Source organism: Dreissena polymorpha, chromosome 9, assembly GCF_020536995.1.
Source record: "Dreissena polymorpha isolate Duluth1 chromosome 9, UMN_Dpol_1.0, whole genome shotgun sequence".
NCBI classification, from domain to species: Eukaryota; Metazoa; Mollusca; class Bivalvia; order Myida; family Dreissenidae; genus Dreissena; species Dreissena polymorpha.
Window position 1 is genome coordinate 55,863,448 of NC_068363.1, and position 72,089 is coordinate 55,935,536.

The following is a 72,089-nucleotide window of genomic DNA, read 5'->3' on the forward strand; positions in this document are numbered from 1 at the left end:
TAATTGTAATTTATCAACATTTGGTATTTATATACACTAACAATTAACACAAATAGAATAAACACAACAAATATAGTAATCAATTTTCTTTTTTTAGTACATATTTTGCATTATTCATTAAATGTTAGTATTGACATTTGGCATTTATATACATTTTCATTAATTTACATATTATTTAAATGCATATTAAACAGTTGTATCATTTTTGTGCAGTTTTTACGTTTGCATATGTGAAATTAAAAGTTTGCCCTCTTACCAATTAAACCTTTATTTACAAAATAATACATTTAGTTATTAATTGCATCCTTATCATGAATAAAGAGGAACTATGACAAAAAATAAATATGATTCAAATTTAAAATACGGAATATATATTGTTAATTATGTTTGCTTTGCAGATTACATCTACAATAGCTGATTTTGGGCCTTATACTTCCACTCGATTTTCTTTCACCTTATGTCTAGGAACATAAATTTGCTTATTGTGAAAATTTATTTTAATTGTATAGTCATAAGTACGGTTATACAGAATATTCACAATAATGATGTCAAAATGTCATTATTAAAATGGTCAAACAAACAAAAATAATTTATAAATTATGAATTGTATCTTAATATGCTTAAATAAATTTAAAAAGTACACTTAATTTACACCTTTATATGTTTATATTTAAGGGTGTATTGATACACCCCCATATCAAAGTTCCATACAGTTATTTCACAAATCTTCTGATTGAGAAAACACATTTTAATTTTCGTATTAGTTCTGCAGTAAAGGGTTAAGTGCTGTAGTTGCTTCAGGCAAATTCAATAACAGTCAATCTTGGTAGTCAGGAGCTGGAGCTGGTAATTTTACCCTTTTTTCTCGCCCGCCATCCCTATCACTGGCATTGCGCAGCCAATCTTTTATAAAGTACTCCGATTCATTATTTGTTGTGTGTGGAAAAAAATTCTCACAGCTCCTAAAAAAGTGCAAACATTTGTATGCATATAGTTAATGTTTAAAAATATGTTTAACCTAAAATATTCAAACTTGAAACTTGTATACCGATTTATTTAATAAATTTATTAATTAAGCTATCATACATTACATGTTAAAATAATGCATGCTTACGGTCATAGATTCTTTACAAGCATCAGAATTACAAATTGATCAAACAATACGTTTAAAATCACTTCATGACAACAAATGTAAGACTTTGATCTTAATAGTTCTGAAATTTATTTATACATGAAACCTTTAAGATTGGGATTATGGAAGTTTAAATTTTACACTTCCATGGTTGCAAATTTGAAGTCCTACGACAACACGTGTTATACAAATATATATGAGTCTTTTATTAACATAATTTGCACAACTGCTTTTTAACTGTGATAGAAAAACTTACTTTGAATGACAGAACACAGTTTCAGGGATTGAAAGGCCATCTTGCCACGCCCTGTCCAATTAAACTCGACAGCCAGTTGGTTGTCAAGGACTTCTGCCATAAGACGCTTGATCATTATTTTTAACGATGAGCCTCCCATATTGGCAAGGTAGTCTACCTAAAAGGTCAAAACATACAGAGTTTTCAAATATGTTATATGGAAGAATTTGCATATAGTATTAATATTAAAGAAAAATACTAAGATGATTTACCAAGGACTAAACACAATACTACTAGAAATAAATACAAATACTAGCGTAAAAAATATAAGATAGTACACACCATGACTCGCATTGTTGTGTCATCTCGAAGCTTCTCTTCCAATGCATGCGTTGCCTCCACATTCGCAACTGGGAGGGTGACATCGTCTGGCAGATCAGCACTTCCGACAGGTCCACTTTGCCTCTGCATCAGCGTAGCCAACATTGACTTTATCTCCCGCTGCTCCTGCTTTATTTCTTCAAGGGAACGGAGGATAGCAATATCCCTGCCTGTAAAAAGGTTTATAGACATATTATTTTTGAAGATTAACCCTTATAGTCCCCTTCTGGTTTCACCGGAGGGGACTTATGGTTTTAGCTCTGTGTGTCCGTCAGTCCGTGAGTCTATCACACTTTTCTGGATCCTGTGATAACTTTTAAAGTTCTTAATATTTTTTCATGAAACTTGTAACATGGATAGATGGCAATATGGACATTATGCACGTCATTTCATTTTGTTCCTACGCCTATTGCAACCACAATAAAAATTCTGACAATGGTGGAGCCTGTAGGGGACATATATTGCTAGGCAATAGTTTTGTTAATTCATGTTTTATTACAAAAAATATTTTTACTGCATTTTTTACCAATTAATTTTACAGAAAAGAAATTATATAATAACTTAAAATATAGTTAGAATTAAGAAAACTCACCTGAAACGACAGTCTGTGTTCTGTCAAGGGAAGACAACCGAGAAGAGGAACTGCTTGGAATTTGCATGCTTGGCCTCGGTGAAGACAGCTGTTCACGGTTCTGCCTCGGTGAAGACAGCTGTTCACCGCTAAGTGTGGGTGATGACGGAAGTTCACCGATCACTGTTGGGGAAGCAGACATTGAATAGGAACTGCTTGACATCGGCATGCTTGGCCTCGGTGAAGACAGCTTTTCACGGTTCATCCTCTGTGAAGACAGATGTTCACCGGTCAGCGTGGGTGAGGATGGAAGGCTGTGGTTTAATTGCTGTTCACCTATTTCTGTTGGGGTAGCACACCTTGAAGATGAACTGCTTGACATCGGCATGCTTGGCGTAGGCGAAGACAGCTGTTCACGGTTCATCCTCTGTGAGGACAGCTGTTCACTGGTAAGCGTGTGTGAGGATGGACGGCTGTGTTGGGATTTTTGTTGTTCACCGATCACTGTTAGGGCAGCACACTTTGGTCTTTCAGGAATCTTTATCTTCTGGGGAGGTTTAGGCAATGATGCAACGGAGTCTTAAGTTGCATCTAACCGCTTCTTGGCGACAAAAGCTGTGCGCAATTCATCTTCAGACTCTGAACCAGAGTCTAAAAAGCGTGGGTTTTGGCCTAAAAATGAAAGGAAAAATTAACTTCACAAGCATCACTAACTTGTAATTACCTGACTACAGACATTCAATGCATTTAAAAAGGTAAAAACCTACTATCCAATAATACATTTGTAATAAATGGATTTTATCCTATCATTTGTTTATATTTGAAAGTGCTTTTTCTAAAATGTATACACAATTAGTATACACTTTATAACCCTTGGTTGTAAATGGAGTGCATTACCTGTGTTTCCTTTTGTGTGCAACCTAAGAATGCGTTGCAGTCTCTGCGTCCGTTTGCAGATCGGATTCAACTTCTGCCTCCTTGGCCTTTTGCTCGGCCTTTTCATAGGGTTCTGTAGAATACATTGAAATTCAAAAGGGCAATATATCTTGCAAAACTAACTAAATATAAAGAATTAGAAAACGCGCTTACTATCATACTATGAAAGGTTCGGGAAAGACATTGGAAATGTAACAGTACTGAGCACCGAAAGATAAATAAGCATAAAACAGAGTGCAGCTAAATAGGATCAAGGGCTCCCACAGGTAGAAAATGGTCTTTGGGTCAGGTCGTCGGGTCAAAATGTCAAGGTAAGGGTAATTTCGGGTCGGGTATTAAAAGGATAAATTAAAAAATATGGTTAACTACAACAAAACCGTTATTTTGTTTAAAGTTGAACATGTCAGATATAAATAAAAATAAGGGATTTGTGACAAGACTTAATAACTGAACAGAAATGAGTTCTTTATGAAGAAACATCACATTCTTGATAGTAATACATGAATTTCTGATAAAATGATCTTATTAAAACATCAGATGCTGGAAATATTAAGTTAAAAAAACAACAACCTTTCAGGCAAATCAAAAGGTTAGGATATGCTTTACATAGTATAATGAGAATCAAAATTACTAGAGAAAATACAGAACATCAGAGATCAATGGAATATAGGTGTATCTTATTTTTTTATGCAACCGAAGTTAACATATTATTTATCTTAGCAATTAACTAGACACCCGAATTAAAGGCTAAAATGCACAAAATAGACATACTGCAAAAACAAAATCGTGTAAGAGTTATTCCGGAAGTAAGATGGCAAGTCAAAGTTACCATGCAGCAATTAATGTTCAGAACAAGACAGCACAGTAGATTTTATGGCGTTCTTTTGAAAAATATTGACCCGATGACCCGACACAGTACCATTTACTACAACTTAAACTCTGAATCGCTGTTATTTTTTTGATCCGCGGATTTGGTTTTTTCGGGTACCCGTATGAGCCCTATTAGTAGCAGGGTCCAAAATTACATGAAGAAGTTGACTTTTTATAAAACTTGCTATATTTACTCAGAATATTCATTTATAGCTTATTACATGTAATTTATGGTTTTAATCATAGTTTATTGTTATTTTATTGGATATATGCAAAAATGAAATTTTAAAAGATACGCAACATTTCTGTTTACAACTCCAGATGAAATTTTATTGATTATCTTTACATAGAATTTATTTACAACACATAAAATGATAAATAAACATTCTTATTCTATAAATTTACCCGCGCTATACATCACCCGGCGAATACCACAAGACAGCCAACTATCTTCTGGCTCAAGGTGCTGTCGAACCGCCATATTTATTTTGCTTGTTGATTTATATGGAGGCCAAAGAACATTCTTGCGTTCATCAGCATCAGTGGTCAGCCATTTTTCTGACACAACTGCCACTTCATTGGTTTGAAACTCTACTACTATGTATTTCGACATTTGACCTGGCATAACAAAATCGAAATATTTGGCTTTAAAGTGAAATCAATTTGGATCAGTAAAGCTTGCAGGTACAGTAATATAGTATTTAATGAATGTAAAATTAAATTTACATTTTAAATGACACAATAAATATATGAATAGATAACTTCAATGAACTTCATGTGTGTTGCATATAGATTTATGTCTATCATTTCGGTTTATAAGATATGTCGAAATTGATCAAAAAATGAAATCGCCCAAATCAACAAAGTTTTCAAATCTATCATAGACAGAACTTCTTATTATTTTATAAGCCGCCGAGAAGTTCACTCTTAAATGATTACCAAACGAATTAAGTAGTTAAGTACAAAGTCCAAGACTTCCACAAGTATGTTAAAATTTTTTTGTTTTTTTTATTTGTTAATGTTTTTTATGTTTACTGCATATACCATAATAAATTATAATATAATTATGATATATGCAGTAAACATAAATTTCTTATAAAAAACATCAAGTGTAAGATCTTATTACAAACTTGTTACTAACCTTTCCAACTGTCTCTGTAACTTGTAAATGACTTTCTTACTTTCTCTTCCTTCTTTTTTTAACTCACTTCTTACTCTTTTGAAACCCTAATACCAATTAAGTCACACCCCGCATCTCACTGACCAATCATCTCTATCTCTCATCCAATGTTCATACAGATCCCTAATAATATCAAGTGGCACCCACACATCTCACTGACCAATCATATCTATCTTTCATCCAACATACAGTACCTTACTTCCTTAATTCTATAAGAATATTATTAATTAGCACCTACTTTAAGAATCTTTAGATCTTTGGTCACAGTAATTTTTTATAGCTAAGGCTGATGAGCATACAGTCTGAATCTTCAGTGTGAATTCAACAGGAGAAGACTTCCAAGACTGTAACTAACACAATGTAATCAATATCAAGTTAAATATGTGGTTCCAAGTAAACTTGTACTGCCATTCAGTAGACAAAGAAATCATATTAAAACATATTCACAAAAATCAATTCAATCTCTTTAAAACTGTAACTATGATTTTGTATGAATTTAAAACACACTCAATCAAAATCAAACATTTGTTCTGGACCTCTGAAATTAATTGAAGAAGCAAATGACAATTTGATGAGCCTTAATGATGTCTATGCTCAGTAAGAAAATGAAGGTTGATTTTGATTTTATTAACTGTATCGTTTCCTATTACTTAAGTATCAAATCATGTATGAGTGGTATGCAGACACATCCTTCATCCAAGGGAAGTAGCACACATTTACAATATAAAGAAGTGAAGTAATATCACTAACAAGCGCAACAGACAATGATCCACTCAGTGCAGAAACATGTTTAATTCTTAAATCCGAAGATGGCAAAGGTAAACTGAAAAAATATGTTGCTCTTGTGAATTATTCATATACAACAAATGTGTCCTTAGCTTCATTTGAAATTATATTTCTTACAATGGCAACATTATCATTAATAAGAATGCAATTATTTCCTTTAAAAGTAGAGAAAACAATGCTTGGAAAATGCATTTCTTTATACTGAGTTATCTTAGTATTGGAATACCTTCTTGGTATTGGTCCATGGTTATGCATCTTTTTCAAAATTTCCTCCTCAGACTTGGCTTTGAATTTAGGATCAAATAAATTACCCTTATTTTCAGCAATTCTACGAATGATCTGTTGCAATGGCAGTGTAGGTTTTCTAACAAGACCTTTTAATTTCCCTAAAAAGCTTTCAAACGCAAATGCAGAGAAATTTTCAAGAGGTCCAAAGCTCTGTACATCTAAAGGCAAGTGCACTAATCCATGAACATTGAAAACAACCATATCTGTGCCATACAGTTCTCCAAACTGATTTACAACCTTAACAAGAAGCTCTTGGGCATAAACCCTGTAATTTTCCCAAAATAAACTACTGGACAAACAGAACACACTCACAACTAATAGGATAAAATGGTTGTACAAGGAAGAAGGCAGATGTTTCTTGAGGACAACCGGTCCAGTATATAGCAAAAATTGTCGAAATTCAGTTGCTTTCCACCTCTCAATATGATCTAGTGTCCGTGATTTCCTATTAAATTCTCTTGGCAAATGTCCAGACAAATCAAATAATTCTTTTGATATCCGTTTGACAGCACTAGCGCAAATACGACATCCTCTATCAAGTGGTCCCTTCATCCAGAGCAATATCATACGTTTAACAACACCTAGATACACCAAATGCATTGCATCAATTGGGAACTGGGAAACCATGCCAAATGGCAAACTATGGAATGGTGATTGTCCAATATGATGCCTTTCATCTTGCATTTCATCAAATGCTACATCAGTTCTAAGAGGACTGTTTGTGTCGGGGAAAGTCATTTTACCCTGCCACACACCACGTTGAACACACTTATCACAGCCATGGTAGCCAGTGTGGCCTTTAATTTGTTTTATGAAAGCTTTAGCTGGAGCATCACAGATCACACAGGACAGAGAAAAAACAGCTCTGACTACAGAATCATTTGACAACTTAACACCGTTCTGAAATAGGCTTTCTAATTCCTTAACAAGATGTTCTTGGTATTCCGACACATTTGTAGGTTTTTTATCACCAGAGAACAAGCCAATGACAAACGGCTTGGTGGCAGCAGGTTTAATTAGTCGGCCTAAAATTGGCCATAACTGAGCACCAGAACTCTTAAACAATGGCAAACCGTCTATATTTACTTGCAGTGATACCTCACAAACATCTTCAACACACTGGTTTTCAAATATAGACTTTATCAAACTTTCTACACCAAAGTGGTAATAGCAACCGCCAGCAATATTTAAAACTTCATAAGTGCGGGGTGTTTTCAGTAAAGTTCGTGCATCTTTTGGCAAGTATGTATGATACTGACGCAAAATTGCAAGCAAATCAGAAAGAGCAGCATGACTTATGTTATGATTTGAAACCCACGTTATTAACAGCGTGGATAAATCAGCAAAATCTTCACCAGAATCTTCATCTGAATAGTCTGATGGCTGATATTCAGACTGAATTTCATCATGATACAATATGTCTGCAGTATCTGATGAAGAGCCTTCAGATAACGAATCAATTGAAACATGCACATCATCATCATCATCATCAACAAGCAAAGGAATTTGAAAACCTTGAGTTTCATTCTCAATTATTGGTGCACTGGAATCGATTGGATGAGAGTCATTATTCAAATTAATTATTTCGTTTGAACTGTTACATAGTGTATTAACCTGCAAATTAACTGATGAAACAATTTTTCTACGTTTTGACCAATAAGAGCTCATTATTTTACTGTTTTGATAAAAACCAGCGAAAAATATACCTATTTATTTTGTTTGTATACTATATTATAGTTATAATATATATTATAAACGTATATAAATAAATAATAATAAAAAATAACAAGAATAACTACTCTATCTTCATAAATATGAAAGCTTATGTGGTTTTAACTGTATAACTGTTCGATTGGCGAACTCATACTGCAGTATTTTAACTGTATAGACTGTTTGATTAGATAATTAATACTACCTTGTTAAAATGCACGTTGCAAGCAAAAGGAATATTCTCTAATTGAGTAATTATGTCTTATGTCTCTTTACATGACTATGTATCCATGATGTGCATGTTATTCTCTTGTAACTATGTACTTTTGCTTCTTCTTGTAAGTGTACAATACCGTTATCGTATACGTATGTATGTCTTCATCGAATAAGTGCACCTTACACCATCCAACTATTGTGAATGACACTTAATTCTCCAACTGATCAGCTCATTTACAAAATGACGTCTTACTACCTGATTAACCTCTGTATTACCTTTTTTATTTGCTTTATTTTTTTACTTTATTATTCTCAGGACGAAGGACTTGTTGATGGATCTTGGATCATTTTAAATCTTGTTAAAGTGAACTCAATTTTCTCAATGTGTAATGCTGGCTACATATAACATTTTACCAAGATACAAACCATTCGGATTTTGGTTCGCAACTTTAAATGTATTAGTCTTAATCTCGTTGTACAATGACGAAATTTCTCTTGAATCGTCTATACAAAACATCAGAGGGCAATCCCAACTTTTCCGGCATATTAAACGTCCGTACACACGCGCTACAGTTAGTGAACGCTACTATTCTAATGTTATATTTGTTAGAAAAACACTTTTTGTCTTTTTAACAGTCTTGATAGTTACATGGCTAATCACAATCATGTTGCTTTCTGGGGATATCGAACTAAACCCTGGCCCTGTATCTATTATTTCTCAAGCTTCCTCTGTCACGGAGATAAGTACACTTACTGACTTATTGACAATGCCTAATAACTTTTCATTTATTCAGTATAATGTTCAGAGTATTTTGAACAAATTAGATATTCTTACAGCAGAACTATCGAATTTCGATGTATTATCCTTCACTGAGACTTGGCTTAAAAATTCTATTGAAACTGACGATCTACTTATCCCTTCTTATCACCGCCCTGAGCGCAAAGATCAAACATAATGATAGCCACGGTGGCGTCATACTATACGTAAAAGATTTTATCCACTATGAACGCAGACCTGATCTTGACCCTATTTCATTAGAATGCATTTGGATTGAACTACACTTGCAGGGTAAAAAGCGTGTCTTATTTGGGTTATATTATAGACCACCAAATGCAAATGCGTCTTTCACTAAACTCATTAATGACTCTATTGGTTTAGCAATTGACACCGGTATATCAGATATTATAATAATGGGTGATTTTAACATGAATAACAATATACCTACATTAGCAAGAAAACTTGATTCTTGGTGCCTTGAGTACAGCCTTGTCCAAGTTATTGACGAACCAACGCATTTCACAGAAAGGTCCTCGGCAATCCTTGACTTGTTGCTTCTTAGTTACCCAAACAGCTTGGTATTATCAGGTGTCGGTGATCCTTTTCTTGATCAACAGTATCGCTACCATTGCCCTATTTTTGGTCTATTCAAATATAACAAGCCAAAAGCGAAAATATACGAGCGTCTTATATGGACATATGAAGACGGTAACTACGATTTGTTACGCGAAACTTTCTCTACATTTAACTGGGAATCAATTGCAAGTATTGATGTTGACACATATTGCAATAATATCACTGATACTATTATTCGTAATGCTAAACTTTGTATTCCTCACCGGCTAATAAAGATCAAACCGCGTGACGCCCCTTGGCTCAATATACATATACGTCGTATGATAAGAAAACGTAAACGAGCTTACAAACACGCGAAATGTAAACACAGTATATATTATTGGTCGAAATTCCGTATGATTCGAAACCAGACCACATCATTAATTAGACAAGCGAAAGATCATTATTTCGACAGCCTATGCGAAAAACTCAAACAGAATAACCACACAGCTAAGGACTGGTGGAGAACTCTTAAGCCATTTATCAATAAACCTTATAATAACTCTATGTCTGCTCTCATAAATCCCGCTGACGATTCGATTGTAACTGATTGCGTTGAAAAGGCGAACATTCTTAACAATTTCTTTCAAAGTCAGTCAAAAATTGACATTGATAACGAAAACTTACCGGATCTTACTTATGTTCTAATTTCTAACTTGCTAGAGTCATTCATGATCACTCCGACTGATGTTCACGATATTCTCAAAACTCTCTCGGTAGACAAAGCATCAGGACCTGACGGTATAAGCAACCGTATCTTAAAAGAATGTAGACACGAATTGTCCCCCTCTTTATGTGACTTTTTTAAATTTTTCACTCGACAAATGCATAATGCCAAGCTGTTGGAAAGAAGCGAACGTCAGTGAAGTTTTAAAAAAGGTGACCCTAAATAAGCGATTAACTACCGTCCTATATGATTGCTTAATACAATGGCAAAAGTGTTTGAAAAAATAATATTTAAACACGTGTACAATCACCTTATTAGCAACAAAATTCTGACCTCATTTCAGTCTGGCTTTCTGCCAGGCGATTCAACCACAAACCAACTAACCTATATTTACGATACGTTTTGCAAAGCCCTCGATAATGGATTAGAAGTAAAAGCTATCTTTTTTGACATTAGTAAAGCGTTTGATAAAGTCTGGCACCTGGGTCTTTTACATAAACTGAATAATATTGGCATCCGTGGAAAGTTACACTCTTGGTTTATAAACTATCTTAATGGAAGACGTCAACGCGTAGTTCTTCCAGGCGCAGTTTCAAATTGGGCTTCACTAGAGGCCGGTGTTCCACAGGGCTCTATATTAGGGCCCCTTTTATTTCTAATATTCATAAATGATATTGTAAACGATATCCAAAGTAACATTCGTCTATTTGCCGACGACACATCCCTATATATTATCATAGATGACCCAAACACGTCAAATGCAATTTTGCATAACGATATCAACCGAATATCTGACTGGGCCTTAAAATGGCATGTCCTATTTAATCCCTCCAATTCTGAAACACTAACATTCTCCAGAAAGCAACATCCGAATACCTATAATTTCACAATGTTGTCAACGCCAATACCGGAAGTAAGCTCTCACAAGCATCTATGAGTTTTCATTTCTAACGATTGTAAGTGGCACATCCATACTAAATATATATCAGATAAAGCATGAAGTCGAATCAATATTATGCGTAAATTGAGATTCAAACTTGACCGTAAATCACTCGAAATAATTTATACGCCATTTATCCGACCGCTGATAGAATATTCAGACGTAATATGGGATAATTGTACTCAAGCAGAAAAACATGAACTCGACCAAATTCAAATCGAAGCAGCGCGCATTGCATGTGGAGCATCCAAATTAGTATCCTTAAACGATTTGCAAAGAGAAATTAACTGGGAACCGCTTCAAGATCGACATCAACTAATACTTTTTTACAAAATGCAAAATTCCCTCACCCCTCAGTACTTGACCGACCTGGTACCTCAACATGTCGGAGCTGCTTCTAGGTATAATCTCCGTAATGCAAATGCTTTACGCACAATCGAATCAAGATCAACCATTTATTATAATTCTTTTCTACCAGCAGTTATTCGAAAATGGAATACACTACCAGAAGAAGTAAAAGTAGTGAATCGTTGAATATATTTAAATCAAAGCTTAAAAGAAGTTTGATTAAAACACCATCGTACTTTTATATAGGGAAACGTTATCTCCAAATAGTTCATACGCGGTTAAGGACTAAATCAAGTGCGCTTAATGAACACCTTTACGCGAAAAACATCATCGAATCCACACTATGTTCCTGTGGAGATATTGAATCCAATTACCACTTCTTCTTCGTATGTCCTAACTTTAACGCAATACGTACTACATAAATGAACAGTATCTCAAGCTTTATCAGCGATGTTGAGCTTGGTAATCTACTTTTCGGCAATACACATCTTACCGATAGTGAAAACTCTGACATTTTTCTACATGTTCAACAATTTATAAAAGAATCCCGGCGATTCTACTAACAATCCGGTAATGGTTAGTTGTTGTTGTTCCAAATCCATGTCCTCGCATCTACAATCCTTCGTCCTAATTTCCTTATTGTATCCAAGTCCTCGCATCTACAATCCTTCGTCCTCATTTTCCTTGTTGTTTTCCTTATGTTTTTCCTTTTTTTTCTTTTCCTTACTACTCTTATTTAGTTTTCTTTCAAAACCTTTGTATACTTACCACTAATATTTCCTATGTCTAGCATAAACTAAGCTGCATTATTCCTAATACACTGCCAATTATGTGTAAATATAATCGCAAGGAGAGAAACTCTATAAGAATTATTTCTTCCGTTTCAATCCTTTTCTGATAACTATTGTATTGTGTATTTTGATATATTGTACTTGCCAAAAAGAATCAATATGTTTAAACTAAGTTATCATACCATAAAACAAGAAATATCTTTAAAAAAGATATAAAGGGTTAATAGTTCAATGAATGAGATCAAGGATAGCGAATGTCTTTTTCTGTACAGTTCTTAGCTGCATCACACGCAGTACGGGATGTTACGCGGAGTTTTCGCGGCTTATTTTACATTATTACATATTGCTGGTCATAAACCTATAGATACAAAACAGAAAACCAAACGAAGAATGGAAGTGAAACTAAAACATATGAGTCAACCGGCCACACGCGAAGTATCCGTATTTATCATAGGCGCTTTCTTCGAACAAATGTTTTAGTGGTTTGTCGGGCATTGCTATTTGATTCGATTATTAACAGTATCGAGAATCATCGCGCTCATGCTTAATACATTAGTCAATATGGTGGAATAATTATTGTTAAATTAATCAAAAATAATATGTATCATTGTATTGTTGGAAACACATTAAGAATCAATTATTGGCATACCATAATTATATTGCTGAATATCTTCATTTAACATGTTTCTGGTTTAAAAAAAAATCCTGGGCACCTAGTTCACGGATAGCGTCTTTATTATATAACGATTATTTTACTGGCCGCGAACTCCGGTGATGACCTGTATATAACCTCTGACATTCACACACTAACCGCGAATTGACCCGATACCTCGCGGGTTGAAATGCAATGCATTAAAGTGAGGCCTCGCTTCCACTGCACTTTATACTTTTACATGTCAACATGTTGACAAGAATATGAAAGTAAGTACTATGAGAACATAATAACCTTTTAAGTATAAATGCTTTGCGCAACCAATCCTCTAAAAATAAAAGGTGCACGCACAAACTGTATTGATGTCGAGAATTTAGTGTAAAACTGTTCTATCTATTAAGCCTTTTCATTAGAGATAAAATTGTTTCATACAGTAAAACAGTGTTACAAAGACGCGGATATGTTTCCAATGTTCTGGTAGTATACTCAAATCAGCCAATGGAATAAATGAAGTGTATTCATTCGTACCTAGCCGCGGGAAATTTTATTTGAATTTTATTAGACACTTACAAAGGTCAGGTAAGTTGAAAAGCTGGCTTTATACAGCTACGCCGAAAAATTCTTCACAATGGCGACCTATGTAAAAGACCGATCGAGCCAGTCCGATTGAGATAGCTCGATTTTTCTAATCGGCATACATCGCTGATTATCATTGATAAAGGTAAAGGAAGCTCAGCATATTATGGGAAAAAGATTTAATAACAGTTTAAAAGCATTAATTTTAAATCAGTTATACTCAATCCATTATTTGTTTATAGATCAATGAAACAACTATGCATTTTCTGTATTGTATTTGACATTTGTCGTGATTTTTTAAATAAATTGCGAATTAAAACGTGTATAAATAACGTTTAACGCGATCAGGAGTGTAAAGAAAACGAATTATTTCGAACCTGCCATTTGTAAACGCTATAGCGAATATGGTATATAAACAACATAATAGCCGTACGATACCTATGAAACTCGCTTTTATGCGTGCTTTCTCATTTTGCATATTTAATACACTTTTCAAACAGAAATTACAGAGCCACATCAGTGCACATACTATGTTTGATAATTCATTCGTTTGTTGGATATTGTTTGCTGTTTTAATCACATATTAGGTCATATCGCGGAGATTTAGTTAACCTTACCATGTGTTCATGGGCGACCTCACGTATTCAAGTGCTCTAACGACTTTGTGCTCATACCTACTTTCGGGAATCATCATAAAAGTATTGTCGTATTTAACGAACAAACATGCCTAAGGTTATTGAATTAGAGAAAAAAGATGTGTTTGTGAAACACAATGTCCCCCTATATGATGTTTGACCTTGTAGGATGACCTTGACCTTGTGAAGGATGACCTTGACCTTTCACCACTCAAAATGTGCAGCTCCATGAGATACACATGCATGCCAAATATCAAGTTGCTATCTTCAATATTGCAAAAGTATTCATAAAATAAGCGATTTGGGCCACATATATTTGACCACTGACCTTGAAGGATGACCTTGACCTTGACCTTTCACCACTCAAAATGTGCAGCTCCATGAGATGCACATGCATGCCAAATATCAAGTTGCTATCTTCAATATTGCAAAAGTATTTATAAAATAAGCGATTTAGGCCACATATATTTGACCTCTGACCTTAAAGGATGACCTTGACCTTTCACCACTCAAAATGTGCAGCTCCATGAGATACACATGCATGCCAAATATCAAGTTGCTATCTTCAATATTGCAAAAGTATTCATAAAATGAGCGATTTTGGCCACATATATTGACCTATGACCTTGAAGGATGACCTTGACCTTTCACCACTCAAAATGTGCAGCTTTATGAGATACACATGCATGCCAAATATGAAGTTGCTATCTTCAATATAGCAAAAGTTTTTGCAAAATGTTAAAGATGGCGCAAACAGACAGACCAACAGACAGGGCAAAAACAATATGTCCCCCACTACTATAGTGGGGGACATAAAAACAATAATCAAGAGAGAAAAAATATATGTTCATACACATGGGCATGTGAAATCACATTCGTACACAATTATCATTAAATTAGGAAAGGAAACAACGAAATATAATGTTTGGTATGATATACTTGTGAAATTAAAGAGCATGGTGTAATTAAAGAGCATGTCAAGTTTTGAATATATCTGCTGAAACGTAATGTTATAACCCACAAATGTTTGACTGTAACAGAACTTTTTTTAAGATAAGTGGTACAGAAAATACACGTGGAATATTTTTAAAAATATGTTTCTTGTTATATTTGATCAAGAATGTAACCCGCCTCCCAGATTCGCTGAATGGGTCAAGTTCCCCACGGGTACTACTTCCCCGTTTCCTTAAATATATTTTCCTACCAAATTTTTGTCCTACCCATTTTTTTTTGTAACCAAATTTGTGTTCGTACCCATTTTATTTGCATAATTTTTGTACCCAAAATTTTTGTACACATTTTTTTTCTTTCCCAAAATTTTCGTACCCACATACATAATTGTGATGATGTAGATAAACTTAAATTGATGCTTTTATATCCATCCTTTTCAAAAGCATCGTCACACCAGTACTGTCAGTTCTTTGATTTATTACATACTACCTAGATTGAATTCAAATCATCTATTGATTCAAAGCTATGGATTTATAATCAACTATAGCATGGTGTTTCTTTAAATTTATTTAAAGCAGATTCCAACAGTAATATTTAATGTATAGCTTATGTATGCATTACACACATTAAGAGTCTGTTCATTATGAATATTCACACTTGCAAAGAAATGAAAAATATTATATCACAGTTAATAATTTATTAATTTACACATTGTACTATTCCATTGAATAATAATTAAAATAAATAAGGAGTGAAAGAACCTTTCAACAGCATTTCAATAAATATATAAAAGAACATTTATTTGAATTTTTATCAATTGTAACATACATGATTTTATTTTCATTATTTTTCACTTTTGATTTACATAAAAGAATCATAAATTCAAAACAAAAAATAACAGTTGATTTGTATCTATTTTGTTTTCAGAAAAATATGTCCTTCAACAATTTTCATGAAATATATTTAAAAAAAGATAATATTTCAAGAAATTATTATCTAAAGATAGAAAATGATCTTTTTGGTTTCCATAAGTCTTCATTTAAAACACTGACAATAGAAAGTTCCAAGGTCAAGGTGAAGGTGATCATGAGGGGGCAGACACGAGACCCGCAGGTCCCTGACCTAGGGACTGTCCCCCGACCGTGCTCTCTAGGGGCTTGAACCCAAGCTCTTCTGTAGGTATTCCAAATTGGTTTAGCTTAGCCTCATATGTCCTCAGCAAGTCGTTGTGGGCCTGAAAAGAAGAAAAAAAAATATTATGAGCCTCATTGTGGAAAAACGGGACTTATCAAGGATCACACTTTAGGCATTGACAGGATTTTTGTTTAGAAGAGACTTCCTATGAATGAAAAAAGCAATTAAAGCGGAGAGTGCCTATCTGATTGGATAACACTTTAGGCACAGGCATTAAGCCCAGTTTTTCCAGAGGGGGCTTTTATGACTTCTGTGTGAAAATTTCAACTGAAAAAAATAAATGGGTTTTCAAAATGCTTTTGAATGCCAATACTGTGCTATTTAATACCTTAAATGACATTAACGGGCCAATGCAAATGCGTCATTCTCTAAAAACATAATGTTCAAAGTACTTTACTGTCACCCTCAATGCATAGCCCTAAATGTTCTATATCAAATTATGGTAGATGGATCCTTTTGGCAAACCTTGCTGTAAACTTAAGGCTATTTCAATTAAAATTATTAATGTTTCAACACAAGATTTTTATGAATGTTTCCATTTTTTAGTTTGAAGGACGATTTTAAAATGCCATATTTTGTAGATAAGGCACGGACCTATTCAATCCATATCAATAACTAGAAGTATATGATCCACCCTCTGGGAAAATGGGGCTAAATGCACGGGAATGAAGTGTCATCCTAAGTAAACATGTTTAAAATTAAATACATACGACTATGCTGCATTGAATCCATATTAAAAAACAGTGCCACAAAGAATCCAAACCATGATCAATGATATTTAAAGTGTGTATTCTTCATCTTAAACCCCAATGTTTAAGTGTACTGAGAAGCTTCTCAAAACTAGAAGTGCGGCAGAGCCATGCTCTGAGAAAACAGGGCTAAATGCATCTGCGTAAAGTGTTGTCACAGATTAGCCAGTGAAGTCTGCACAGGCTAATCAAGGATAACACTTTCTGCCTTAAATGGATTTTTACAAAGAAGAGACTTCTTATTAGTAAAAAATATAAAAGCAGAAAGTGTAATTCCTGATATGCCTGTGTGGACTGGACAGGCTAATCTGGGGCAACACTTTACACACAATCATTAAGACCCCTTTTACTCAAGATGAAAGTTTTCTTGTGCAATGCTTACCTTGCATACACGTGCCAGCTCATATTGTAGATCTTTGATAGCGCTGTTCTTTGAGTCAAGTACATCCTGAAACAGGTCAAAATACAGAATAATGGAATGAATTAAAGTGACAATAAGGTACTTAATAGATTACACATATAAACAAGAGATGTGTTTGTCAGAAACATAATGCCCCCTATTGCGCCGCTTTGAAGCCATATATTTGACCTTTGATCTTGAAGGATGACCTTGACCTTTCACCACTCAAAATGTGCAGCTCTATGAAATACACATGCATGCCAAATATCAAGTTGCTATCTTCAATATTGCAAAAGTTATGACCAAGGTTAAAGTTTTGGGACACACACAATAAATTAATGAATGAATGAATGACAGGCAGGCCAAAAACAATATACCCCCGATGATTCAATCCGGCGACATAAAAATATAATATATTGAGAAGTAAGAAGTAAACAATAAAGAAATAATTGACATGTTCAGAATTTTAAAGTGAGCAAATTCACTTCAACTTGACCTATTATAGTTATTATATTAATGCCTTATCCTAAAACTGATTTAAAACTTACAATAGCTAGAGCTCGTGCCTTACAATAGTGAGTAGGCACTATGTTCTTTGACATTAAATTCTAACCTCACTATATCTCAAGGCCTACATTGAGGGAAAAAATAGAAGTCCTGATTTTGAATTTTGGGGGATTAAATTAAATATCAGGGGAATAGAAATTCTAGAGTAAGATCAGTTTTATAATAACAAAATGCGAGATTGTTTGATAAAAAAATCCAAAACACCTTTAAACAGTCCCTAAAATACAAGGTAAATCAGTCCCGGGCCAATATTCACCAACCAGCACAGTGTGCTTATGACATATACACCATTAACAGCCTGCATCTATTCAAACTCTACAGTGAGATTTCTTGATTCTAAGTCTTTTTTTTTATACTTAATTCCACAAACATGTGAATACAGGGCCTGGATCCATTATATTCTTCACATTCTCATCAACCAATAATCCCCATACTTCAAGCACAAACTAATACTCAAAGTAAAATTAGTTTGGTACCAAATTGCATGATTTTAAATTTAATAGTAAAAGAATTGTGATAATACATGTATAACACCTTTTAACAGTCCCAAAAATAGAAGACATAACAGCTCTAGGCATTTAATATTCTTTACATTCAAATTCCCGTACCTCGAGTTTACGCGTGACCACTGTGAGTGCCGTGGGGTCAAGGTTCGAGGCTGAGAGGACCTCGTTGAGCTGAGCCTCCTTCTTCTCTAGGGTGTCGGCCAGCGCGCCCAGTTTCTTCTCCAGGAGCAGGTTCTTGAAGTTGCTCTTCTGTTGCACCTCGTGCACGGCTTTCACGAACTTCCTGTACAGCTCGTCACGCTCCTCTTGTGTCTAAAAATGATGCATAGGCGTCATGACCACATGCAAGTTTTGTTGCTGTGCAAGAAATCTAAACTGCAATGGTTTGAAGGCTTTATGTCTATGGCTCTCCAAACTGGGCTAGCAAGCCAAATATCTGGGGTCAGCAATGCCAAAATTTATTTATTTTTAACATACATACTTGACCATGTGCATAAAGATATATTTGTATTGTTCAATTTTTAATAATAAATGTAAAATAATGTTCAAATAATCTTAGCACTCAAATATTTTAGCTACTGGAATACATAATGAGTATATGTGTGTTCCATCATTTTGTTAGTTTAAAATTATTTTAATGACACATTTTTTTTTGTTCAGTTTGTACCCACCTTTTCAAACCTTTGTTCCAATACTTCATGTTCCCATTTCAGTGATCTGTTATCATCCTCTGAGATCTTTAATCTTGCTTTCGTCATCTGAAATGCAAAAACGGGTAGGCACCTGACATGAAAAGTATATAATTAACTTACCATTTTCTATTACTTGTGACAGATAACAAAACTTAAGTATTTAGATATCTTATGCCAATGAAACAAATAAGCACATAATAAAGACAACACAAACATTTTAATATCATTACCACAAACTGTTATTTTATTGAATAACCTGAAGATAATACCGATATCTAGGATTATTATGATGGGCCCCCAGTAAATAACCCAAGTAGGATGCCAGAACTATTCTGAAAACTATACGAGTCTCATATCTGGAAAAGCAGGTTTAATGCTGGTGCAAAAAGTGTTAGCCCAGATTAGCCAGTGCAGTCTGCACAGGGTAATGAAGGACAACACTTTCCACCTAAACTGGATTTCTTGTTCACAAAATCTTCCCCTAAAAAAAACTTTATAAACGCAGCAGACTGCACAAATAAATCTGGGACAACACTTTTTGCACATGCTTTTAGGTCTAATTTCCAAGAGCTAAGCTCAAATAAACTAGAGGGCCAACATAAGCATTAAGCCTCATTTTACCAAACCTCTCCATACATGCACCCTCATGCGCGGACGCACAGGCTTATCTGTGACGACACTTTACGCACATGCATTAACCCCCTCTACTACCCACCCTGAGTGTCTCCTTGTCCTTCTCATAGTTAGACAGCTCCTTTTTCAGCTCTTCAACCTCCTCCTGAGCCTTCTGTAGCGGCTCTGTCAGAAGCTTGTTCTTTGCCGTGATCTCCGCCATCTGCTTCTCCATACGCTCTTCTTTCTTCTTCATTTCTTCTACTTGCTCCTACAACAACGCAAACAAAGGTATAATAGATAATTTGTTAGTTGATAGCTTTCTTATATTAATTTAATATGATTTCTCCCATGATAATGGGAACAGTGGAATAATGGATCCTGTTTAAATAAATTTTTATATAATTAATAGTTTACATATTTGTCCTGTTCTGGGAAAACAGGGGCTTAATGCATGTGCATGAAGTGTCATTCCTAGGCTAATCAGGTCAACACTGTCTGCCTGAACTGATTTTTCCCTAAGAAGAGACTTCCTTTCAATACAAAACAGCAAACAATACACATGTTATCAGCCCAGTTTTCCCAGACAGAGGCTCAAATAGTTGATAGTTGACTGATACTCCTTCAATATAATGCACATTTCTGCATTTGTTTCTACTTTCAACAACGTTTAATTAACGTTTATAAAATATTCAATACAAATTTGACATTTGTATATTTTGATGGTTTTTACATTAATTAATTTAATCTATGTAAAGCCGAAATCCGTAGAAACTGTGCGTTAATTTTACTATTTCCACAGTTGAATCTTAAATATTTACCTTTTATATGTATTCTCAAATTATAAACAATTTTCTGGCGTTTTGATAGTATATTAATAATTACTTAGCAAAAAAACATAGAGAATATGCTTTAAGACAGATAGAAATAAAGTTTAACAAAAAAACATTGTCATGGTTCCTCAAAAAACAACAAGAAAAAACAAGAATTATATGTAAACAAACAAACCTTCAGTGTATTGATTAAAGCCAGATTGTTCAAAGTGATATCGTTATAATAGTTCTTAATGTCACTGAAAGCCTTTTCGTGATTCTTCATAAGAGTGTTAATCTGGCCGTTCTTCCGCTCTTCAATCTCGTGAATTTCCGTTTTCCTTCGAAGATCCAGCTCGTCCCTAAGTGTTCGCATTTTCTTCTCATATTTAGCCTCTATTTCACGTGCTTGTCTCTCGAAATCTGCCCTCAACTCTGTGATTTCCTCATCATGTTTCTAAAAATATAGATTATTGTTTTACTAAATTTGAACCTATTTATCTTACGTTGATTGTATCAAAAGCTAAAGGCTTACAATGGTACCCTAGAGTGTAGTATAAAGTCTGCTGCATGGCAACAACCAGTACTTGGTGTTGCTAAAAAGATCATATTTCCCCATTGCTGAGATTTCTTTTTCACAGATTATTTTGGGAAACCAACAAGAGCTGTCATAGGACAGCGCGCTCGACTATTCGAGTGCATGACAGTATAACGTAAGCCATCTTGGGGAAATTGTTCAAATTATTCAATAAGGTCAAGGTAATAGTTCAGGTATATTTTCCACAATCTATTGAACATTTGTAAAGACATAAAGCAAACTAATAAGATTTTAATTCAAGTTTGAGAGCAATAGCATGGGTGGGAAATTTGGACGGTCCTTCAAAAATAAAGTAAATAAATATTTGTTTTTTTTAACCATGTTTCAAAGATTTTTTTTTAAATTCTTTTTGGGTTGGGTAGAGGGGGGGGTGAGAAAGGGGTATAATAAGGGGTGTGGTCATTTATTAGACGATCTTTCAAAAATAAAAAAAGGAAAAAAAATAAATATTTTCTTTTTTTTTTTGGGGGGGGGGCAGGGATTCTGGGATGGGGCGTGGGGTATTGTTTGGGTGGAATCCATTGTGGTATTCAGGTAAGTGTTGTTTTGTCAAAGTATTAATAAAATCTGATCATAAATAAAGAAGTTATGGCAATTTGACTAAAATTTATTCTTTTAACCTTGAGAGTCAAGGTCATTCAAAGGTCAAGGTCAAATTGAACTTGCCAGGTACAGTACCCTCATGATAGTAAAAAAATATTTGAAGTTTGAAAGCAGTAGCTTTGATACTTAAGAATTCAAGTGGATCTAAACACAAAATTTAACAAAATATTCAGTTACTAAGACAAAAAAGGGCCATAATTCTTACAAAATGCTTGATACAGTTGTCTGCTCTTGTTTATAGATTGGGGTCATGTTGGTAAAGAAGTTTGCAAAATATGAAAGCAATATGTCAAGGGACATTGAAAATTTTTGAGGTGGTATGCAAACTTTAACATATATTTATCAATAATATGCATATTCTAAATGGAAAAAGGGCCATTATTCTTACAAAATGCTTGATACAGTTGTCTGTTCTTGTTTATAGATTGGGGTCATGTTGGTAAAAAAGTTTGCAAAGTTTGATAGCAATATGTCAAGAGACATTGAAAATATTTGAGTTGGTACGCAAACTTTAACATATATTTATCAATAATATGCATATTCTAAATGGAAAAAGGGCCATTATTCTTACAAAATGCTTGATACAGTTGTCTGTTCTTGTTGATAGATTGGGGTCATGTTGGTAAAGAAGTTTGCAAAATATGATAGCAATATGTCAAGGGACATTGACAATATTTGAGGTGGTACGCAAACTTTAACATAGATTTATCAACAATATGCATATTCTAAATGGAAAAAGGGCCATTATTCTTACAAAATGCTTGATACAGTTGTCTGCTCTTGTTTATAGATTGGGGTCATGTTGGTAAAGAAGTTTGCAAAATATGATAGCAATATGTCAAGGGACATTGAAAAAATTTGAGGTGGTACGCAAACTTTAACATAGATTTATCAATAATATGCATATTCTAAATGGAAAAAGGGCCATAATTCTTACAAAATGCTTGATGCAGTTGTCTGCTCTTGTTTATAGGTTGGGGTCATGTTGGTAAAGAAGTATGCAAAATATTAAAGCAATATGTCAAGGGACAATGGAAATATTTGGGGTGGTATGCAAACTTTAACATTTGCATGCTCACGCTAACACCGACGCTGGGGTGAGTAGGATAGCTCCACTATATATATTTAATATATAATAGTCGAGCTAAAAATGAACTTGATACTAATTGGTATTTTAAGAGCCATATGCCTATACTATTATAAGCAATCCAGACTTACCCTCTTAAGATTCTTGATAATATCTTCATTGGAGAGCTCCTGTTCTTTAAGAGTAACTTTCAGCGCTCGCTTGTCTTTCCTCAAGTCCATTTCCTCTCCCCTGTGCTCGTCCTGGGCGAGTTTGATCGATGCAACGCCTTCCGCTTTCAACTCAGAAATGTTGTTCTGATGCTCATATAACAAGTGCTTGACTTTCTGTTTGTAGACCTGTATAACGAGAGATTGGATCCTTGTATAACTTTGAGCTCTGGTAAAACCGGGCCTAATGCATGTGGGTTAAGTATTCTCCTAGTCAGCACAATGCACAGGCTATTCTGGGATTATATTTAAGCACATGAATAAATCCTGGTTTTCCAGTTCCAATGCATACGGAATATTACGCTAGTCAATTGTTCCAAGAGTTTGTATCACTCGAGTGGCTTGTGTGATGACGGCGCCTTGAGTGTGATGTGAAATAGCATAAGCCATGAGAGTGATACAAACTCTTGAAACAATTGACTACCGTTATATTCCTTTTATTATATACAACAACTAACGAAAACAGTTAACAATTGTATTTTTTACTTTAACAAAACTGACAAAACAATGACTAAAACGGTACGCCATAGTTTGTTTAAAGACGCGTATGAATACAGTTTATGTAAATTAACGTGTAAACATTCGAACCGCAAAAACACAGGTTTCCGACACGCTTACCTTAATGCCATCGTAAATCCAATGTTTATAACAATTAAGTTGACAACTTTAATCCGATGTTTATAACAAAACCGTTGAAACAATATGCACTTCCACTTCTATCTTCCATGTCTTTATCGAAACTTAGTTTAAACCACTATTTTATTGTATTCCTATTGAAATATACATTTATGCATGATAAACACACACACTCCAAAATACGTTTTGAATTCGTTCGATGTTTTTAACAAATAGTTTACCGTTAAAAACACCACGTCTGACAGGTCCTTAAATTCCATAGAGTTTAGATAAAACTTTTGTGTTTCGTCACAGAAATGATGTCACACGATGTACTTTGTAATATAACTTTCGTAATATTAAATATTTATATTTTCTGTGCGCATAATGTGATGTCATTAAATGGGTCGAAGTAGTCTGGCTAGTATGGTAATACGGAATTTGAAACAGCGAGTAGCGTAATACGGGATTTTTTATTTCAACGATTGATACAACCTGTATTTTGTTAAAAGCATTAAACAGGTATAAAATAAATGGGCTTATTGTGTTTCTCATGTATATGTCACACACAATATCCACAACATTTTACATACAACAATTACAACTTTTTAATTTTCATATAAATGTTGCAAAATGTTTCACTTTTTCTAAAGCAGCTATTTAGACATAGCAGGAAAAATGCTTAAGGCAAGACTTATTTTCCTTGATTTTGAGAAACGCCATAATCTACCATTTTGGGTAATAATATTATATACAAAACTGTGAAAAGGAAAAAATGGTCAAAGATTAACAAGAAATTTGAGGAAAAATACATAATTTAAAATACATTTTTAAAGAAAGGGGCCTATATTAGGCCCAATCTTAAGATGCAAAAAGAAAAAAAGCAACCTTATTCTGGGAAAACCAGGCTTAAATGCAAGTGTTTAAAGTGTCATCCCAGATGATCATGTACAGTCCGCACAGACTAATCTGGGACGACACTTTCAGCCTAAACTGGATTTTTACTTGTTAGACTTCCTTTACATGAAAAATTCCATAAAAGCTGAAAAAGTCATCCCTGATAAGCGTAAGCAGACGGCACAGGAAAATCTGGGAGGACACTTAAAGTACAAGCAATAAACCCAGTTTGCCTAGAACAAGGCTTATATATAGACAAAAGTGATACAGAAGCAAAAAGATTCCTACAATGTCACACATCCTGGTTACCTTGATCTCAATCTGATGTCTCTCCTCGGCGTCCTCCATCTCTCGGTCCTTGTTACGCAGCTCAGCCTTCTTCTCCTCAAGCTGGCGCTTCGTGATCTCCCAGAATGTGTTCACCTTGTCACGCTCCAGCTGGAAGTAGTTCCGCTCCTCTCGTTCACGCTCCAACTCCTCGCGCAGACGCAGAATGTGCTCCTCCAACTGTGGGTGAAAGGTGAAATGTCATTAAGTACAACTTAAAAAGGTTCTTCTCAAAGTGTTTGTGAAATGTACTTAAGTGCCACTTCAAAAGGGTCTCCACGAACTGTATGCGAAAATGTGAAATTTTATATAAAGAGCCAGTTGAAAAGGTTCATGAGAAGTCTACTTTTTTTATAATAGTTATAGGAAACCAGTTTGGTTTACCTTCTGAATATGTGAACAACTTTATGATTTAATAGTTTGCATGGGAATGGGTCTTATAAACTGACATGTGAGAATCACAGAAAACTGTCCAAATGCTACCGTTCAACATTTAATAAAAGAGTGAAGTAAAAGCCTGGCTCTGACGATATGAAAAGATCGTAAAACCAAAATCCAAGTTTCTGTTTAACAATGTTTGCCATCCGCTAGTGCACTGTCTTTTTACATATCGTCACACATGTTTACATTTCTGAAATATATTTAAAGATGCAGAAAATTATGAGAAATAAAGTATTTCCATTAATTTTCTTAGGATTTGTCCAATCATGAATGTCCATTGTTTCAGGAACAATATGACCAAAGTGCTCCAGCCTTGCCTAAATTAACAACCCAGCACTTTGAGCCCCTCTTTTCAACTTTGCACTCTTAGAGTCCCGACTCCCCTGTTGTGAACGAATTACAAATTTGTTCAGTAAATTTGAAAAGAAGTTTCAATTAATTATCTGCATTCACTCATTTAAACATGCTAAATTAGATAAATAAATAATGTTAAAATGAAAAAAGATGTAATAAGTAATATATAACCCATGCTATATTGAAAATATTCCACAGGGATAATAACATGGTGAGTGTTAAATTTCCCTTTTCAAAAAAAGAGCTCAATGCATTTTCAAATCTTTACACTGAAGCACTGGACCATAATTGATAATTATCTCAAATTACACAAAGTAACCAGTAACTAACAAGAGCACCACATAATGTGAGCCAACGCTCGGCTGTGGGTGCAGTTTTGAATAAATGAAAGCTTGTCAGAATTTTTAATTTTTATTTAAGAGGTAACAGTGACCTTGACCTTTGACCTAGTGACCCAAAAATGGATGTGGCTTGTAGAACTCATCAAGGTGCATCTACATATGAAGTTTCAAAGTTATAGGTGGAAGCACTTTGATTTTAGAGCCAGTTTAGGTTTTAGCACGGCAGACACCGGATAGCAGAAAGACACAACATTACACCACGAGCTGACTATAACATTACTTGGGTTTCTCCGAAAGCAGCCGAGCTAAAAATAGCCATAAGATGTTTGATAAAACTGTTGTCTGTTTTGTACCTGCTCCTTGGACATTTCCTCCATAGAGATCCCATCAATGACAGTCGGGGTCTTGGCCTTCCCCGACTTCTTGCCCTTCTTTCCCTTCTTGCCGCTCTTCTTCTTTTTAGCCGGCTGAAAAAGACAGATAAGAAATCCAAATAAGAAGTCCAGTGACTAGATATTGCTAATGCATGTGTAAAAAGTGTAATCATTGCAGAGTGGTGTGTGTTGTCGACAAAAGATAATCAGACACAACGATTTTTTCTATGATACATTTTTACATTTAAACAAAGTCTCTTATTTAAAAATCTTATTACCTTGTGCAAACTGCATAGGTTTATCTGAGACAACACTTTAAGCTTAATAATTCCTTTAAGACCAGTTTTTTCAAAGCAACACTTAAATAAACAGGCCATTACCTAGCGTATCTAGGGGACTATTAAACGGACAAATTCCCAAAAGGAAATTGTAAAAAAATCCAATTTGAACAAAACATTTGTATTAATCAACATAACATAACATAACATTTATTAGGCATAAAACAGCATTGCAAATTTATAGCCTATACACGGTATGTGTTTGTGAGAAAGCAAAGACATGGTACATGTATTTGAGAAGTACAACACAAAACAATGAATACGAATAGTTAGGTAAAACAAAAGAGAAAAAAAAAGACATGTCAAAATAATTCAAAGAATAGAATCAATAATAATACAATGATAATTGCTTTATCCAAATATATATATATTAGGCAAATGGAAACAATAATCATAGTTAATACAGTTAACTTATTATTACATCTGTTCTAATAAACATAATAATTGAAGGCATATATTTTATATTATGTTACATTTGACCTTAGTTTTAGGGCAAAATAAACATATTTTGATAGGTTATTTAATACCTTTGTTGATTTTGATGACATTAGAATTTCGAATTTGTTCAATGTTGGCCAATGACGAAAGTACGGTTTTAGGTATTGTTGTCTAATTCCGTTATATAGGGGGCATACTAATAAAAAGTGGAATTTGCTTTCTATAGCATTCATATTACAGTAAATACACTTCCTATTTTCTTTTGGTATGTTTTCATGACGACCTTTTTCTATCGCTAGATTATGTGCAGAGATTCTGAATTGTGTAAGTGATATTCTAAATTTATTGTTATTAATGCATTTTAAATATTTTTCCGTTTCAAAGGCATATTTGAAAAATCGGTATGCAGCCAGTCTATTTGAGTTATTTATATTTGTGAACAAAGTCTGTTTATATATATCCAAAATTTAATTTGTTATTATTTTTAGGTCGTACTCGTTTGGGATATGCGTATTTTGTTGCATCCATATAGAAGCTAATCCTATGTGTTCGAGAAGTTCTTTAATCTGATAAGCCCAGTTCCTACCGGCATAATTATGTATTATTACTTTCAGCATCGCTCTTAAGCAAATTATAAATAGATTTTGTCAGTAGGTTGTTGTTCGGATCAATGATTTTTAACCAGTATTTAACTAATGTCAATTGTCGTTTTACATACATTGGGTGTCTACCTAATTCCCCGTAAAGTCCGTCTAGATTTGTGGATTTTCTGACTTTTAGTATCTTACGTAAGAATTTACAATGTATGCGTTCGATAAAAAAAATTTAATCAATAAACTTAACAAACTAAAAAAAAGATAATTATATCTCAATTTTATTTCAATGACATCTAACAAAGTATATAACTATAATTTATATGATTTTAATCTTATAATTTGAATTATTACAAACAGTTATACTGCATGAGTTTTCCCCCAAAATTGCAGATGTCCAAAAATGGCATAGAAAAGGCCTAATATACAAGAATTAGGGACGATACGGACCATGGACCATACCAGTCTTTCCGAAATACCGTCCGTCCTCGGATTTTTCCGATAATACTTTGGAAATTCCGGAAATGATTCTAGTATTGCCGGACCTTTTGGTTCCCGTTATATCCGATTAATTCTTAAGCAAGCAGGGCATTAACACAGGTCGTTGTGATCTTCCCGCCATCTGTCAACACCTACACAGGAGTTCGAAGCGATGTGACAATATCTACACAGGAGTTCAAAGGAAAACAGAGTATCCAGATATATAACTGGTGATTTTGTTTTCATTTTATTTTTTAAAATCTTAAAACGTTTCAATTAAAATTTGGTGAAAGAGCCAAACCAAACTCTCATGATGATCATGATGATCAAACTCAGCACTGCAGATGTTACAGCTTATGACCATTCAGCAGCTGTAGACAAATAGTTGCTCAGATTCGATGGTTTTATGTAAAATTAAATATTTAATGAGGTTTTTACATAACAAACTCACACCTACATACAGTACCAATAAAGTTTTCTACCATAATTAAAAAAATCATTCAAATAATTCACTCAAAAGCATTGGGATTGACTTTAAGACTAGTATAGTATTATAAGGTATGCTAAGGCGGTGACCCCAGCTTTATTCAGATTTTGTGTTTATGTTGGTTTGTATTGTGCTGTTTTGTATTGTTTGGGCAATCGGTCACTTGCCTTAAATAAAGGACCATCTATTTGTTTTATTAATGAGAATTCAATACTGCTCCAGCAGCTGGAGTTTCACTTCTTTATAATGCTAGCCTACAACACCTTAGCAAAAAGATTAAGTATTGCATGCTCATGATACAGGGAGATGGTCTTCGTCGACTTAATTTTTAGCACCCACCCAAGGCTATGCCTGATGAGTGTCCAACGAAAGAAGATTAGTCAAAGGATGTGTCTTCAGTAGAGGATTCAGATATCCAGGATGAAGAGACAAATGATAAAGAAATCTTGGCAATTCTGAATGATTAAATGCATGCTTTGTATATTAATCTGATAATATTACAATATTGTTAAAAATGTCATCTATGTCTTTCATTTTTTAATTTTTGGGCCTTAAATAATCAGTCTGGGCCGGAAATGGCTGCATGATTATAGGACCTCATTGCCGGCAATAAATTATAATTTTGGGAAGGCCTGGACCATACGGCCCAGATTAGCGGACCATATGGTCCATACCATACGGCCCAAATTTGGGGACCATACGGCCCAGATTTGCTGAATATACGGCCCTGATTTGCAGATAATACAAAACATGTGTGAATTAATATTCATTAAGTGTTCCATTCCTTATAATGAATTAATACATTTAATAAAATATTAAAGTTGATGTGATGACATTAATGACTACATTCTTGTTTAAATTTTGAACATTTGCGAACCATACGGCTCAGAGTTTTGGACCCTACGGAACATGTCAGAATTAATATTCATTTCGTGTCCCACTCCTTCAATATTGTGTCGATTAATTTAATAAAATATTAAAAGTTGCTGAAATTATATTAATGACAACATTGTTGTTTAAATTTTAACATTTGCAGATCATACGGCCCCGAGTTGCGGACCGTACGGACCATGTCTATATTAATATTTATTTCGCGTTCCACTTCCTTCAATTTTGCATCAATAAATTTAATAAATATTAAAAGTTACTGTAACAACACTAATGATAATATAATTGTTTAAATTTGAACATTTGCGGACTATACGGACCAGACTATACGCCCAAGATTAGCGAACTATACGGCCCAGATTAGCGGGCTATATGGCCAAAATTAGCGGACCATACGGAACATGCCTGAATTAATATTCATTACGTGTTCCACTTCTTTCAATATTTTATCAATAAATAAATTAAAATATTTAAGTATCTGTAATGACATTGATGACAAAATACTTTTTTATTATATTAATATTCATTTCGTGTTCCACTTCTTTCAATATTTTATCAATAATAAATTAAAATATTAAAGTATCTGTAATGACATTGATGACAAAATACTTTTTTATTATATTAATATTCATTTCGTGTTCCACTTCTTTCAATATTTTATCAATAAATTAATTAAAATATTAAGTAACTGTAATGCCATTGATGACAAAATACTTGTTTAAATTTGAAAATTGAAATATCTTCGCCACAATTGGCTCGGGCGCTTATTTGCCTTTGCTGCATTTTATGAAATTCGTCTTAAATGTTTATTTTTTCTTGACTATTTTGTGTTATTGTAACATATTTTTATCAATATATACAATTTAACACACATAAAAATTCTAAGTCTTTAATGACACATCAATTATCAATTAGTGAAATTATTAACATCAAACAATATGTGTCATAAATGAGCGTACTCCAGATGCAAACATATGTTGATGTTGTCCACAATAATAACGATTGTCGCACTTTACCTTTAATTGGTAATTACAGACGTGTTAATCAATTATGGTATATTCTCAAAAACTGAAATAGATAACACCAATCAGTAAATGTCATAAAAAGGGAGTATTCAAGATGCAAATATACGAGTCAATAATGCGAGTGTTATATCCGCATTGACATTTTAAAATATAGGTTTGACTGCTAAACTTATATAACATGTATTAACTATACATTGATAAAACATGTGTTGTTTGCATTTATTTTTTAAGATAGATAAACATGTGTATTTTTTTGTAAAATATTTTAGTGATGTAAGAAATGTTAATTAACGTTGTCACCAAGCTGCATCTATTAATTTAATAAGTATTAATGTCAAATTTTATAAAAATAGATTTTATCCATGAATACATACTGTTTAAATGAAGAATTGATGACACAATTAAAATGAGTAACACATCTGAGAATATGAATAACTTGATTGAAATAATCATGAACACAAACGTTTCATTTCCCGTTTTTTTAGTTTTAACACATGTATAGTATCACAGCATAATAAGCTGTATAAATTTCGAGTATTAAAATTATCTAAAGACATATGGTCCGTATGGTTCGCAAATCTGGGCCGTATAGTCCGCTAATCTGGGCCATATGGCAGGGTTCGACACTAAGGCACGTCCGACAGACATTGTCTAGTAAGATCGGTGGTCGGGCTAGTAAAACTGTGGGCTAGCTTGTCCGACTGGTCGTACATACAAAATCTATACTGATTCATATAACTATAACTAACCGAAAACCTTTTTCTCTTGATGTGTAAAATAACTATTGTATCCATTATTTACATCAGAACAAAACTAGCGTATATAAATAAACGCGGAGCATTCACATGATTCATCACTATTTATAGACGCGAAGGAGAGCTTCCCGCAGAAATAGCTTGTTTCCATTGGTTGTCATGAATATTAACCCTTTGCATGCTGGGAAATTTGTAGTCTGCTAAAATGTTGTCTGCTGAATTTTTAAAATTAGCATTTTCTTCAATTTTTTTCAAAGAATACTATCAGAATAGCAAACAGTTTGGATCCAGATGAGACGCCACGTTTTGTGGCGTCTCATCTGGATCCAAACTGTTTGCAAAGACCTTCAAAATTCCGTTCCAGCACTGAAAGAGTTAATGATTTTCTACAGTGTCATAGAACTTTACATCATGTTTTTACGACTTCTATCGAAAATCGCTATCGTCGATGTAAACATTTTGGCGACCGCGTAGCAGACGAGAGAATGTAATTTAAAGAATGGCTTTGTTCAAGGTTGGATTTTCGTCCGACAAATAAGTTAATAAAGAAGAATCAGACGGTAAAACTGACACAGATTATGATGGAAGAGGGCCTTGGAGATGTGGTAGCATGGAGCACAGCGGTCAAGGAGGCTAGAATTTGATAACGTTTAATAAATGTCACCTGCTGTACAGACATCATTTGTTTAACTGGTGATAAACAGTGAAATTATAACAAACAATTTATGTTGTTAAATAGTTTTATATTATTTTTTACTCTGTGCATCAAATAACTTTCTTGTGTTCACTATTAATTTTCTGATGAAACCTGATTAAACAGTTACACGACACAATTCTGTTTATTTGCTATGTCATTAATGGTCTAGTAGACATCAGATTCGGGCTAGTACATTTTAAGAGGAGCTTGTCCGATGTACTGGCTGTAAAAAAAGTTTATGTCGAACCCTGTATGGTTTGCTAATCTGGGCCGTATGGTCCATATGGTCCGTATACCATATACAAGAGGGCAAACACATGCCATTTAGAACATTGATTTGATCTAGATTCATCTTGTTTTTGCAAATAAGGACGTTTATGAAGGAGTGCATCAATATGTACTCCCAAAGCCGCCATAGCAAAAATTATCAAAGGCTCTTAGAGTAAGTTTATAAAGACTATTCTAAGTGCTGAGTATCATGGTTGGAGTAATGATTTGTATGAGCTGAACTAGCCCACATTGGGATCAACCCTACATCTAAAGTTTAAAGTTGGTACATCTTATAGTTTCAAAATATGCTTCGTACGAAATGTGAAAATACTGAGCTCAGGCCGGGAATTGAACCCACCACCTCCAGAGTAGTAGTCAGACACTTTAACCACGTCGCTAGCTAGCCCAACAGCAAGGCTGTTGGAAGTGACCTTACTTTTTCTACACTCCTCCCCCTTTTAATGTTTCAAGGCCCAGACATGCCCGCTACAGCATGTCTTGCATTCGCATGGCCCTCACAGAAACCATTAAACAGCTCAGACCGACTCCCGCATTCACAGTACTTTTTTGCCTTGTCGCCATTATTGTGAAAATACTGAGCTCAGGCCGGGGATTGAACCCACGTACTCCAGAGTGGTAGTCAGTCACTTTAACCACGTCGCTAAAGAGCTAGCCCAACAGCAAGGCTGTTGGAAGTGACCTTACTTTTTACTACACTCCTCCCCCTTTAAATGTTTCAAGGCCCAGACACGCTCGCTACAGCATGTCTTGCATCCGCATGGCCCTCCCAGAAACCATTAAACAGCTCAGACCAACTCCCGCATTCACAGTACTTTTTGCCTTGTCGCCATTATTGTGAAAATACTGAGCTCAGGCCGGGAATTGAACCCACGTACTCCAGAGTGGTAGTCAGTCACTTTAACCACGTCGCTAAAGAGCTAGCCCAACAGCAAGGCTGTTGGAAGTGACCTTACTTTTTACTACATAAGACTAAAAGATAATAAAGGTTATTTTTAAAATATGAAATTGTGAAATTCAAAACATTTGCTAAATGTGTTATTTCCAGGGGGGCTGCTAAAGGACAAACTACCCATCAGTTTTTTTGGTGATTGGAAAATGCTCGTCACAGACTTTGCTATCAAAGTGCATCATAACTCTAAGTCTCACAGTGACAAAAAACAAGAGTAACATGGTAAGTAATGTGAGCCAAAACTACGTCAAATCTGAATATCTTACACACATGTATGATCAAGATTTGCAACAAACATTTGACATTTTTAAGTTGACAAGTCATCCACTAATTAATCTTATTTTCACCATCTAAATATGACTTTAAATTGATTGTACTCTCAAAGAATTGAAATCGCATAAAGCGTTGCTTTACTTACCATATTTTTTTAACTTATTGGTTTTAATAGAAAGAAAATAATAAATTTCGAAGTTTGTTTTGTTCCCCCTAACAGCCGGAAGTTATTCAGATTGTTTCGTAGCAACACCGGAAAGCTACCGTAGTATGTCGGTTACACACAATCTGTAGGCCAAATATCATAATTTATTTACTATATTTTGTTACGAATATCAAAAGTATAAACTGTTATGAACGGAGGAACATTAACGTTTAGCACAATATCAACAATAGCACTACTGCTTATATAAAATAAAGAGCAATACTTTACAGAAAACGTGTGATATCTTCAATACAGACTACAGTATCACTAATAACAAAAAATATCGTTGAAAAGGCGCTTATACATATAAAACTTTCAGTGAGCCTTTTCTTAGCAAGACAAAAGAAAACTTGATAACTACATTGTTAGAATGTTCATTAACTATGTGTTATGATGTTCTTTTAGTATATGCATATATTTATTCAGATTTCTACAAATTTTCAAGAGGTATGTGAGAGAACCCATGCACAAGTTTGGTTACAAAGTTCCATGTAATTTGATCAATTGCCTATTTAACAAAATACAGTGTAAACACACATAATGCTTAATTTAATCACACAGAGGTCAATATCATGTGTTAACACCATTTTACCCATTCCACATATCTGCCGCGCGTCGAGTACATTTGCTGGCTATTTCTCCCTATTGAATGTTTTTACCACGCCTTTGCAGCTAAACCAAGTTCTCACAATGTCGAAATGGGTTAGGGTAACTCGCCCTTGAGTCGATTCTGAACTTGAGTCGGACATTTTTATCTTTGTAGTTTGCAAAGATAAGTTTTGGTTAAGCATTATTTGTGACGTTATAACGAACACTTTAGCCATCATACTCCAAATTTAAAAAAAAATCGAAATAAAATGTTATCAAATATTATCTCACGATGACTCTGGATTCGTTACAGTATAAATAACTTTTGGTGACGGCCAATTCAGACTTTTAATTTATCGATCATCTTTATACCATCGGCATTTTTGTAAGATACGTTTCACATCGTTAACATCGTATACATTTTACAGTAAATATGTTTTACAACTCAATTAGCCCTTGTGGCGAACACAAGTCGCCCTTATGGCGAACATTAGTTAATCTATTGGCAAAGGCATACGCTTAAGAATTAACCACATATTAATTCCAATAAACATGACTCAATCTATAAAGAATCCCGTAGCTCACACACAACAAGAATCACATAATCTTGTATCTTTATATGTTTGTACTTTTCTTTGTCATCCCTCAGTGCTACAAATGGTTACGTTGTTGCAAAGTTCGGATGGACACTAAAAGTGTACATGTAATTCGTCCTCTTTTTATATCTTATTTTCGTCAAAATGTTGAGAAAATAATAAAATCATAACTTCAACACAGGCCTGCTACTTTGAAATTTGCATTTTTATAAATATAAATGCTTAATACAAATATGTGTCCGTGCTAAGGGCGAATGTGTCCGACTCATGGGTGAATTCATTGGGTTTTGTTAATCAACTGTTTTCCAATGAACAGAAACTGGTAATCAAATAAATATTTGTAAAATAGACTCATATGATATGATACTTATAGCCTGCACAAGCTTAGTCCCGACTTTGATCACAAAGCTTGTTATTATAGACTTATACCGTTAACCCGTCCGACTCAAGGGCGAGTTACCATAAAAATTTAACGATTCGCTTTTAAAATGTTCCCACATTCGGGGAATGGCTGAAGAAAGTGCTGCCTATAGAAGCACATTCCTATGGTTGTTGGATGTTGGTTGGTGGTGGTTGGAAGTAAACCGAAGCCAATAGTTATATATTGTGCTAGAATGAGCATACCAGGCCTCAAAACAAAATTAAAGACGTAAAGACGGCGTTTGCAACCACATTGCTCTCGAACATGACGCGGTTTTATGGCCACATAGTAGTCTAAAAGTATTGCAATCAGCAGTGAATTTGTTAAAATCTGCTTAAAAAAATATTGATCAATGGGCAAAAAAGTCAACATGTTAAATGAACATCGATAACTTTATTGCCTTTTCCATATTTCTTTCAAATGAAAAATAGAAAAAACAAATAATCCGTGCGTTTCTAAATGTTTGAATTCTACATCCACGGCTTGTGTGTGTGATATATTTGATAGGAGGATCGTCTTTGTAACCATCGAACACCACTGTTGCTTGTCTGTGAAATCCGCATAAGAATCGGCTACTGCGTTGTTTGTGTCGCCCTTTTGTCAATAATAAACGATGAAGCAAAAAGCCAGCATCAGACACGCAACAATCTGTTTCAGGAATACAGTTCATCACAGCCTCACTTGATACGTTTACAGCTTTATCTCTTATTGGCTTTACGAAGTATGTTCTTGGCTTCAAAGAGGGCAAGAGGATTGGGACTCAGTACATACGACAATATTTCTTCAACGGAGAGATTTCCAGATTTTGACACTACCAGGAAACGCTTAAACAGAAGGGCATGATCAAAAGCGGTCTTTAGCAATCTTCACAGCGGAGCTATTTCAAAGATTTTGGGATCTGTCTTTTCTCTTAGATTTATAAAACAAAGGTCGACTTTCCCATGATATCTCTTATGACCTTGTTTCAAACCTCAGTAAATGCATGAAGATTCATAACTTATCCAGCTACTATCCAGTTGACAATGTTTTCTCAGAGTAGGATCAGCTGTGTAGGGTGAGCAGGTTGTAATTTGTGTCTGAATTTTCTCGAGATCAGAAGCATCTCGTTTGATACGCACCTCAGGTGAGTCTTTGTGTTGTTGACTTTTCGTATTGTCAGGCCTGTGAAATTCTGCATCGCACTGTTGTACTCGGATGTTACAGGTGGAGATAGGGTCCGAAGGTTTTTCATTTCTTTGGCGTACCCACTGCCATGAGTAAGACAACATATGTTCTTAAGAGACCTCATCACTGATTGCTCAATTGCAAGATCACTGCTTAGCCCAGTCCAGCACTGATTGCTCTTACGAACAACGTGAAAACCATTATAGAACTTTCAATAACTTCTGGGTGCGTTTCATATAGGCTGCTCATTGGCTGAAGAAAGTTATAAGCATATCGAATGTAATTGAAGTAATCAGCTGCAGCAGAGACGGAAAGACAATTGCATACTGCCTGCAAATGCATCATCTAACAACCAGTAAGACCCGCCTTGATCAACATCGTTGCCATGTATAAGCTGCTAATTCAGCCATAGTTGGCTGGTCTTTGTGGCTTGGGCAAGGTTATATTTCTTCTTCTCTGTATCCGTATCGCGTTTGATCAAAATCTTAGAACATGAAGTATCTGCGTCGTCCCGCCCCTAAGAATGGAAGAGTACAATTTCTCTGCCTGATCCAGCAGTATCTCAATCTCTGGATCTTCTTGAAATAAGCTGGCTGTGTACGCACTTGTCAACGCGAAAATGACCCCGCAAAGCCCTATGGACAGCTTTCCCTGTCATAAATTGCACAATGGAAGTTTCCCCGTAGACAGTCTCAAGTATGTTTGTATGACCGGTTCCTTCAATGAGGGATCTTATGGCCCCCAGCGTATTTATGATTGTATGAAACACCCCAACAGCATAACAATAATTTTCAGGCAACTGCTATTTGGCACATCAATGATGATTTCGGCAGCCTTCCAATACAAGGGTCGATACAATGTTACAATGTTAGGAAGGTTGTTCTTCATATCAAGTTTGCAAACATAGTCTAATCTTGAAATAAAACACAACTTATCCCCAGAGTTCAAATGATCATAAACAAGAATTTGACTGACGACTGCTCAGGGTGCTAGCTTTCCTGGTGGAAAATATGCATAGTTCCCTGCAAAGTCGGTGTTGCCTGCATGAAGATGAAGGAGACTTCTCACAAAATATCGAACCTTTTGTCATAATCCAGAAATCGCGTCAGATCCTCAAATACTACCTCATTACAAGCATGCCTAGCCAAACCGTACTCCAAGATAGGAATTTTGTCTTATTTCTAGTGTTCAGCTCTGTGGCCTGTTTTAGCGGATTAAGAACTTTCGTCCATGATGCGTAGGTAACGGATGTATTGACATCCATCCCATGAAAGTACATTTGCCGTCAATGAAGATAATATTGTGATCAACACTATCAGTGGCAAAGAGAAAAGACATCTTTAACAAATATTTTTCACTGTCCAGGACATCAGGTGTCACAAAATCCGCTGCATTCAACAAAACCATTTGAACGTTGTAAATGATTGATTTGAACAGCAAGACCTTCTTGTTGTATAAGAGTGACAGCTTGTGAACGAACTGCTTCAATAACAGCATGACGAACTGCCGCAACCTTGCGTCTTTTGTCCTTTCCATAGAATAAACCATATGACATCTAAACAGGAATCACATGCCTCTAAAACAAATTGGTCAGTACGTACAAACCAAAATACCCTTTGTCCAATTTAACCTTACAACTACAAAGTGTGCAGTCTTTATGACTTTCAAAACAACCTCCACTTGATTGCCTTGTGGTTCCTTTTTGTACAGAACTACAACTTTTCTTTGCAGCATAACTTGTCATATTTTTAACATTTGTGTACTGCTGACGACATTTGTATGTACTTTAGTGTCAGCCTCAATTACAAGATACTATTCATTTATGACCTTCACTCCCTTCCACACCTTCCCGCCCTCCCTTCCCTTCATTCCCTTCGCACGTAACCAGTTATTCTTGGGAATCTCAATTGCCCCCATGCATATTTGACACAAATCTTGTCTGGATGTTTTTTGCACTTTTTATTTGATCATTTATGAGAAAAAGAGACAATAGTAACTGGTTTAATGCTCTGATAAGAAATGCTGCAATTTACACAGAAAGGGCCTAATAAAACGTCGTTGTTGACGAAACCCTAAAAACCAAACAAGTATGAGGCAGTGTTAAGCACACGCAGGTCTGATATATTTCTATAATGGTGGTCTGTTTTTATAGTTTGTTGCTTATGTTGCTTGAGCTTCAATAACGGAATACAATGTGATAATAGGGACAAATATTTAAATCAAAACATGAAAAAACTATTTACTATAAGATTGCGAAAAGAGAATAACACGTTTTAGGCAATAGTTATGCACTTGCGATCATTGTATTAGCGGTCATTTTCGGACTTACATATTTTTTTATTATCTTAATGTGTTCTTTGCCCTCCCCCCCCCCCCCCTCAACACACACACGTATGTATAAACATATATGTACTTCATTCTACGTATGGGCAATCATTCTTGATAATCTGGTGAGAGGCAAAGTTGTATGTTCTCTCCCTTACATTAACAGACTATCAAATGGCTGTTTGTACATATTATTATTTCAAATATCTATTAGCTAATCATTATACTGGTGTTCAGTGGCTTGCGTTTTAACATATCAAGCTCGGAGGACAAGATAACCGTTTTGATAAAAGTCTTGCCTGTGAGTCCACTGCCTCGGTTCGGCAAGATTAGCGAACGACGACTCTTTCGTTAAAACTGATGTCATTTTAGAATGCATTGAGTTATTTTCGGTGGATAGAGCTTTTAAACTTTTTTAAATAATTGATATAAATGATTCTTCGAACTCTGCATGTATGACATTATATCTCACTATGGGATAGGGTTAACTCTCTGCCTGAAGATAAATACATGCAATTGCCTCAGTAGTCGGTCTTGGTTACTCGCGTGTGTTCATGGAACAACATGCGCAATGTATTCTGCAGCTTTGCAATTGCGGTTTCGGCGTATTCCGAGCTTTACCGTTCAGCGAAAAAGAAATTACATGTATGTGCAACTTCATGTATAGGCGCTCAAAACTGTTAACGTCCAGTATACGATAACGTTCTTGGCAAACAAAAACAAACAATGCAAACAAGTTTGCTGTCTACAATATAAGTCAATGCACAAAACGCGCATCGCTAAACTTTAAACGTAAAAACGCATCGGAACAAAGACCATGTGAACGACTAGCTGACCGCATACAAACATGGAATAAATGTGAGCCACATCATGCGATAATGCTTCTTAAGTCATATGCAACCAGTGCAGCTCGAAACCAGCCCGCGCGTGTTCTCATAAGCGTAAAGAGAAGCTGCTGACCAGACTTCTGGAATGCACAGGCTGGTCTTGAGCTACGCTGGTCTTAAATAAATCATAATCGCAATGCTCGACTCATATGACAGCATACACATATTAACTACTAAATCATACAATTTCAAGTTAAACTAGAAGTGGCGCGGCAGAGGCCGACGCGTATTCCCACGCCACATAGATGTTATAAGGCAATTTTGGCCTATGTTAGTGGGGCCCCGGGGTGGGTAATGTGGACATGGATGGTGGAGAAATAACTTGTTGTCATTAGAGATATTTAGTATTCATTTGAAGTCAATTGGTGAATAAATGAAGAAGTTTTGTTTGGGTAGGAAAAAAATTATGCCCAAAAAAAGTTGCGTACGAAAAAAATGAGGGTAAGAATTAACATTTGGGAACGAAAAACAAAATGGGTACGAAAAAATATGCGCGTACGAAAAATATTGTGGGTACAAAAAAAGTGTTAAAAAAATTAATTTGGGATCGAAATAGAATTTGAGTACGAAAAAAAGTTGAGGTACGAAAAAAAAATGGTACGTAAATATTTGGGTACGAAAAAAAATGTGTGTATGAAAAAAATATTGGGAACGACAAAAATTTGGGCCCGAAAAATTTGGGTACGAAAAATAATTTAGGTACGAAAAACAATTTGGCAAGAAAAAAATTTGGGTACGAAAAAAATTGGGTACCAAAAAAAATTGTGTACGAAAAATAATTTGGGTACGAAACCAATTGGGTATGAAAAAAATTTGGGTACGAAAAATTTGTTGGGTCCGACAAAAATTTGGGTATGAAAAAAAAATTGGTACGAAAAAATTTGGGGGAAAAATGGGTACGAAAAAAAATTGGGTACGAAAACAAAATTGGGAACGAACAAAGTTGGGTGCGAAAAAAAAATTCGAAAAAAATGGGTACGAATAAACTTGGGAACAAAAAAAATTTGGTGCGAAAAAAATGGGTTGGAAAAAATTTGGGCATGAAAAAATTTGGGTACTAAAAAAAATTGGGTACGGAATAAAATCTGGGTAGGAAAAAAATGTGGGTACGAAAAAAATTGGGTACGAAAAAAAATTGGGTACGAAAAATAAATTTGGGTACATAAAAAAATTTGGGTACGAAAAAAATTGGGTATGAAAGAAAATTGGGTACAAAAAATAATTTGCGTAAGAAAAATTTTGGGTACGAAAAAAAAATTGTGTAGGAAAAAAAATTGGGTACGAAACAATTTGGGTACGAAAACAAATTAGGGGGTACGGGGAAGTATTACCCGTGGACCTCTCGATAAATTTGAAAGAGGGCGGGAACCAAGCTGCCTTTACCTTTATCAATTGCCCTGGGATGGGTTATGTGGACATGGATTGTCGAGATAGACCGTGTTGTCATAAGAGATGTTCAGTATTAATTTGAAGTCGATTGGTGAATAAATGAAGAAGTAATGTTAAAACAAAATAATGGGTGGGCGTGGTCGGCCACTATCTCCTCCTACACCATTAGCACTAGAACCTTGACACTTACACACATGGTAGCTATGAGCATATGTGCGACGGTACACCATTTGAAATTTTGATCTGACCACTGGGTCAAAAGTAATTATCATGTGCGTCGCATGTTGTTAGTAAAACGCGTTTTTTTATCCATTTCGTAGAGGATATTTGTTGGATTTGGTGGATAAAAATATTTTTCTATGATCACGAGTGAATTAAAATCGATATTCCACCGATTCCAACAATTTTTCTTTTTATTTTATGCTTTTTTTCACAGTTTATATACATTGTTAAAGAGTTAAACTAACAAATTTCGCTGGGATAATGACGTCATTTTGTAAAAAAAATGACGTCATTTTACAGTAAACAGTGAAAATTATCGATAATTTTCACTGATAATTTTCACTGTTTGAAACAGTGAAATTATCAGTTTTAATTCACGGATATTTCTCTATAAACCACCGGAAAGCATAAAATAAACCCATTTATTTACCCATAACTTTTGACCCAGGGGTCAGATCAAAATTCCGTCGCCGTCACCGTCGCACATATGCTCATAGCTACCATGTGTGTAAGTTTCAAGGTTCTAGTGCTAATAGTGTAGGAGGACATAGTGGCCGAACGGACGGACAGAAAGATGAAGATCTATACAATATCCCCACGCTTTTAAAAGCGTGGGGATAATTAAACAGCGCAACAAGAAAACCTGAATTCGTGTGAATTAATACTTTATGTCTCAGTGGTTCGATATTAACCCAATCAACATATGTGTAAATTTTCAGGCACTATTTTAAAATGCCTATGTGGATATGGATGTTATATCATTAAAGTGTTAAAGTTTAAAGTAGTTTACATTTATTCTGTTTTTGTTTTGACACGTATGTGTAGTAGAACACTTAAAGCTTGCCTGTATAGTACCGGTATATATTTTCAGCTTAGAAAATGTTGAGTACGGTAATTGCAGACCTTTGTTTTGGCGAAGCCATTTTATGATCAGCCATTTTCCTGCAATACAGCTATAATTAAGACACGTGGTTTCGAACAAACTTTACTTCTATGGAATTTTTTTTCCTATAAATCTCTGAAGCTCCAATTCATTACATTACACTGCCAGGGTAGAATTTGATTAGTGTCATGTTGTGTAGTATGAATTTTCATGTATTGTATTAACACTCAAACAAGCGAGTGACCCGTTCCCTAAAACACTTGTATGTGTTTGCAAGCATTTCTGTTCTTATAATGCTTGTTTTATTAACATTATTCACATGATCTTATTCATGATATTTATTTACCTTAAATAAATACAGCGGGTGCCGGCGGCTAAAATCTGATAGAAGAAATATTTTATTTCGCGGTAATAGCACTCACTTGAGCGATCATATTTGGTGCTCAGACGATAGTCACTTATGCAAGCGCGATTACTTTCGCGATTACTTTCATGTAAAAATGTTGTTTATATGTGTTTCCTTAAATACTTGTGTAAGTATACATATTGTTGGACAATTTTGCATTTCTTGTCATGTAGACTTGATAGGCTCGATTTTGTATGGTAAATCTCATCGCATTTTCGCAAGCCAACGTTGGTTGAGTGTAACCAGCACTGGGTTAGTAACGGGGAATCCCCTAAAATTTTCTGACCTGTGTTCTAAAATAATGTTTGAATGATCTAGATTATCATTTGTTTAGATAGAACAGTTCTACGTATTTTAGTTGAGCGTGTGTTGCGTTTTATGAAAATTTAATGAACATTTAAACATGAATTGTATCGCTATAGGCTACAGTACTAGGATGAACTTAATTTCGGACAGACAAGATCAAGATGCTCGTTTAAACGTTCGGGTAAAAATAAAATAGTTACGAGCATTTTATAAGTTGTGATCTTAATTTTGATCTTACACAAGGATGGCCAAATGAAAAATAATGACTTTATACATAATCAAATTAAATCGAGGACAAAGGGATTATTATGATGAAAGTTATGAGACGTGGATTTCGGATACATAAAACTTGAGAAAAAATCGTTGAAAATATTTTATTTAAATGTTTATAATTACACATGTTATAATTGTTAATAAGAGCTTATGTTAAGTTTTATTTAGATGGTTGAGGTTGATGGGCGTGTTGTACAAAGTTCTGAATTTATTTCGTTCCATTTTGTGAACTTGAAAGAGTCTGCTGGGCACTGATTCATTCAGGAATTTGAATAAATAGTTCTAGAAAAGGAGGGCAATATAACTTCAATGTGTGGAAATGGATGTTAATTTAAAACAAAAAAATTAGGTCATAGCATTCATTGATATGTGCTTTTAATATTTTTATTATACCATACAGAGTAAAATTAGTGTATGATATAATTTTACATGACTAACATGTCATATGGAAATAGTGTTTGTATTAATAATAACTTAGGTCAGAATTCTGTAATCAGAGTATTAAATGATACAGAATTATCTGAGTCATAAAATGGATATAACAGTGATACATATCCACTGGTATGATTGTGACTGAATTGTATGGAGTCATTTTCAGTGATTTATCTAAATGTGTGAGGTAATGGCTATTTGTTCTTTGTTCACCAGGTTTAGTTATTCTGATTATTCTCTTTGAACCAAACCTAAAAATATTTGTGGTCATGTGTAATGTCTGACTGTACAAGTGAACAAGTGTAGAAAGATTAAGCCTGCTGAGTGTAGTTTGTGGTCTTTCTGTGTCCGAAGAAGAATACAAATAAAGACAATTTTGTTTAATGTTATTAAGGTTCTTTGATTACAATACAATTCAATATGACATGGGATTTAACAGCTCTAACTACACAATTATATTCTTCTTTGAGGACAATTGTAATTATGACATAAGCAATATTTCTATCTATCTATACTGTCTAACTCTCCTTGCGGGTATTATTGACAGGTGTATATATTAAAATGGTTCAATGTCTGTTTCTAATCCTTAACTCTGAAAATGGGTTGGATGAATTTTCAAGTTTGGTCATGATTTGTAACAGTATAATATGCATATTGCGTATTCATAAGTTCGAATCTGTAGATAACTGTTGAAAGGGTTTCATTTTTGATATCATAAATTGTAAATTGAAAAGTATCAGATAATACAATTGTAAGGGTGCTTTAATTTATTTGATTTTTTTTTACAAATGGTTTCACCAACTTAGGTATCACACATTATTTTAAATGCTTGTCTAGTTAACACAAAAAGCACATGGTAAAGCATATGATACACTTATCCAGATAGAACACAATTATCAAGTGGAAAGGTAAATAGTATGTAACCAAGTACTTTTACTTCAGTTGTCTACATAAAAAAATATTAGTATGGTTTCGGTCAACAATTATGTATTACTTTTAATTTGTGCAATATTGTCCAACAATTTTAGCCTCATATAAAATGTGGTATTAAATTTGTTATGCATCTGAAATGAATTATTGAAGTTGAACTATAGAGTATTAATGGACAACAATTTCAAAATGTGAAATGTATTTATTACAGCGGGAAATGTTGGTCAAATTTTTCACCATTCCCAATCTCTAAAATTATATATTTTTCCCATATGACTCCTTAAAATTCCTATTTGGAGTATTACAAAAAAAATCTTTTAAGTTGCAACATTTCATTCATCTCCCTATCCAGTGTCGGGCGCGTGGCCAATTCACAGATTTTTTTTTGTGATGAAAAATGTTGTTTTATGACATATTGATAGTGTTTCAGTGAATTGGCCATGCGCCCAACACCTTTGATCCAGCTCAATGAATTGAAATAAAAACAAAACAAATATATTTCCCAATTCTAGTTGCAATGACACATTTCTTTTCAATCTAAAGAGCCCTGCAGGCTTCATTCCAAAAATGGTGGAAACACATTGTATGAGGGTTTATTTATGATCAGGTTCATTAAACTATTACCACAGTCATATGAATGGAGAAATGTATGATTGTCATCATTGAGTTGTTACTCAACTTACTGTTTATTTCTTGAGTGCTGTTTTCATTCCTTAAAGTTTACAGATTTTTGCACAATAATCAGTTATGGTAAAATTTAAAAATATTGTTAGACAAACACATATAAAACAACTGTAACATATTCTGTTTCATGCTCATATTGCCTATAGAAGTTTTCACAATAACATTAGTTTTGTATTTAATTTATGGATTTGATTGCATCTTAGTTACCAGTAACCATTTTCTAAAAATAAGAAGTGACATTATTTTTAAAAGTTGTCATGTTCTCGAAAATCTGTCCTCGTATGCATAGCCAGTCTCATGTATTTGATGAAAACAAATGAACACATACAAAATGCCTCCAATTCCTGTGGTTACCATAAAAGAACAATGGTACTACCAATGATTACTATACTTTGCAATCTAATACAGTTAACTTATTACTTTGTTTGTAATAGTATGTAACAACAAACTGCTTTGTTTAAAAACAGTCCACACTTGCCATGTACAACATGTAATAATAACGATATCATATGCAACATATTGGCATAATGTTGGTTCAATAAGGTATTACGTTTGGTATATTGATGATGATTGGGGGAAATACCCTTTATTTCCCTATATTGTATGTTTACATGACATACAGGAAGAATTTGTCGGTTTTGCTTATTTAGTAGTTATTATACGAACAAAAAGAAACTGAAGTGTTTGAAATAAAATTTAAACTTATGTAATGCCTGAGTGTAAATGCAAAAACTAAAACAATTGTTATGGTGACACGGACTGGTTTGCAGAAAGATCTCGATTAATGCAATGTTGCATTTTGTTTAGGGTTATAAAGACTGATTCATAATTTCCAATTTTATTAGAAAGTAAGCTTCCTGGTTAGAATCCTTTTCAGATATACATGTACCTTACTTTATGGTATTTTTGCTGCCTGATTGATAAGTATAAATGAACATGCAAAATGCTTATTGTTGTTGGTGCTAATACTGCTGCTTATTAATTAAAAAAAAAGTACTGAAACTTTTGATTCCTTTTTGCAGGATATGGATTTGGACTAATTTTGTCACCTATTGCTAGCAAGGAAAGAATGAGTGATGTTAAAAGCCAAGCAGTTGAAGTGTACAAGAAACATCTACTTAGTAAAGAAAGCCATGAATGGGATACTGACCAGAACACAGAGGAGAGACTAGTCCAGGTCAAAGCTTTTGTGCTGGCATTTCTGTGTACCTGCGCCCCTGAAAATAAGTTTCAGTATATCGAAATTCAGGATATCATATTAAAGAGTGCATCAATGCCCAATTTTGTGGCGACAAAGTGTGGTGAAGCGTTTCGTCATGTGGAGGGTTATATTATTCTTCTGTGTCTTATGCCATGGAAACAGGAGTTTTGTAAATTAAAGGTAATGTACAGTTGCAGGGTTTTTGCTTTTTAAGCTCCCCCAACATTTATTTTGGGGGGGAGCATATAGTCGCCGCTTCGTCTGTCCGTGTGTGTGTCTGTCTGTCTGTCCGTCCGTGCACAAACTTGTCCGGGCAATTTTCAGCAACTAATGACCGGAATTCAATGAAACTTTATGGGAAGCTTCACTACCAAGAGGAGACGTGCATATTATCAGCGGGTATTGGTCGGATGATTTTTCACAGAGTTATGGCCCTTTGAAATTTTCTATAAACAAATTCTTGTCCCCCCAACTACTGTGCCCTTAAGACGTTTCCTTTTATCTGAGTATATAGTGCAATATTGTGACAAAAAAAACAACTTTGGGGAGCATCACCCGTCTCCGACGGTTTCTTGTTTAGCAAGGGCTTAATAAAGGCTCCTTTTTGCAATTTCCCCAAAGTTCTCATTGGAAAAATTACATAATTTTCTGTATTAGTATTGTTTAACTTATTCACTAAAATGGGAGGTATTATCATGTTATTCTATGTTACCATACCACATCTAGTGTTTACATTTTGGCTGTTGCAATGAGAAACACTGATTTGTTATGTGTTAACTGTCTTTAATTTGGTAAATAGTTTGCGAAATATTCGTCCATTTGGAGTATTTATGTTACTTTAATAAGTGTGTTATGATGATCATTATGATATATATATTTTAATTTAATTATATCAAAAAAGTATATTACTATAATTCATATAATTTAGTTCTATTATATTAATTCGAATTATTGTAAATAGTGTTATGAAATTAGTTTTCCTAAATCCGTTGACTTTCCATTTAAAAAATCCTAATCCCAAAATGGCCAAGAAAAGTCCTACACAATTCCATTGTACGTTAATTTAATACTTTAAAGCAGATTGATGATATTTATCAAGCTGTGAACTTATTATATAGAATTCATTTTCAATGCAGATGCAAATATAAATATCAAATAAATGTTGACTGGGATATATATCAAAGCATTAATTTAAGCACTTTACTACAGATTGATCACAAGCAACATGTATATTTTTCATGTGCCCTAGACTAGTGTTTGGCAATCAAACAAATCAGCTGATCTTAGCCAATGTCTGGGAAAACCTTGTGTTCTGCATATATGTAAAGTTTTGTCCACAATAGACCTATTATGCATTAAATCCAGTGTCAGCTCACATGTATTCATTTTTTTATCTACATGTACGTTATAAAATCTGTATACCGATACATAGAATTTTACTATTTAAGGTATTGTTTACATCTTGGCATGTTTACAACATTTTTTGGCATAGATCGAGTATTTAAGCACCAAATTATGCAATATACACAATGTACATGTAGTTTTCCTAATGCAGGGCTTTATGAACTTTTTAGGGGAATGGTTGTTTTTCACAATTGTAATTCAAGTTTTCTGAATTTTAATTAGTTTGCAACTCATTTTTTTGCAATTTTGAAAATCATCTTTTCGCAATTTAGAACAGGCTGCAACCCATTTTGTATACCAGTGTTTTTATGCCCCCTTTTGAAGAAAAGGGGGTATATAGTTTTCGCACTGTCAGTCTGTCACACTTTTCGTGTCCGCTCTCTGATTCAAATAGTTTTCATCCGATCTTTACCAAACTTGGTCAGAAGTTGAATCTAGACAATATCTAGGTCAAGTTCGAATATGGGTCATGCCGGGTCAAAAACTAGGTCACGGAGTCACTTAGTACATTTCAATAACTTCAATCAAAGCGTTTATTGGGGGCATATGTCATCCTATGGAGACAGCTCTTGTTGTTCCTTCTTTAGATGGGTCATGTAAACGGACCTGTTTCCAATGAACCACGGACCTGTTCCCAAAATGAACTGGACCCATCCCAATTTCCGGAATTTTTATATATATTTTTTTTTTAATCCTCATTTGGGAATTTTTGAGTCCCATTTGAGAAAAATATATACTTTTTTGCATTGGGAATGGGGCCGGATACTGGCCCTGATTTTTATACGAAAAAAACACCTTAAGCACTTTCATGTACACCTGAATGCCGAAAGAGGGTTGTTTATTGTGTTGTTTTCTTTATACTGGATTGTTGATTTAATTTACAATAAAGAGAATTTAATCAGCAGGATTCATAATGTACATCTGGTATTCAGAAATTTTAAAGGGTAAAATAATGCAACTAATTACATTGTACAACACCACGTGTGTTCGGATAGCATGTTGTTGTTTGTGCAAGACTGTGAATACATGTTTATGTTGCTTTCTTGTGTCATTTAAAGCTGACAAACATTAAACAAAGTCATTAAAATACCATTCTTCAATTGGTACAATTCACAACTTGATTTTTCCCAATTGGAAGATTTCACGACTGGTTTATTTCCCAATTTGGTGATTTCACAATGCGAAAAATTCCCAATGGCATGGGTACCATACCCGTTCCCAATGCGGTGAACAAAATCACTGTATACACATTAGAAGGGAAAAAGCCCCTTCACAAACACGGGATAAAACTTTGAATTGTTTATATGCTGTAAACCATATGTCATTCATGAGTACGGTAAAATGGTTTAAAGAAAAAAGTTGTGATCATGAAAGTAAAAACAAAGTATGTAATATATACACTACATGAAACATGTTGCTAAACTTAAATGTGCTTGTCATACAGTTAACCATATAAAAAGAATGCATGCAATTAAGTTTTAATATGCAAAACATGATTAACATGAATTGAAATTAAATATAAGTAGTTAAACTACTAATTAATATTTCAAAGATAATGCTGTATTTTTATGCCCCCTTTCGAAGAAAATGGGGTATATAGTTTTCAGTTTATATAGTGGTCAGAAGTTTTATCCAGACAATATCTAGTAAGTTCAAATATGCGTCATGCCGGGTCAAAAACTAGGTCACGGGGTCACTTAGTGCATTTCAAAGATTTAGCATGGTGTCCGCTCTCTAATTGAAGTAGTTTTCATCTGATCTTTACCAAACTTGGTCAGAAGTTGTATCAAGACAATATCTAGGTCAAGTTTGAATATGGGTCATGCTGGGTCAAAAACTAGGTCATGGGGTCACTTAGTGCATTTCAAGGATTTAGCATGGTGTCCGCTCTCTAATTGAAGTAGTTTTCATCTGATCTTTACCAAACTTAGTCAGAAGTTGTATCAAGACAATATCTAGGTCAAGTTCGAATATGGGTCATGCCGGGTCAAAAACTAGGTTACAGGGTCACTTAGTGCATTTCAAGGATTTAGCATGGTGTCCACTCTCTACATGTAGTTTATGTGGCTTTCTGATTTATTTTGATATTCTAAGACATTTTTATGCCCCCAAAGTAGGGCATTATATAGTGATCTGACTGTCCGTCTGTCCGTCCGTCTGTCCGTCACACTTTGCGTTTAGATTTTGAAAAATGCTTATAACTTCTCTGTCGCTTTAGATAGCAATTTCATATTTGGCATGCATGTGTATATGGACAAGGCCTTTTCATACGCACACAATTTTGGACCCCTTTGACCTTGACCTTGAACTTAGATTCCGCGTTTAGGTTATGAAATCTGCATTTAGGTTTTGAAAAAAGCTCATAACTTCTACCAAGCATTTATAGGGGGCATAAGTCAACCTATGGTGACAGCTCTTGTTGCTTTATCTTTACACTATTTCAAATGTGCAAACATGGTTAGTTTATTATATTTTTTGTATTTATACAAAAATAGTTAACTTTAGTGTTTTTCTGTGGTCCAATTTTGTCGCATCCCAATTTATCAAAAAGTATACATTTTAACAAATGACTTCCTTTAAATACCCATTTGAAGGTTTCCAAAAATATAATATAAATAAAAGTAAATCTCAACCTTTAGTTCATCTCTGAATTTAGCTGTATCATTTGAAACTAAGTAATTAAAATAGTTCACAGGGATATCAATAGGTTTTGTAATCTACATGTAGGAGTCAAAAATCCCCATGGTTGAAATTTTAAGGGGTCAAATAAAATGTTCAAGGGTCAAAATACTGAAGTTCAGGTATCTTGTTCCTGGATAATTATTCGCTGGTTGCTCTGCTAAGGTTTCTTTGTATAACTTGCTTGCTTAAATTTAACTAAAAACAACTAAAAACATTTTTCTTAATATAAAATTCATTTAATGTTATTTTCATGGTAACATTTGCATTAAAATGATGCAAGGTTACATGTAACACTTTGGAGGAGTTAAAAGTGACTAAATTGTTAAATGCTTGCATCAAAAAGCAGGCTTCTGCTTCAATTGAAATCCCTGAGTTCAACAGTGTTAATCTCAATGTTTAAGTATCTGTTAGCAAGAAAGACAAAACAACAATAAAAATTCAAACCATCAACATCATGATTTTTCCGGATCCAAATTGCCCAGGCACCATTCCCAAAATGGGGAAAAACGATCGGGTAATGAATTTCAATGAAAATTATAGTCACACTTTAAATGCTTTTTTTGTTTTCAGAAATATGGAGGATTTTTTCGTACAAAAGTGGAATCACATCTTAAAAATGTGGAGTCCCTGTTTCGAAAGATTGGATACAGAGAGTCTTCTAGTCAGCTCCTTAAGTTAGACGTTGTGCCTCCTCCTGATATTCTCTTGTATATCGCGTTTGAATGCTTAATGGCGTCAGTGGAGTGTGAAATAATAGGTGAAATATGGAATTTAGTCGAGCATACTGGAATAAAGGTTTTTGAAGTGGTAAAATTTCGATTACAAACACAGGGGTCCGCGACATCCACTGCAGAAATAATTTGCTCAAAGTATGGAATGAAAGTTCCTCAAAATGTTAAACTAGCCGAAGGTATCGGAACTGATCAACATGTTAGTCGAGGTTCAAGCAGCAATGATTTAAGTAAAGGTATTGGTCTTTCTAAGGGAGTTAATTTGGATAATAAAACTGGTGTTAAAGGTAAATCAACTGAAGATTTTAGAAATCGGTTGCAACAACATTTGCAATTAATTGATATTCCTTATATGGATGAAGAAACAAAAGAACTTGACGCTGAGTGTGGTGATATTGACGAACATGTATTGGCAAGTATAAAACATCTGGACGACAAACACGTGACTCCAGTTGAAAAGCAGGAAGAAGTTGTTAATCCGCTTAAACCATCGCAGGAATGGTCTTTTGTGAATGAAGGTTTAATGCAAAAATATGGTGAAAAGTATTTCGAAGGTCCCAGAAAAGATTTTCTGAAGAAAACTCCTCTAGTGGAGGATGTGAGTGGTAAACCGACTTATGTTCGTATTGGAGCTTCTCATGTGTATGCCAATGAAGCAGCCGAAAGATTTGCAAAGCTACCTTACAGCACCCAAATTAATGATGTTAAAAGTCATCAAATCTTGAGTAAAGACTCAGGATTCGTTACTAACTCGACGAGAGAGCCTTTTACTGAAGCAAATCTTTCTCACAGTTCTAACATACCGAATGTCACTCATCCTCATAGTAACCCACATAATTATCAAGGCAACCGTTTTTCTGAGCCATCCCCTAGCAACAATAACCTATCATATGAAGGCCAAGTTCGAAGGCAAAAACTGCCATCGGCGTCAGAAGTTCTCCAAAGGTCAACACAGTCTGGATCACACACGATACCGTTTGCATACCCTGCAAAAAACACTGTACCTACTGGAAGCTTTACGGCTCCAGTGAATATTCGGTCTGTCAGTGACAGCTCCAACCCTTTAAATGTTAAATATCCGCCCCAGATTTTGAGTACAGGCAGCACTCGTGCTGTTGGTTGGTCCTGCAAATACTGCACTTTCAAAAATTCATTAGATTGGACCGTGTGTGAAATATGTGGGAAGAGCAGGGGCAGCCTCGAGTTGGATGGTCCGCCCTTAGTCGGGTACACGTCACGGATATGCGTGCACTGTACGCTGGAAAATGACGTCAATACCACGAACTGTCATGCCTGCGGTGCAGCATTGAGTGGGTCCCAAACAGTAGTCTAGGTGTATAACTTGAGTTTATTTATTTAAATTATGAACCTATAACTAATTAGGCTTAATATGTTTTTCATCTGTGTGACCTCCAATCCACATTTTTAGCTCACCTGATTACTCAGGTGAGCTTTTGTGACCGGTCTTTGTCCGTCGTCCGTCCATCCGTCCGTCCACATTTGTTCGTTAACACTCTACAGGCCACATTTATTGTCCGATCTTCATGAAACTTGGTCAGAAGATTTCTCCCAATGATATCTCGATCAAGTTCGAAACTGGGTCATGCTGGGTCAAAAACTAGGTCACTAGGTCAAAAAAAAGAAAAACCTTGTAAACACTGTAGAAGTCACATTTATGCACAATCTTCATATAACTTTGTCAAAATGTTTGCCTTATTGATATGTTGGTTGAGTTCAAAAGATGTTCCGGTTCGTTGAAAAACATGGCCACCAGTGGGCTGGGCAGTTTTCCTTATTTGGCTATAGAGAAATCTTGTAAACACTCTGGAAGTCAATATTTTTGCCCAATCATCATGAAAGTTGGTCAAAACATAGGTTTTACTGATATCTCGGACGCGTTTGAAAATGGTCCATATCGGTGAAAAAACATGGCCGCCAGTGGGCGGGGCATTTTTCTATATACATTTGTATGTATATAGTGAAAACAACGCTCTAGAAGTCACATTTTTGGCCCAATTTTCATGAAAGTTGGTCAAAATGTTTGCCTTAATGATATGTTGGTTGATTTCAAAAGTGGTTTCGGTCCGTTGAAAAACATGGCCGCCAGTGGGGGGGGCAGTCTTCCTTATTTTCCTATAGAGAAACCTTGTAAACACTCTAGAAGTCACAATTTTTGGCCAATCATCATGAAAGTTGGTCAAAACATTGGTTTTATTGCTATCTCAGACGAGTTTGAAAATGGTCCAGATGAGTGAAAAAACATGGCCGTCAGTGGGCGGGGTATTTTTCTCTATATATACATGCATATTGTGAAAACATGTGAACACTCTAGAAGTCACATTTTTGGCCCAATATGCATGAAATTTGGTCAGAACATTTGTTTTCTTGATACGAGAGTTGAGTTTGAAAATGGTTCCGGTCAGTTGAATAACATGGCTGCCAGGGGGGAGGGCAGTTTTCTTATATTTATATAGTAAAAAAAGCTTGTGAACTTTCTAGAAGTCACATTATTTGCTCAATCATCATGAAACTTGGTGAAAAGATTGGTTGTATATATATCTCATATGAGTTCGCAAATGGTCCGGATCGGTAATAAAACATGGCCATTAGGGAGTTGGGGCAGTTTTCCTTATGTGACTCGAGGGAAACCTTGTGATCGAACACTTTAGAAGTCACATTTTTTGCCTAATCATCGTAAAACTTAGTCAATACATTGGTTTTATTGATTTCTCGGACAAGTTGGAAAATGGCTCAAATCGGTGAAACACACTTTTTAGCTCACAGGATTGCTCAGGTGAGGTTTTATTAAGGACTGGTTTAGGACACTCTAGCATTCACATTTCTCAAGCATTCTTTATCAAAGTTGCTGAAAGATCTATATCAAGTTTGATAATGAGCAAAATCACATGATTAATGCCATAATTATTGCCCTTAGATTGTTCAAATTATCTTTATATTATACAAAATCTTTGTAAACACTCTAGAGGTCACAATTTTGTTTCAGATTTTAAGAATCTTGGTCATAAAATTTATTTTTGTAGCAAATTTTGATGTTTTGTAAGGGGGGTCAACTCAAAATATAGGTAACCAGGTCAAATCTTACAAAAACAAAAACACTCCATACGCCAGAGTTTTGGTTCAATAATGATGAAACTTGACCAGGATGTTTGTCTTGACAATATCTAGGTAAAGTTTGACATTTGGTAAAGAGTGAATGAACCGACTCCTCTCATGTGAGCGAACTAGGGCCATCTTGGCCCTCTTGTTATAGTAGTTAATGTTTGTTTTTAGCTCACCTGAGCACAACGTGCTCATGGTGAGCTTTTGTGATTGCTTTTTCTCCGTTGTCCGTTGTGCGGCGTCAACATTTGCCTTGTTAACTCTCTAGAGGCCACATTTATTGTTCAATCTTCATGAAATTTGGTCAGAAGATTGGTTTCAATGATTTCTTGGATGAGTTCGAAAATGGTTTTGGTTTGATTAAAAACATGGCCACCAGGGGCGAGGCATTTTTCCTTATATGGCTGTATATATGGCTATAGTAAAACCTTGTAAACACTCAAGAGGCCACATTTATTTTCCAATCTTCATGAAATTTGGTCAGAAGATTGGTCTCAATGATATCTTGGATGAGTTCGAAAATAATTATGGTTGCTTGAAAAAAATAGCTTCCAAGGGGTGGGGCATTTTTCTTTATATGGCTATAGTAAAATCTTGTTAACACTCTAGTTATAATTAAGGGTAGGAATGAATCCTGAATTTTATCTATTGACCCTGCAGGCTTTTTCCGCCCTATGCCACGGGTCCGAAATTCGGCCCCATTCCCAAAGCAAATCTGGTTGTTTTTTTCCCAATTGAAAAAAAAAAATTCCCAATTCCAAAAAAAAAAAAAAAAAATATTTATTTTTTATTTTATTTTACCTTAAAATATATAAGTTAACCTTATCCGGTGTAGAAAATAGAAAGTGTTGCATAATAAAATTATCTGTTGCCTTGAATTTGTTTTAAAAACTGTAAAATATATTAATGATTATTTAAGACTTTCCTTATTTTCCTCAAAATCCGGCGCTTCGCACGATTTTTTTCACCTCAAAAAAGGCCAGGCCTTTTCCCCAAATTCAGATTAAAAAACCTGCACTTATCTCACATGTTCATAATACTTTGTAAAATTTCAATAATAAGTTATCAAAATAGTCGTTATTTACCAGTTAACGGCTTCTTTGAAATATAAGAAACACTATTTACATGCGATTATTTTTCCCAATTGAGCCAATTTTGCGAATATTTTTTTTCCCAAAATGGGGATTTTCACAACGCGAAATTCCCAAATTCCAGTGTGGCGTATTCCCAAAATGGAGCGGAAAAAGCCTGCCCTGTTATCCTGTTATCCCTATAACCTATCTTTTAAAAACATCAGAAAATAGTTATGCCATTGCAAACAATATCCAGGCAATATTTGAATACATATCTGTCATTGTGTAAATTAAAAACTTGAGGGACATTGGTTGTCAACTTTGTGCATCCTTTGTTGTTGTGATTGTAACCTTTATTGACACATGCTTCTGTAATGCTGCATTTTTTATAAACGTATCGAGAAAAGATAATCATTTATCAAAAGAATTTCGACTCCTTATATATGTTTGTACTCATCAAAATTTCGAGCCATTTAACATTTGACTCTTGATTTTTACTGGTAATGAAATATTAATATTAAACATTCTTTCATTAAAAAAACACTATATTTTTTGGCTAAGAAAAGTAATTCAATAATTTTACGTCTCGCTCAAGTGCATGTAATGCAACACTTCTTATTAAACTTTGACTTTGTTGCTATAATCTACGTAAAGTGGATGTGTCCTCTAATTCGTTCTTCACAAGGGTTTGGTGAATATGTACATGTACTATGCTTTCCAATGTTTTTTCAATTGATATTTATTTATCGTTTATAATTTTGAAATAAAAGGGATCTAAACTATGCTGTGTTTAATACTATCAAAATACATACTAATAATTAGTATTAATTTTTATCAATAATTATCGAGTATTTATCAACTAAAAATCTGTGGATGCTTGTTTGCTTTAAATCAATTCATCTTTTAATTATTTCTTTGATTTAGTGTTTTGTTGCATTTCATAAATAAATCATTTCATAAATATGGGTTGACTTCTTTTCCTCCAAAGACTATATGAATAAAGGGACTTCAGATGTAAGTTGCTGATTTTTAGAGGTTATCCTTATATGTATTATAACATACGAAGCTTTTTTGTCTTGATCTGAGACCAAAATGAGTAGTTATGTTTAATATTAGCTGGATATGCAGACGAGTTCTGTTGCGTCTTATATGTGGAGATATTAGAAAAATGTTACAAATTAGGTAAGGCGTCTTATATTCCGGTGCGACGTATACACCTGTTAATAGGGGTATATTACATTTCCCTCTAGATTTTAATGTTTAAATGATTTCTGAAGATTATTGCAATGTCATTATTAAACGCACAATCATTTATTATATAATATTCTAGGACTCTGATAGTGAACTATTAGCCTCATGTTACATACACAGTTACCGTGTTGTTTTTTTAACGAATATCAGACATGGTTGTACATAATTTGAATATTTTTTTTTCAGAAGTGACATCGTGTTTTCGATCTGCCATTTGTCATCAAGTACTTTACAAAAATAAACCAAGAAAGTATAACTATTATCACAATATATACGGTTTTAAATTAAATATCCATATCAACAGAAATATTGTATACGGTAAATGTTAATTTATTTTTAATTTGTACATTAAGGGTCATTTGTTAAAAAGTGACTCATTTCACTGCGGTATTGTGTACTTAAATATGACTATTAAATGTATAATACATGTATGTAGAAAAATAAATTGTTAATCAACACGTCTTTTGCATCTGCCACAACGTCACAATTTCAAGGTTTGTGTCATTGTTGCCCCTGACCATGATTGTAACAAACATGCATGTATTTAAATGTAAAGCAAACACGTGTTTGTGTAAAATGTACACAATGTTTAATCCAAATACTTTTGGAAGGCCACTCACAATGCTTATATGCTGGCTGTATTATGTATGTTAAAAATGTTAAAAACACTATTGAAATTGAAATAAAATGACAACTCGTTTTGTTGCAAGTTAATAGTGTAGTCTTTATTTATTATTTACGCTTAAATGTTCTAAAAATAAATAATTCGGTATGAAGTATGAGATGGGGCTCTTTAAAGCCGGTTCAAAACCAATGCAATCCGTTGACCGTTTCAAGGCGGGACCACAGTTTTACTAATTTCTTAACGTTTGTTGTGTACATGTGTTTATTGTCTAGTACGTTTGTTTTCGTTCCATAAATGACCGCATGGTATAATGAGGCTTCCCTCCAGATTTTGCTGCTGCTGAAGTTTCAATAAGGTTATATTTGTATAATGTGAAGCCATTACTATTCATTGGACATTATTATCCACCGCCATAGGCGGAGGGATATTGTTTTGGCGTTGTCCGTCCGTCTTTCCGTCCGTCCGGAGCCGTATCTTGGAAGTGCTTTGGCGGATTTCATTGAAACTTGCTATGAGTATATATATGGATAAGAGGATGATGCACGCGAAATGGCATTGTACACCATCTGTTAATAACGGAGTTATGGCCCTTCGTATCTTGAAAAAATGCTTTTTTGTGTGTGTCCGGAGCCATATCTTGGAAGTGCTTTGGCGGATTTCATTGAAACTTGGTATGAGCATATATATGGATCAAAGGATAATTCATGCCAAATGACATTGCACACCATCTGTTAATAACGGAGTTATGGCCCTTTGTATCTTGAAAAAAAAGCTTTTTTGAGTGTCAAATATAACACTTTTGTGTCCAGAAGCATATTGGCGGGGATATCAATTCAACGAATTTGCTTGTTTTCGTTAATTTCGTGGTTAGACAGATCGACGAATTTTAGATCCAAACGAATAATTTTGTCCAATGTTTATTTCTTTAGACAGAATAAGCGTAGGAATGAAAGGCATAAATATCCAAAGTAATTCATGCACCCATGTAATTCATGGTCAAGATTCATCCAGATACTACAAAAAGGAAATACATTACAACGTGTACTTTGCTTACAGTTGATTTAATATGGAATAGGTAAAATAGAAGCACACTCCTATTAAATAGATTTAAAATACTGAAATGTTTGTTGAATGGACAGTTTAGCGTACTATATGTTTAGATTTTATTTTTAAGTTTAAAACCCCACTGGTCATTCTATTGAATGAAAATTTACAAACGCATCAAAATGCGTCGGAAACTTGTTACAAGAGCAGGACGTGTAATTTAATGAATATACCGGGATTAAAAATCTTAACTTTTTGACCACAAGCTCCCTCAGAAAATCGTGGTCCCACACAAACATGAACTAGGGCCGCGAGCTCTTGCAATTAGTTATGGCATTGTTATACTGTTAAATCCTCCTGTTGAGTTGAATTCCAGTTGTATGAGCAGAAAAACTGTTTTCGCCGATAAATTCTTAATATTTGTTAAAAGATAACGTGGGTGTTAACATAACACACAACGATCAATACATGAAATAATTTAAGATAACTGACATTTTATTGAATACCGACACATGTTTTTCGAAAACGGACACACATTTGAACTGTTAGTTAAGAAGCACACTATACGGTTTTTGTAAAAAAACAAACAAATGCATTATTCATACAACTGTATACCAAATCAACCATCTATACCAAGACATTAATGATAGTTTTTGAACCTTGGCAACGGTTTCAATAGATGTGCTATGTAACAGATATTAAATATCACAATATTACATCAAGCTCTTAGTCCTAGTCTGATGTGTATCAAAGTGTAGCGCATTTTGGTAAAAACAATACAGCTCATAGTTTCGCTTTCGTTTTGCTGAGGCCAAATTATTTGTCCTGGGAAAATGCAATGTGAAACAGATCGTTCTAAGTCATTGATTCCCATTATATCGGTCGAGAGCCAGTTGAAATGATAATTAATCTAGTTTATGAACAGGATCCATAGTGAGGATGCATCGACTGCGATAAATGCAATCCGATCTCAAAATAAAAGTGCCACCACGAAATTGACTATAACGATCTGTTTCACATTTGCATATCCCCAGTACAAGTCATCTTGCCTTGGCGAAACTAAAGGGTATCAATAAACCCATTTATGCCTAGCGTCTAGAAAAAGGCCTTGGCAAACAGCGTAGACCCAGATGAGACGCCGCATGATGCGGCGTCTCATCAGGGTCTGCGCTGTTTGCTTAAAGGAATTTTTGTAAGAACTATTCTAAATATAGAAATAAATATACCAGACATACCTAATTTTGGAAATAAATTGATCCAATTTAGAAGGATGGGTGAGTCCGCTAGGCATAAATGGGTTAATTACTTACATAGGATTTACCTTGACCTGAACCGTGCGTTAATATTTAATGGTCGTCACATCAGCTCTTAATAGCCGGACAATATTTATCTGTTGACTTATAAAACAAGTTATTTTAAGAAACAACGCATGTTATACACGTTTCAAGTGTCATGATGTGCATAAGTATGTTTTGCTGCAGAAGTATGTTTTCAATGTTGATTGTATTTATCACACTGATATAAAAAATGTATGCCCTATTTGTATGCTCCCGGTAGGGTGGCATATAGCAGTTGAACTGTCAGTCTGTCTGTATGTCTGTCAGTCTGTGCGTCTGTCCGAAAACTTTAACATTGGCCATAACTTTTGCAAAATTGCAGATAGCAACTTGATATTTGGCATGCATGTGTTTCTCATAAAGCTGCAAATTTTGAGTGGTGAAAGGTCAAGGTCATCCTTCAAGGTCAAAGGTCACAAAACAAAATCCAAGGGAAGTGACAAGCTTTAAAGGGAGATAAATTATATGTTATATCATTTGGCAGGTACAGATCATTTTCACAAGGGAAGCTATATTGTTTAAAGGGATATACAATGTAACTTTGTTTTAATTCAAAGCGGCGCAGTAGGGGGCATTGTGTTTCTTACGAACACACCACTTGTTTAATGTACATCAAATGTTCTTCATTTATGAAATTTATGTACATTCACTCGCAGGTTTGTAAATGTTTGTAACAAACTTTCGGAAAATATGCATTTGGGTTCTGTTTCGGTTTCGATCCATGACTTGTAAATTGAACGTCAGTGGAATAAAAAGGTAAGCGATGTGGTTTTGTTTTCATATGCAACGTTTAAAACAGTGTATTCAAAAGAACATTGAATAGCTAGGTATTGTTAAATGGTTTACCTGTTTGAAATATGCAAAGGATGCATTTTAATTTCAAATACTTAGTTTGAATGGGCAATACTTTTATCTTCGGATTTAAAACATTTAAACTGAACGGGACAAGCTCGGTGCGTTTGCGTTCTTTCACGTTGCTTAATGCAGGTATTCAACTCGTTAGTCTTTCACATCATCGACTTCTTTTCAGTTACCAAATTATTTGTTGGCAATGATGTCATCACTTCTTACGCCTTCAACCATGGTATATGATATTGTAAAGCGGGATTTGAGACTAAATTACTTGTAAGTTTCGAAACATATTCGTGGAGTCAACCATCGGATACTAAATTACAAAATGCAGTAATTCATTTAGTCAAATGTCTCTTTTTTATTTCTTGAAGTATATTTGTGTTTATTTATTTTCCTTTTCAATCGGTAGACGTTTTGTAAAGCCTGAATATTTTCGTTTTATATATTGTATGCATCATCTGCAATATTTAAGTGTATTCATCAATTAGTCGATGTTCCACTTAAAGAATCAAAGGCGACGCCTTGAAACGATATTTAAAAATAGTCTCGCTCTGAGAAAACCTGAAATAATGCATGTACGTTCGAGATTGACATATAGAGTCCGCACAGGCTAATAAGGAATGACACTTTCCCTCAAAACTTGATTTTCGCTAAGAAGATCCTTCCTTAAAATTAAAACATCGAATAGTGTTCCTGATAAGCTTGCGCGGACTGTACAAGCTAATTTTGGACGACACTTTACGCACATATATGTGTCTTGTTCTGATAAAACTGGGCTTAATTCATGTGCGTAAAGTGTCGTCCCAGATTAGCCTGTTTGCAGTCCGCACAGGCTAATCAGGGACGACACTTTACGCTTTTATGGTATTTTTAGTTTGAAGGAAGTCCCTTCTTACCGAAAATCAAGTTTAAGCGGAAAGTGTCGTCCCTGATTAGCCTGTGCGGACTGCACAGGCTAATCTGGGATGACACTTTACGCACATGAATTAAGCCCAGTTTTATCAGAACAAGACACATATTAAGTCAAGTTCTCTCAGAACGAGGCTCAAATTTACACGTGCATCCATAAGGAAATTAATACAACATGTCATTGACTAGTATACAAACTTGTATAACATGTAATGTACATTTTGGCCATTGTTGTCCAGGTATAAACTTCTCGATTTACTCAGTAAGTCATTTTGTGTTTATAAACGGGATTGTCTTGTGTTATCTTCGACTTGTCTCTATCTTTTGCAGTATTTCAATGCAAATACACTTTGTTTTTGTAAAACTAAGTGTTTGTTCAAAAAATTTCCATGATCGAAACATCCTCGCAGTCTTGAACTTAGTCTAGATACCGCATTCACGTGAGATAAATTATATGTTATCGTTAACGTGTTTCCACATGGTATATACATCTTAGCCATACAGATTTGCAAAATAGAACCACGTGGTGCTATCGAACATTAACCCTTTGCATGCTGGGAAATTTGTCGTCTGTTAGAATGTCGTCTGATGAATTTATACAATTAGCAGTTTCTTCGATTTGTTTTAAAGATTACTATCAGAATAGCAAACAGTTTGGATCCTGATGAGACGCCACGTTCTGTGTCGTCTCATCTGGATCCAAACTGTTTGCAAAGGCCTTCACAATTCGGTTCCAGCACTGAAAGAGTTAAGAACTGTGCGACTTGAAGTCCCCGATTAAACATTATGCAGAGTTGGATACTGCTTATGGGCCCTCCAACTTTTAGGGACCCTATGAGGCCGTGACATAAGATTTTTTGTTACTTCGTTAATTAGCCTAATATAATGACTTGATAAAGCCAATTATTGTAGAATTGACATCCTAGCACGAATATTGATTTATCTTACCAAGTGACAATCATTTATTAATTGTAAAACCGTATTGTTATGCTGGTTTATCGTTTTCAAGATGTCATTTTATACCTATACAAGGACATGGCCACATTTTATGTCTTGCCAGCACTGGTAGGCTTATTTAAACGAGTGAAATTGAAATCGACTGGGAACTGCCGTTCTAGTAGGAATGGGCCCTAAACGTTTCACCGCCTATGGTATGGGCCTCCACCATGCTAATCCGGCACTAGCGACTTGTCCGACTTTTTGTCCAAGAAACTGCTCGAAGCGACTGACCTGATTTATTAAATTGCATCGGGTGATGAAATTGTGTTATGTTACTCACCACTGAGTCTTAACCCTCAAATCGACCACTAAATCAAGGAATGTATTCAGAGTTAAGCAGCGACTAATAAACTATTGCAGGGACACAAAACAAGTCAATATACTCCGTTTGTAACCACACATCCGGATTTCGAATAAAATGTCGAACGGAACTCATAGAAATGTTTGAAATTTGCGAAACAAAAGCACACACCGAGATAAAGGTGCACATCAATGTACTATGCACGCAGACGAATTCTTCCGTATCTTGAAAAGTCAAGTATGGACCGTTTTCTAAGAGACATATCGGAACTGAAAAAACAACAACATACGAGCGTAAACAGTTCATGCGTCATTAAACACACGTAAACACGGAAACGTGCAACTATTTATTGTTTTACGTGGTTGAACAAAATGGGATGATGTTTATAGTAAAATCTTGATCATTTCCAAGTATGGCGAATATATGTTTACAGATGTCATCAATCTGAAAGCCTATACAGTTTTGAACCATACACTGGCAGTTCAACAATTATTTTATGTTGATTTGAAGAGAAATGCGGAAGCGCAATAAAAGACGTAATAAATGTTTGGTCAAAATGATCCTCATGCATTACAGGGGGGGGGGGGGGGGGGGATTATCACGTTACACACAAGATTGCGACGTCCATGTCGAGATATGTGCTTTTCGCCGTTTTATACCCTTTATTACTTTCATTAATTGTTTTAATGCAGCTCACTTATATCGTATTAATATTCGCTTTATACCTCGACTTTACTCGCTGCGAACTTTCTTAGCTGGTCACAATTACAGCTCCCGCCGACAGTTTTTGCCGACACAACCACATGTTCTGTAAAGCATTAATGTATCATATATATATGATTGTAAATACCATACACGTGAACCGCAAATTATTTCAAGGAACACTGTATTTATCTATACACTCATCACACACAATACATCGATTTTAAAGATGAATTACGTTAACATTAATGTCTTGCTGGCTGTAACATCGCTGTTCATAGCTTCAAAGTAGAACAGTTTGCGGTTTTGTATTCTGTGTCAACTGTCATTGAATGTTGTTCTAATAATGGGCCAGTATGTTACACATTGTTTTCTTGTTTTAGTCTATCAAAAGAAACGCGGAAGTAGATGGCAAAATTGTGTCATGAAGCTCACGAAAGACTATTGTTGTATTGTATAGAGATCAACAATATCTTTAAAAAGATATTTAACGTCTTTTTAGAAATTGACAAGTGTAATATCATTAAAAAGCTTGTAAACATATTTCTTTTAAGTTTTAATAAATTTGCTTAAATTATTATTGTATAAAAATGATAAGTTAATATTTTTACATAAAATAAATGTGTTTTTAAGTAAATATAATGGTATTTCACAAGCTCCTAGCAGTAAAATGAAAACATAAGACACATCGTGACCGTTATTTTTAGTTTCAAGGAAGTCCCTCTATACCGAAAATCAAGTAAACGCGGAAAGTGTCGCCCCTGATTAGCCTGTGTGGACTGCACAGGCTAATGTGGGACGACACTTTACGCACATTATGCCCGGTTTTCTCAGAGCGCGACTCATTTATTGAAATCTAATCACATTACAAATGAGGGTAGGGACTGATTTGAATGCAGTTTTCGTTTCATATCGTTGCGATTGTTTACTTCATATTCAATATTATCATTTTAATATCTTAATACTAATAAATCGTGTTTAAATACAGCATCTGGATAGTAAAGTTCGGTTTCTTTCTGCTCATTGTTTACTAGAAAACGGAGAAATGCACTAATGTATCCATATTTCAAATTAAACTTATGTATTAACTAAAACGTTGAACAAGCTGTGTTTAAAATGCTGCTTATTATTATTTATTTTTTAAGAGAAACACTAAAGTATGTTACTTCCATTTTAAATATAATCCTAGGTTGACTGAACAGAATTTTGTATCGGCGGATTTAAAATGTTAAACTGAACAAATAAACCCAACCATATTTTCTTCAATAAAATTAAATTTGAGTTAGTTTGGGGGAAAACTTGGCTTTATGAAGTGGAGTTTTGTTTACAAAAGGCACCCTTTTAACAGAAATTCAAATCATGCAAACGCGTCGTCCCATATTAGCCTGTGCGGACCGGACTGAACAGGCTCATCTTTAATGTTACTTTATGCACATGCATTAAGTGCTGTTTTCCCAGGCCGCGACAGAGTTCTGTCAATATTTTACAGTTTAACACTCCCATTTTATCATTTAACACTCCCATTTTATCATATAATACTCCCATTTTATCATATAATACTCCCATTTTATCCACTCTTTATTTCGACTGGTTTTAACGCTTAAATGTGGTGTGCACGGTAAAATTTTAAGAAAATAATGACAAATAAACACCCCACACGAAACCATTGAACTTTAAAGCGTTCCACTCCCATTTGCAAATGAATAGTCATCATTACATCTCATTACGAAACTGTAGCCTGACTTATGACACCCCGCACCTTATATGAAATCGTTTAGTTTTTATATTTAATATCGCGGTCTGTTTTCTCAGAATAAAACTTGACGATGAATTGAACCTATCAGTATAATCGAATACTCAGCAAAGAACTGGGGAAATTCATTAATAAAATGTTATTAATGACTTTTGAATATCGTTTGATGTCATTTTCTATATTCATTGTGCGTTGAGACATCAAATACGACAAATGCAGACTTCCGCATTCAGAAAAGTCAAGTTATATCCGTTTTTCTTAGAAAAAAACCAATTGCGAAACTGATAAAAAGATAAACAAATCGTGTGCACCGTACGTGCTGCATTAAAGACGCGTATAAACAGATATCTGAAACACAAACAGCGACCATTTTCGTTTAAACAGATTTGCACACAATTGGACAATATTAATACGATATATCTGTATGATATCCATTAATAGCGAACATCCGCATCATGCATTTCATAAGAACCAACTCGAATGTCCATAAGTATCTTTGCGGTTCAAAGAGTCAGCGGCGGAACAAGGCGTTTTTCCGTCAATTTTTTTTTTGTTCTATTTAAGCTGAATGCTTATGACACTAAAGAAGCCATTTATCAGTAGCACTAAGCCCCAAGCTTTCGATGCAATCGAGCTAAACCGAATAGCTTAAAAGCACAATAACAATCAATTTCAATGAATATTTATTATTTGTTTGTGGGTTAACTCTATATTTTACAACATATTTTACGAAATATTCGTCGATTTTGAGTATTTATGTGGTCACCATGGCGTAATGGATATGGTATCCGCCAACGGAGGTCAAGGGATCGAGCCTTACAGTTGGAGCATTCTTTTGATCTTCCACCATCAAGTACTGTTCCTACACAGGAAACGGACTCGAGAGTTATTTACCATCACACATCTGTTTTATTTATTCCGTCTGACGACTAGTAAAGCACGTATTTACATAAATTTCTAATGGTTGTACTTATTACACTCTCGTCGACTTTTGTATCTTTGTGAATGCACTTACATGTATATCATGCCTCTTCTATGTAGCGGATTGCACTTGGATCATATGCCGTTTACATGCTATTTAACGACAGATGGGCTCGATGATAAATATACATACTATTGTTTTCAGTGCAATGCAGTTCAATCTCTTACTTATTGTATTTGCCAAGCGTTAAAACTTATAATATATGGGCATGATATCATTGTTAACTACAGTTTATTCCTCACACAGCTTAACCTTATCAAGTTTGCATTTTATTTCCATGCGTTCAGTTTGCTTTGGCTTTTCTGTACGACTATTTCTTTAAGAATTCCGTAGCAAGGTTTGGTCGTTGAATGTGTCACTTTATTTTGCTTGAAAAAATAACAACAACAACATCATTTCATTTGCTCAGATTCCAAAAGTTTGATCAATATGATGATTTATGCAAACAGTCATTTTTAACAAAGTTCTAAGTTGGTCAGGGTTTTTTTAACCTTTTTAATGAAACAATAACATAAAAAACAAATCATTAATCAAACGTTAAGGAAGCTTCTAAAAAAAACAACCAGCAGCTTAATAGACTAAACATAATGATGTATTGTTTGTATATGAGTTTCGATCTGGTAAAACGGGGCTTAATACTTGGGTAAAGTGTTGACCCAGATTATCATATGACGTCAGCACTGGCTAATCAGTTACGACACTTTCCGCTTTATGGTATTTTTCTTTTTAAGGAAGTTTCTTCTTAGTGAAAATCCAGTTTAGGCGGAAAGTGAATTCCCTTATTAGCCTATTCGGACTGCTCAGGATAATTTGAAGTGACACTTTGCGCACACGTATTAAGCCCAGTTTTCCCAAAACGAGGCCCATGAATGCGTAATTAGCTTCTCCACGTGGTACCCAAATTTTCAGCCTTTTGCGTTTGTAATTTAGTACCTTTAGTTTTACCTGTTTTCAAATGAGCCATAATTTGACCTGAGAATAGAGTTCTGATAGCATTTCTCTGTTGTTAAACAACATTTCTCTGAAGGAGACATTGGCGGTGGATGGGCCACACCCTTCGCAAGCATGCATCCAATACGACGAGGCAAATCTCTCACATGGAATCCCTTAGGAAAAAGGAAGAGAGGACGGTCTAGGAACACATGGCTCCGGGATGCAGATGCTAAGCAGATGGGCCAAACATGGGGGCAGCTAGAGATACTCGCCCAGAACCGAGACGTCTGGTGAAAGCTGGTTTGTTAACTGAGGTCTCGAACCTCAATGTTTAAATACAATACATTAAACATGCATACATTGATAAAGTCCACAAGAAGAACACGTTGCGCATTCGAAAGGGTGCGAATTAAAATGACTTCGACAGCAAGTATCTTACGTATACACGTTGGTATATTAATCAGTAAATGCAATACATAAGTAATACATCCTGAACTATTGCGTAAAAACAAAGTATATGGAAAAACGGGGCTTAATGCACGTGCATGAAGTATCGTCTCACATTAGTATGTGCACTCTGCAAAGGCTTATCCAGGACGAAATGTTCCGCCATGACTGTATATTCTTTAGATGAGACCTGCTTTCAACGAAATATTCCATAAAAGCGAAACGTGTCGTACATGATCAGCCTGTGCGGACTGCAAAGGATAATCTGGGGAAACGCTTAATACATATGCATTAAGACCCAATTTCCCAGAGCGAGGCTCATTTAATGTTTGATTATATTGATTACTTACCTTCAAGATATATAGTTTCATTGTACGGTTAGAGCAGTTTGAATAAGTGCGTGATCAGGTTAACGCAGTGAACATAAAATCGATCTATTATAGCAGTATAATAAAACCGCGCGCATATATGCTAATCGATCAGATGCTATCTATCATTACTATGGTTGAGTGAAAACGAGCCATTCAAATTCAAAACCACTTAAATGTGTTCTCTTAAATAAATTGGAACACCGCATAATGCACAGGTTGGTTTGCAGCTGCGCTGGGCGCATGTGGCATGATACTCATTTCGCCTGAAGCGGCTCAAATACAACCCAAGTGGTGTTAATGATAAGATGCCCGGACTATTTGTTTTCAGAGGTTTCTGAGCCAAGATGTTTTCCCTTATTCACAACATGTCTCATACGAACCTTTTTTTAGCGAGGTCAAACACTTAATGTTGTTAAAACGGAGCACTTATGGCATTTGACATAAGTCAAGTATAGTTCTTAGGCTCGATTTTTTATTGTCGGCTCAGGTTCTACTGTAAAATACCCCGGGTACTTTTAAGTAAGCGATAAAGGTTACATGAATTACACAAAAATACCCCTGAGTAATACCGGGTGCCTTTGAGCGTATTTTCCGTGCCTTGCAGAAGATTGCACTAGTACTGCAGTATACTTAATAGAAGCAAGGGTACTTTTAATTAGTGCCTGAGTCGACAACGACCAATTACTGAGTGAAATGTTCGTTCGCCGGGCTGCGTTTCGTACTTAAATACTTCATGCATGTATAAATACTCTGACATTTCTAGCATTTTACATGAATAGACTTAACTAGTTGACTAAAGTTTTGAAATATTTAGGTGACTTCTGAACACCAAAATACCAATTTGTAGATTATTTACACCATACACTGAAGGAACACAATTCCTAATCGTAAACGTATGCAGTTTATTATTTACTTCTTTTTACGTATTATATTTCAAAACTTTAGTCAACTAGTTAAGTCTATTCATGTAAAATGCTAGAAATGTGAGAGTATTTATCTCGTTTCTTTTTTTCGCATGCAAGATAACTCCAACCTAAACAAACTTATCAAGTACACTGTTAAGAGCGACGTATCTCACTTTAATACACCCGTGACACAGTTTGAAATACAAGCGCGGAATACCAAATACACTTAACATTTTAAAGTTTCAGAAACTTACCTGCAGATCAAAAGAGCCGCGTTCTGGAAAACCTGGGCTTAATGCATGTGCGTAAAGTATCGTCCCAGATTAACAGGTGCAGTTTTATACCGACAATCCTTCGTATCATAATCTCCACGTCTAATTATACTCATTTGGTAATTTCCTTTCGTGCACATTCCCAGACGCTACCGATTTATATTTAAGTGTTGAAATGTGTCTAAATAGTTCGTATTGGTTGAGCGTGGCGATGCAAGTTATACTCGCTACTTTAATTTTATAACCATTAGAGGACGTGAACGATAAATGCTTACGAATGTCTCAATAATACAAATGTCAAGGTTTGTCGAGGTAAAGCACAATCGGGCGATCGACCACGCACACAGTATAAAGCCACTACTTAGTTTGCGTGTACCCAATCCTACAATGGTAAATGTTATCAGACGAATGTTTATAGGGGAGATACACGAATTTACTGATAATATTTTGTTATCTCATACTTTGATCACTATCCAGAAAGTAAAAAAATGAAAGAAACTATACGTGTCCCATCCTAAAACAATAAATACGAAATATAAAATATTGTCAAGGCTGAGAGTCTAACCAAAAGAGAATTTCTAATATTGTTATGAAAACATCCACAAGCCGTTTTAAATTACGTCATAGTAAAACTAAACACGTGTCTATTTATAATATTATAATATCTTTTATGGTAATACATTCTCGTTTCTGTAACAATTGCAAAAACAATGAAATACTTTTTACTAAATATTTGTTCAATGTAACATACACGGATTGCAAATTACATCGATATTAACATTGAATTTTTTTTATAAAATAATTTCTATTTCACCCAAATCATTGTATCGTTGAAAGGAACCTGGAAGCATATAGAAAAAAAATACGTTATATTTTAAACAAAAAATTAAATATAAAAAGTATATTATCATATCATTTACAATCAGTAAACACTTTTAAAAAACCTACTGAATTTCATTTGTGAAAGTTATTTCTATAAACAGAACAGAACAGAACAGACAGTTTATTAAGACTTATACAAAAGTACATCGTCTAAATACATCAAATATAATACAAAATATTGTCATGTGTCTATATATAACAACGTATGGGTTATAACAAAATGTAATCTTACAATTTGAAACAAAGTATAATTAACAAAGTAATACGAATTTATATTACATAGTTTAATATCATTTCACAGGCAGTAAGGAAAACTAGTTTTCGTTGACAATATATTTGTGATAAAATATCTAACGGTAAGAGCTTCCTTCATATAGTTACACAAATTTATAATTTCAATTTTACAAGTTGAGTTCAATAAAGAAAGGAACTATAAAAACTAATGGATTCACATAGTGAACAGGTTTTATATATTTTTGCCTTATTTGACGGAAACATTGACATTTACGTATAAAGTGGAATTCATCTTCTATGTCCCTTTGATCACAACATTGACAGTATCGTTCATTACGAGGAATATGGTTACGTGTGTATCTTCCAGTTTGAATTCCTAAAGGGTGGGCAGAAGCCCTTAGTTTAACAAGGTATGTACGCAAACTTTTTGGCAGTAAATCTTAATACGTTTCGTATTCAAAAGTTGTTTTGAATATCCTGCACATATCAAAAACACAACTATTATTCATATTGCCAAACCATTCTTGTTTAAATGTATCTATAATTCTACATTTTAATTCACACAGAAACAACTTTGTTTTTATCATATTTGCATGTTCAAATATATATCCATAATCATTTAACAACCTTTTTACATTCGATACCCAATTTGTATACCCTTTATTACAATCATTTATCGCTTGTTTATACACAGTTTGTATAATAATATTTTCACTATTTACAACTTAAAGCCAATATTTTACAATACGAACATATATATTTACATAAACTGGGTGTCTACCTTATTCACCATACACCATTGCATTACATGTATTGCTTTTAACATTTAACAACCTTTTGCAAAATTTTAAGTGAATGCGTTCAATATCTTTAAATTTATTAAAACCCCATATCTCTGATGAATAATTTAAAATCGAGCCAGCAAAGGCATCAAACATTTGACAAAATATTCTAGGTTTAAGATCGTACTCTTTGCATTTAAAAAGCAAAGTATTCATAGCCTTAAGAGCTTTTCCTACTATATGTTCCTGATTTAATATAAAACTACCAGCATAATTAATAATAGTGCCCAGATAGTTAAAATTATCGACTACTTCTATAGATTCTCCATTATATACCCATTTCTCATCTTGACGAATTCTACCCCTTTTGCGGAAAACCATTATTTTTGTTTTGCTAGTATTAACAGTAAGTCCCCATGAGTAACAATAAAGGTAAAGATTGTCTAAATGAGTTTCTTCTGGTGATTTACCCAAAATGGCCATATCGTCTGCAAATAACAATAAAATTAAAATTATATCTTCTATATTTAAACCAGAATGAACGCTGTCTTGTAAACAAACGTTCCAAATCCTCAACAAACAATGAAAAAAGAATAGGAGAAATTACCTTCCATTGACAGACAGACAGACAGACAGACAGTTTATTTTGACTTATACAATGTACATTGTCAACAACACATTATGAAAACAGTACAATGTCAATTGTGATAGGTACAAACTTTTACACGTATTTACA

At 34.6% G+C, this 72,089-nt stretch overlaps 2 protein-coding genes across 3 annotated transcripts; one reads left to right on the forward strand and one right to left on the reverse strand.

Moving 5' to 3' along the window:
• Positions 1-15,807: 15,807 nt before the first annotated feature.
• Positions 15,808-34,014, reverse strand: LOC127845515 (dynein regulatory complex subunit 4-like). Its single transcript, XM_052376501.1, has 10 exons — positions 33,996-34,014; positions 26,616-26,729; positions 25,109-25,306; positions 23,210-23,416; positions 20,987-21,247; positions 20,082-20,249; positions 19,346-19,432; positions 18,777-18,986; positions 17,584-17,649; positions 15,808-16,492 (listed from the first exon to the last, which is right to left on the reverse strand). Exons 1-10 carry the CDS (start codon positions 33,996-33,998, stop codon positions 16,343-16,345), a joined length of 1,464 nt encoding a protein of 487 aa, XP_052232461.1. The 5' UTR covers positions 33,999-34,014; the 3' UTR covers positions 15,808-16,342.
• Positions 34,015-43,194: 9,180 nt separating this feature from the next.
• Positions 43,195-55,350, forward strand: LOC127844965 (uncharacterized). 2 transcript variants are annotated; one of them, XM_052375557.1, is made up of 3 exons: positions 43,195-43,423; positions 46,584-46,942; positions 51,419-55,350. In XM_052375557.1, the coding sequence occupies exons 2-3, from the start codon at positions 46,631-46,633 to the stop codon at positions 52,910-52,912; spliced, it is 1,806 nt and encodes a 601-aa protein (XP_052231517.1). In that variant the 5' UTR covers positions 43,195-43,423; positions 46,584-46,630; the 3' UTR covers positions 52,913-55,350. The 2 variants fall into 2 exon arrangements, with proteins under 2 accessions (XP_052231517.1, XP_052231518.1); XM_052375558.1 differs by lacking the exon at positions 43,195-43,423 and adding an exon at positions 43,430-44,134.
• The last annotated feature ends 16,739 nt before the right edge of the window (positions 55,351-72,089 follow it).

Excerpts from the sequence above, each read along its gene's own strand:
- LOC127845515 (XM_052376501.1), bottom strand. Across the intron at positions 20,250-20,986 it reads CTTTAATCAATACACTGAAG|GAGCAAGTAGAAGAAATGAA; the intron begins GTTTGTTTGTTT and ends GCGTTGTTGTAG. Across the intron at positions 18,987-19,345 it reads TGGAACAAAGGTTTGAAAAG|ACACAAGAGGAGCGTGACGA; the intron begins GTGGGTACAAAC and ends CATCATTTTTAG.
- LOC127844965 (XM_052375557.1), top strand. The coding sequence starts at position 46,631 with ATGAGTGATGTTAAAAGCCAAGCAGTTGAAGTGTACAAGAAACATCTA. Across the intron at positions 46,943-51,418 it reads AGGAGTTTTGTAAATTAAAG|AAATATGGAGGATTTTTTCG; the intron begins GTAATGTACAGT and ends TTTTGTTTTCAG.